Source organism: Myxine glutinosa, chromosome 8 (assembly GCF_964187855.1).
Source record: "Myxine glutinosa chromosome 8, kmMyxGlut1.1, whole genome shotgun sequence".
In the NCBI taxonomy this organism is placed as follows: domain Eukaryota; kingdom Metazoa; phylum Chordata; class Myxini; order Myxiniformes; family Myxinidae; genus Myxine; species Myxine glutinosa.
The window spans coordinates 105,006,413-105,078,501 of record NC_136268.1 but is presented as its reverse complement, the minus strand read 5'-3'; the positions used below and the strand labels follow the sequence as shown (position 1 = coordinate 105,078,501).

The window sequence follows — 72,089 nt, the reverse complement described above, 5'->3', positions numbered from 1 at the left end:
TTACCTTTTACCTGCACCTGGTATAAATGAACCGGTCCGCTCACTTTTTTTCAAGGTGCAAATGATGGGGTACTTCCATGGTGCGATTTCCCTTCCACTGCACTCGTCCACAGGTGCATCAAGTACCAAAGCCCCTTGGGAGTGAGGGTACCATCACGTAAGTTCAATATCTTGCTGTAGTAAAGAACCCTCTTGAAGCAAAACATTACAGGTGATCAGTCATCCAATTCGATACACATTTGGATTGGGCACATCTATTTATTACGTACTCAAATTCAATGGAATTCCCTCTTTCTCCCTCGCCCCACCCACATGGCTAATCCCCGTCTCTCCCCTTGTCCATAAAACGTTTCCCTTCCCAAGTTAGCCCCTGCCCCCAGTGCGTACTCAATAAATAGACGACACGATGGAGAAATGGTAAAAGTGAAAGGAATTTTGGTGAACATACATCAAATCTTGTAGTTTAACGCTTTACATATCCTTTACTTTAAGCAATCCTTCAGTGTAGATACTTGTACTTTACTTTTATTTATTTTTTACTTTACTTTAGTAAAAAAAAAAATTACTTTTATTTTTTTCTGTAAAAGTTTTTTAAAGTACCCCATTATTTACAAAATACATTTCATTCTGAGACAGGAGTAAAATAGATTTTCAGATTTGTAGTTTTTCCCATTAAACGGATACTTTTAATTGTTCGTTGTCTCCAAGAAAAAACAAAAACATTTACTCCCCCTCGACCACTGGGTCCCAGTTTGTTTTTCTGTGGGCCTCTCCCCTCAAAGCTGTAAAGCAGAGTAACAGATCCAGGCCACGTGGCCCATTTGAAGCACATGGGAACCGAGCGTGTTGGACAATCCGTGAAATCCGTACCAAATTGCAAGGATACGAGTGTTATCCTAAAGGAGATCCCATCCCTGATCTTACCCTGCCCCACCACCTTACCTATTAGTTCACAGGAAGACCACTCCCTGAAAAAGCACATTCACAGGGAATGTCAATCTACTCGAGCTCCGTTTCAAAAGGGAATAATGTGGGTCCAAAATACAAACACAAGCTTAACCTGTCCCCTAAGAGGTTAAGGCCAACAAGTGATCAGGATATTGGTATCCTATGGGTGTGGGGATGTTCCCTCACCTCAAATAACATCACCGCAAATGCTGCCTGAGGTAAGACAGAATGCGTAAACTTTGCTTCAAATTTTCTTGTGAACCCTACGGTTTTACTTCCTGTATGAGGGGGTAAGATGTCGACAGTGAAATAGGTTGGGTACACTTCAATTTCAATGTCTGACGATCAGCCATGACCATGTACAGGTGGCCTCCAAAGCCAGGTGCAGACTCGGCATCAACCGTAATTCCAACTAATTTATTAATCATAAATACTCAGCCTTCAAGGCCTTCACCCATAGCTCAATGGAGTACCGCTCTACTGTATGGGCTGACACCCCAGCATCACATCTGTCTCCGCTGTATTCTGTGGAATGTGGAGTTCTCAACATTGAAACCTCTCAAAATTAGGCCATAATTAGTCTTGCCCTAAAAGGGTTGTGAGACTATTGTAACACCCATGTATGTCAGTGTATCTGTGTCCACATCTATAAATTTTTGCTTTAAATTTTTTTTTCTGCAACCGCCTGTCAGAATGATGCAAAACTTCAAACGTAGGAAGGACTCCCTATGGAGAGTATTTTACTGAGAACTCTGTCACAGGTCACATGGTATGGCAGCCATATTGGATTAAAGGGGGAAACAAGTACAAAAAGTTTTAATTAAAACAAAAGCCACGTCGATGTTACACAATGCCTAGATGCAGCTGTGCCTATAACGTCGATGTTATAGGCACAGGACATTCCTATTGATTCGATTACTTGACGTTATTTTTGTGCAAAGTGAAAATATATCTCGGCAATTTCCCGTGTGTGGCGACGAATTTTTCATATATCTCGGCATTTTCCCGTCTGTTATTTCAGGCTGTGTATGACTGACCATGCCGCGATTTAAACAAAATATATCTCGGCAATTTCCCGTGTGTGGCGACACGTGAACGAAGCTATGCTCCTCTCTCCACATTATTGTGACGACGTATAAATTAAATATTTCATCGTGACGATTGTCATCAAATGGACGAATTTTTAATATATCTCGGCATTTTCCCGTCTGTTATTTCAGGCGGTGTATGACTGACCATGCCGCGATTTAAAAAATATATATCTCGGCAATTTCCCGTGTGTGGCGACACGTGAACGAAGCTATGCTCCTCTCTCCACATTATTGTGACGATGTATAAATTAAATATTTCATCGTGACGATTGTCATCAAATGGACGAATTTTTAATATATCTCGGCATTTTCCCGTCTGTTATTTCGGGCGGTGTATGACTGACCATGCCGCGATTTAAAATAAAAATATCTCAATGGACTTGAAGTTACAGGCCTTTGAGAATTCATTTCGTTCTATAAAGGGCAACTTTCATCGGATTTTCTTCCCGTTTTTTTTCAACCGAGTCTAAAACTATGTTAGCGACTGTGAAAAATGAAATGATATATCGAATTTGATTTGAAAGAAAACTGTGAGAGAGGAAGACACCACGGGCCTACAAAACAGGCCCCAAAGCTATGCGAGTTAATAAAATGGTGGATATTTGTTTATATGAAGCCTCTCCCACAATGGGTGGAGCTATGGTTCCCAGAATGGGTGGAGCTTTGAGGTTTTGTCTTCTCTGCAAGAACAACAAGAACAAGAAGAAGAACAAGAACAAGAACAAGAACAAGAACAACAGCAGAGGGCACTCTATGACCAGCGTCTTGCGATGCGGCTAAAAATGACTTCTTCAAAACCACTCAATTAAAAATAAAAAAAATTGAAACTTAACTCCCATGGGGTTTATGGGGTGATAACGATGATGTCATTGGTGAAGTGGTATTCCATCCAAAATTGGTTGAATCAAAATGATTATCTGAAAAATCTGAAACTTCATATATATCGGATCTATGACGTGATGTGAGTGGATAATTAAATTTGTGACATCGGTCACCTGGTCTGACAGCCATATTGGATTAAAATATAAAAAGTCTCCAGCACCGCTTAACATTTCAATGTGAAACTTCATACATATGATTAACTAGCCATGGGGAATATAGTTTGAAGATTTTTTTTCATATTAATCTTCATTGATGCAAATTAGCCTTAATGTGTACAAAAATGGTTGTTAAATATCAAAGGGAGTTGCAAAGCGCCCCTCCCTTTATACAAGAGATCGTTTCTCTGTATACAGCTTTTCATGGGGACTGAAAATTCGTTTCTCAGCTTCTACTGGACGAAATCGGCTGCAAATTTCAGAAGTAAATGCTTTGTACGTTGAGGTAATAGGTTCCAAATTTCAGCAACGTCCATTTATGCATTCTTGAGTTATATTTAGAAAACCCTTGAAAGCACGTTTGTGTCTGTCCATCCGTCCATCTGTACAAAATGTGTTGGCGCTCATATCTCAAGGACTATACATTGAAACTAGCTGAAACTTGGAATATACATCAGCCAATAGGTCTAGTTAATGGCTTTCGAAACAAATTCCACCTAAGTGCTATAGTTTTTGCTTTAAAATTAAATGTATACAAATATATATACATAAATAAATATATAAAAGTCATAAAATACATACTTTATAACTCTCCAAAATATTATTACACAAATTTTATGTGATGGCCCATGGCCGAATGGATAAAGCATCAGACTCCCAAGCTGGGGATTGTGGGTTCAAATCCTGCCTGGGTTGAATATTTTTTTCCCCTTACTTTTTCTAGTCTTTTATATACAGTAGTCTTGAATAATGAGCAAGTAAACATCTTGTGCAATGAGCAAATGCATTTTGTTCATATTTAAAACGTAATTATTCTTAAATCTGAATTCCAACATCATTATGAGTATTGCAGCACATCAAATTGCTTATTGTATGGAAATCAAGGGAGGAGGCGCAAAGCGCCCCTTGCCTTTTTTTGGGACGCTTTCTCCGTATGCAACTTAAACATTTCATGAGGACTGAAAATTAGTTTCCGGGCTTCTACTGGAATCTTGGGTAAAATGCCAGGGGCATAGAAAAGTAATGCTCCAGAAAAGTTCATATAAAGGGGTGCCCTACATCTGGCAAATAAAATATATTTACTTCTTCAGGCAGGTGTATGAATCAAATTGGCTTTTTATGAACTTTTCTATGAACTTATGAACTTTTCTAGAGCATCACTGGTTCCTCCTCAGAACACAAGGGTAGTCCAGCATGCACACGATATTTTTTGAATGCCCCTTATTTTGTATTGTTTGGCATTTTCTACAAGCTCTGGAATATCCATTCTTTTCTATCCTTTGCCACATGGCACATACCCTTATATAAAGGGGCCTTTTATATGCCCTTGGCATTTTACCCAAGAATCCTAATAATCAATCAACTAGATGTCATTCATAGAATACTTACCCTGCACAGTCAACTTGTTGCGAGCTAACTCTTCTGTTTTTTTACATTGTTTTTCTTTGATCCAATATGGCTGCCAGACCACATGACCAATGACATCATAAATTGATATTCTCTAATATAATTGTTGCATAGATCACGCTCAATATATTTCAAACTGATGAACAACTAAGCTAACTAAGCGTTGTCCCTGTCGAATTATGACGTCATAATTATGGCACCAATGACGTCATCGTTAACGCCACCTATTCCCCAAATGGAGTTCTTTACAATGAGCCATGTTTCAATTTTTTCCAAGCAGCCGTTTTGGAGATATACACTACTGGTCAAAAGTTTTAGAACACCTCAATTTTTCCAGTTTTTATTGAAATTTACGCAGTTTAACGTCTCAATGTACTCTGAAATTAAGCATAGAACAAATAAACAATTAGAGATAAATTTAAGAAATCATAGAATCATTTTGTTTAACAAAATTTTATTTACATTTTTTGACTCAGCAAAGTAGCCACCTTTTGCAGATATAACCGCCGAACACACTCGTGGCATTCTTTCTACAATGGAAATCAAATATTGTTCAGGAAGTTCTTCCCAACACTGTTGCAGAAGTTCCCACAAATGTGTTGCACTTGTAGGTTGCTTTGCTTTCACCCTTCTGTCCAGTTAATCCCAAACCAGCTCGATGGGGTTTAAGTCTGGAGACTGCTGGCCATTCCATGATTTGAAGCCTACCGTCTTGTTCTTTTCCTCGAAGGTAGTTGTGACAGAGCCTGGAGGTGTGTTTAGGGTCATTATCTTGCTGTAGGATGAACCTCTGACCAACTAGGCATATACCAGAGGGTATTGCATGGCGCTGCAAAATGCTGTGGTAGCTCTTTTGGTTCAGGGTGCCAGTCACTCTGTGCAAGTCGCCGACTCTGGATCCAGCAAAAGAGCCCCAGACCATCACGATCCTCCTCCATGTTTGACAGTTGGTGTCACACACTGAGGAACCATCCTTTCGCCTACTCGACGGCGTACAACAACCCTGCGTGATGAACCAGATTTCAAATTTTGATTCATCGGTCCATAAGACCTTCTTCCAGTCTTCAGTAGTCCACTGGTGGTGCTTTATGGCCCAGGCAAGCCTCTTTTTCTTATTTTGCCATCTTAGCAATGGCTTTCTTACTGCGACTTGACCTGTCAAACCTGCAGCTCGAAGTCTTCTCTGCAAAGTTGAAACTGAGACTTACTTACTTCGACCAGTGTTAAGCTGTGCTTGAAGCTGTTGTCCTGTGAGCCGCCTATCACGCAAGCTGTTGACTCTCAGAAACTTGTCTTCTGATTCTGTTGTGGCTTTGGGTCTGCCAGATCTCTTCCTGTCAGTTTCCTCCAGTTTCCAATATACTACTTCCTGCAGTGCAATATTGTCCAAATAATGCTTCAGAGGGTGTAATAACAGTCTGTTCCAATACTGCTTTTATACAGACAGGGGGTTTGTAATCAAGTAATCAGCAGAGGTTGGTACACCTGTAGGAATTGTTTGCATCAACTTTCAAGGCTTAATTTACTTACATTGCTGCAGAACAGCTGTAAGTTGTTAACCCATTCCTTTTTCCTTGAAGGCCTTTTTTTACAATATAACTGTGCAATTTACATTATTTCCCGTTTTTGCTAACTTAAAGTTTTTGTTTTTTTAACCTCGAGCAATTTTACTGCTTACCTTTGTACCATTTCAGGTTATTCACTGGACATTAAACTGCGTAAATTTCAATAAAAACTGGAAAAATTGAGGTGTTCTGAAACTTTTGACCAATAGTGTATAGGTGCAACATTTTTGGGTTTTTCCAAGATAGCGCCTGTACCACATGACCTATGACGTCATGATTATCATTAAAATATTCTAAAGGTGGAGGCGCTCCTACGGTGAAAAGTGTCCATCAGACCAACAGTTGCTGAAAAAAAATTCATAATGATTGGATAAGTGTTGCACTTGTCGAATTATGATGTCAAAACGAAGGCACAGATGACAACATACCTTATTCCCCAAGGGTAGTGCTTGACGAGTCGTTTCAATTTTTTCGATGGAGCGGTTTCGGAGATAGAGGTGCAACTTTTTTCGATTTTTTTTCCAAGATGGCTCCTGTACCACATGACCTATGACGTTATAATTATCATTTAATATTTTCCAATATAATTATCTGCTATTATTATAATTATAATACCGTTATAATAATATAATTATCATTTTCCAAGATGGCTCCCGTACTTCCGCTTCCGGTCCGGTATGAAGAGGACGCAGGCGTCACATGCTCGCCGCTTCTTCGACCGGGCCACTGTCAGTTGCTTGCTTTTTTGGTGGTCGAGCGGATTTTTTTTGGCCATTGAGTTTGCCCTCTGCATCGCCCCGGCTCTGCTCCCTGCTTCGCCTGCCTGGCTCCTGCGCCTGCCCGGCTCCTTCACCTGCTCGCTGTTTCCTCGGGCACGCTCTCGTGGGTTGTGACCATCGCAGCGGTTTGGTGGCGGTTTCCCACCGTGATCTAGATTTGTAGCGGCGGCGGTCGATTGCCGCTGCATTTGCCGCTTTGCTGTGATCAACCTTGGCCTCGTGATCGTCTCTTTGCTCCTGCCTGCCCTCTGCTTGGTCCCGGCTCTGCTCCTGGCTTCACCTACCTGGCTCCTTCGTTTCCTCAGGCCCACTCCCGTGGGTTGGGACCATTGTTTCACCTCCTCACCCTTGGCCTCGTCTCGTCTCTCCGCTCCTGCCTGGCATGGCTCTGCGGTACTCCGCCGCAAGGCTCCTTCTGCTCAATACCCGCTCCACCCCATCATGCATCTCTGCCATCAAATCAAATGGACTCCTCCGACGACCCAGGTACATTCACCGTGGCTCCGGTCGTAAGTTTGTATATTTGCAATCAGGTCACTCCATCCTCGTCCTCTGGTCGGCTCAGCGCACTCCCACTCATCGTCCCAGCGCACCTGGTCACAGCAACGCACACGATCGCACCTCCTGGCTACGAACCCTGGCTAAATCACCTGAATTCATCCCTGCTGTTCAAAACAACATCAAGCTCACCCTGTTCAACACCCGGTCCCTCAACAACAAATGCCTCATCCTGAACAAATACATCCTGGATAACAAACTGGACTTTCTCTGTCTCACCGAAACCTGGCAACAACCTCTGGACAACTACACACTCGACCTCACCACACCCAATGGATATTCCTACGTCAATAAACCACGCTCGGGGGGCCGAGGTGGTGGAATTGCCGTTATCCACCGTCAAGACATCAGGACCAGCCTCATCCCCATCGCCTCATCCTCATCATTTGAACACCTGGCTTTTAAACTCTGGTCGCACGCAGTCAGTCATGGCTGTCGTCTACCGCCCTCCCAAACCACACCCATCATTCCTGTCTGACTTCTCCTACTTTCTGACCCAGCTATGTTCCCTCTCCCCCTCAATCCTCCTCCTTGGTGATTTCAATATCCACATGGACTCCACTGACTCCACAATAACCACTGACTTCACTGATTTACTCACGTGCTTTAATCTCACTCAACATGTCGACTTTCCTACCCATATCCATGGTCACATTTTGGACCTTGTCTGCTCCACTGGATTAAATTTGCACTATCTCTCTGGCTCCGACCTCACCCTCTGACCACTTAGCTATCACTATGCCCATCAACATCCCCACCCCAACACCAAGACATATCACACTATCACCTTCCGTCAGCTAAACGCTCTTTCACCTACCTCATTCTCATCCACCCTCTCTGAAAAAATGTCCACTTCTCCCTTCGTTGACCTCCACACCCCTTCCGACCTCCCTGACTACTACAACCACACTCTCTCCTCCTGCCTTGACCACCTTGCGCCTGTAAAAACCAAAACAGTTTCTTTCACCCATTCTGCTCCCTGGTTTACCCCCGAACTCCGCCTGATGAAAACTCGTGCTCGCCAACTTGAAAGACTCCGCAATAAAACAGGCCTCACAGTTCACTCCCAAGCCTACAAGGACCACCTACAACACTACAAACATGCCCTCTCCCACGCCCGCTCCACCTACTACTCTCAAATTATCCACTCTGGCTCCGGAAACCCAAAAAGCACTCTTCTCGACAATAAACAAACTCCTCCGCCCCCTGAACACCACCACCCAGTCATTCACAGCAGACAACTGCATCTCCTTCCTCTCTTTCTTCCAACACAAAATTGACATCTACAACAGCTTGACCACTGCCGCACCCGCTCTCCCTCCAACCACCTGCCATCCCCTGTCTTGGTTCTCCCCAATCTCCCCTACTGACCTCTCTGAACTCATCATAGGAATGAAAACTGCCACCTGCACTCTTGACCCCATCCCCTCCAGCTTTGTCAAGGCCTCCCTCCCTGCTCTCTCTCTCCACTTATCATTGCAACAATAAACTCCTCTCTGTCTACAGGCATCGTCCCACCTTCCCTCAAAATTGCTGCTGTTACCCCCATTCTAAAAAAACCTGGTCTAAACCCTGACACCCTAAACAACTTCAGACCCATCTCCAACCTACCCTTTCTGTCAAAAGTTTTGGAACGCACTGTGGCCACTCAACTCAAACATCACCTCTCTGCCAATAACCTGTATGAAACATTCCAATCCGGATTCCGCTCCAACCACAGTACTGAAACTGCTCTCCTCAAAATCACCAACGACCTTCTCCTCTCCTCTCCTCTGACACTGGCAACCTCAACATTCTCGTCCTCCTCGACCTCAGCGCTGCCTTTGACACCATCGATCACACCATCCTCCTCACCCGACTTGAATCCACCTTTAACGTTACCGGCACTGCCCTCTCTTGGATTAAATCATACCTCTCTGACAGACGCCAGTTCATCTCCATCAATAACTGCAAATCCTCCACTGCTCCTGTCCCCCAAGGTTCAGTTCTTGGCCCCCTCCTCTTCATCCTTTACCTGTCCCCCCTCGGTCACTTGATCCGCTGTCATGGTCTCCAATTCCACTGCTTCGCCGATGACGTCCAGCTTTTCATCTCCACCAAGTCCGTCTCCACCGACACCCACTCTATCCTGACAAACTGCATCACTGAAATAAAATCCTGGCTTCAAATCAACTTCCTCAAGCTTAACTGTGATAAATCTGAAATAATCATCATTGGCCCAAAAACGCTCACAAAATCCACCCATAACTTCGCCCTCAACATCGACGGTATCCCAGTATCCACCTCCCCTCACATCCGGAATCTTGGCGTCATCTTTGACCAAACCCTCTCCTTCGACAAATACACTAAACAGATCACAAAGTCAGCCTTCTTTCACCTGAAAAACATTGCCCGTCTCCACTCATCCCTCTCCTCCACGGCTGCAGAAACCCTCATCCACGCCTTCATCACCTCCCGTCTGGACTACTGCAATAGCCTCCTCTATGGTTCACCCTCAAAAATCACCAATAAACTCCAATACATTCAGAACTCCGTTGCCCGTCTACTCACCCATTCCCGGACCCGTGACCACATCACCCCCGTCCTTTACAAGCTTCACTGGCTCCCCATCCCCCAGAGAATCCAGTACAAAATCCTCCTCTTGACATACAAAGCCCTCCATAACCTGGCCCCATCCTACCTGGCTGACCTCCTCTCCAGACACTCCCACCCGCAACCTCCGCTCTGCTGGTACCAACCTCCTGACCCCCTCCATCCGGACCAAATTCAGATCCTGGGGGGACAGGGCCTTCTCCATCGCTGCTCCCACCCTCTGGAACTCACTACCTCACACCATCAGAGACTCCTCCTCACTCACCACATTCAAAACATCACTAAAGACCCACCTGTTCAACACTGCATTCAACATTCAACCCACAGCATTTAACCCCTGACTATCTCTTCTCCTTCTCCCTCCTTTTGCTTTAAATATTTCCCTATTGATTGTCTTTTTGCAATTGTGGTTTCCATGTATTGTTATGCATTATGTTTTCCACTCTGTCAAAGCACCTTTGGGCTACTTGAAAAGCGCTATACAAAATAAATGAATTATTATTATTATTATTATTATTATTATTATTTAAAAATTCTACAGGAGCTGCACATATTCTGAAAATTTCGTGTCCATCGGTCTAACAGTTGCAGAGGAATTTTTCTTTTATTCAAACTAATCAGATCAAGCGTTGTACTTGTCGAATTATGAAGTCATCGGTGCCTTAATTATGACATCACCATATCTTATTCCCCATGGTGAGTACTTGACAATGAGCCACGTTTCAATTTTTTTCCATCGAGTGGTTTGGGAGATATAAAGGTGTAACGTCTTTCCAAGATGGCGTCCTTATCACGTGACCTATGATGTCATAATTAATAAAAAATTATACAGGCGGTGGTGCTTCTATGGTAAAATTTCGTGTCAATCGGACCAACGGTTGCCGAGAAAATGTACTTTTAAAATGCAGAGATGCACGGCACACATACGCAACTGAATGCTTAACACTGCTTTTTGCTTCACGCGCGCAGGGTAATAAATAAAGCTACAGGTAAGGGCAATGTATGTGACATAATAGGTGCATGGATAATACAGGTATATGGGCCATAATAGTAGAGTGTTCAGTTTACGATGGTATTTTTGTTCAGAATGAGCGTGCAAGGTGAGACTATGTGCTCTACGAGTGCCGTCCTAGTTACCCTGCGCTCGCGAAGCGACAAGCGGGGTTAAGCATTCATGTTGTGCCGTACGTGTCTGCATTTTAAAAATTCATTTTCTCGGCAACCATTGGTCCGATTGACATGAAATTTTCACAATAGGAGGGCCTCCTCCTTTAGAATATTTTAATCATAATCATGACGTTATAGGTCATGTGGTACAGGCGCCATCTTGGAAAAAACGTAAAATGTTGCACCTCTATATCTCCAAAACCGTTGCATGGGAAAAATTGAAACGTGGCTCATTGTGAAGAACTCCATATGGGGAATAGGTGTTAACGATGAGGTCATTTGTGCCATAATTATGACGTCATAATTCGACAGTGACAACGCTTAGTCTGACCAGTTTGAAATGTATTGAGCGTGATCTATGCAACAATTATATTAGAGAATATACATTTATGATGTCATCGCTCACGTGGTCTGGCAGCCATATTGGATCAAAGAAAAAAAATGTTCAAAAACAGAGGAGTTGGCTCACAACAAGTTGACTGCGCAGGGTAAGTATTCTATGAATACCATCTAGTTTGTTAATGCATCAACCTCATCAGCCCAAACAAGATTGTACGGAGCCAAGGCGTTTCCTCAATCTACAGATCCCCACATAATACAGATTGGACTTTACTCCAACCAACAGATCTTCATCGCCAAAAGGTCTACCAAAAAACACCTTCAATCCTCACAAAAGCAATCCACATCCTCAGAATTCATGCTATAAAGCTTCGAGGAAGTCTTAAAAAACTGTTCGTCCTTTCAAACCTCAAGATGCCAAATCATCAACTCAAATGGTATTCAATGGCGAGAGAGTACCCTCTCCTCTTCGAGCTCAGGGGCTCCACACATTGAGGAGCAATTAGAATCATTACCTCAGCTTCACAGCTTCCTCTCCTACCCACAAGCAAACAAAACACCCTCTTGTTAACAGTGAACAGCAACATCACCAACGTTTCACAGGAAGCATACTCAAGCGAATTATGGGATTAGTTTTTAGATTTTTCAATGGAGAAAATAAATTCTTAGAATTATAACATCTAGCCAGCGTTTTACGAGCTAATCCACAGACACTTCCCTAATCCCTGATAAAGTACAGACAGAGCTTGCATTTCATGCAAGTGCTGTGCAGATGAGAGCTCGATGGTTGAAAGAATCGGGCAACAGCATGAAGCCAAAAAATTGGACTTTCAACTCTATCAACTAAAGGCCCTTTACAAAATCATGCCAAATACACCTGGAAATTGTTGAGACAAATCATAAGCTACGATAACACCACTAGTAATTTTCCACACTTGTGGTGTTATGTTCAACTCTTAAATCTAAAAGAAGGGAAAAAGAAAACCACAGAAGAAGAAGAAGTTGAAGCACAAATTTCCTCTTGCATACAAAACGGCATTTGTTTATTGCACTACAAACTGTTCAAACAAAACGATGAAAAGAACTGAATGAGCACTTTGGCTCGTAACAACATCCAATGAAGCATCAAGTGTTCCTTTTCCATTCATCTGTTTTTATCCATCGATATAGAGAAAAAGTGGATCCTTCGCAACCAAAGAGATTGGAGATCAAAAATGATGATGTTACGGCAAAATGGAAATATGCCAAACCAGCTGAAACTGTCCACCAAAATTAAAGGTGGGAGCAGACCAGACACAGACCAGGAGGCAAATTAGTCTCTGGTCTTTCTGGAGTAATTGATGGAAGCACGTGATCAAGCCAGGTCAAAATCATCCCTCTGAAAAGCAAAACAAAGAGGTTCGTCAGTCACAGGTTTATCTCCAATTTTAGAGGACTCACTCAGGTCCTATGCGGTTACTCCGTCAGACAAAGTCCCCGGTACGCAATATCCCACCTCTTCGTTGTACTCCATCACATGCTTCTTAATCTTGGAGGAGTCCACCCATGTCACAAAGTCCTCCATATTCCTGCAATGATGAAATGGAAGAGTAAAGGAGACGAGAGTTGGAAGAGTAATGAGGTTGAGATTTTTTTTTAGAGAATAGTTACCTCCGCCACCAAAGGTGGAAGGAGGTTATGTTTTCACCCCTCTGTCTGTCTGTGAACAAAATATCTCAAAAAGTTGTGGACCGATTCGGTCGAAATTTAGCAGAGATGTAGTGTATGTGACGAGGACGAAATGATTAGACTTTGGTGAAGATCCTGATTCGGCTACTAGAAATTAAGTGATTCACCATTGGGAGAAAAGACCAAACACGACACATAGCAGGATATCTCAAAAAGTTATGGATGGGTTTGGACGAAACTTGGACAGGTTTGTGTGTGTGACGAGGAAGAATTGATTCAATTTTGGTGAAGATCCGGATCCGGATCCAGCTAGTAGAATTTTTTAAGTGATTCTTCACCATTGAGTGAAATGGCCAACCAGGTGGAGGTATGTTCTCTGCTGAGTGCCGTTCTAGTTAAAGTATGGATTGGTCTCCCTGGAAAAGCAGTGGCAGCAGAAACAGTAAGTAGTTTTAACTTTGAATTAGATAGGTACCGACGCGCATCTGGGATGGAGGGGTAACATCCTCCTCCCCTTATCCCAGTGGAGTTGAGGCGATAAACCGATCGATTAAATTGTTATCTTGATAAAGCACAGGCATCATGGGCCAAATGGCCTCCTCCTGTGTCACGTGTCTTTTGTCAGCTTGGAGGCTGCGCTCAGGGAGCCGTGCCCATTTTGTGCTCCAAATCCACTCGCCACAACTCTTCCGACAGACCAAATGGCTACCGGCCTCAACAAGGCAAGATGTCTGGCAAAAGCAGTTTCAGGAAGCCCGATGGCCATGCATAAAGGAGACCCTCCCTGGTTGCGAGAACACAGCAGCTGTCAGTCCATCCCCAGCCCAGGAAGCACCCAACAGGTTTTTGACATTGACTTGCAGTCGCAATGCGACATTCCGGCTGAGGCACAAACGAGCATAGATGATGATGGAGAGTTATTTCTGAGTTTAAAAATTCTAAACATAACTCCAAGATGCATGGTGCTTGCCAAGAAAGAAAATGTGTAGTGGTGTTTGATGGATGTGGGAATCAAAAGGCATGGAACGGTGCAACATGCTTGTGGATGAAATGTTTCCGAAACGGCTCGAGTTTTCACGACGACAGGCCGATCCAAAAAAGCTGTAAGGGACCCTTCAATTCCACAGCTGGTCGGGCTATGGAGACCGGGCGAGCATGTTATCCAATGCCCTGACCTTTCTTGGCTGTCAGCAACTCGGCCGATGGACCAAAAGACGAGACCCCCAACACCTGCTACGGCCTATCGCTGCCGTGCTAACTGTGGTGAGGTTGTCACCACCATCAAACACCATCTAGTTTTAGCCTGGGAAAGTCGGAGTACATCCGATGGCCTTTTGCACCAACAAACATTGGTGGGTTAATGAAAAAAAACTGGAAAAAAAAAATACTCCTTTAGTCAGAATACAAATCGTGCATCAATAATGTGTACACACGTTCAAAAATGACCTGAAGAGATCAATGTTGATGGGGGGGAAAAAAAACCCCCCAAAAAAACCTTTAGCCAACACTGTCGTGGGGGGCAATTCGCAGATTTCCTCTGTCTGGCATGCATTACATCCGTTGTAAACGGATTCAGAATTTTTTTTAAGAGCAGAAAGCGACAATAAAAGAGAAGAAAGTCCCTCTTACAAGTTTACTAACCCTAAACTAACAACTGTTTAACATGATCGTATCATAATGGTTTACCAGGCCTGATTCCCATCACACAACCCACTAGCCCTCCCCCTCACGCTAGGGTTCTCCTTGGGCAGCCAGGACATAGTAAGAGGGAGTAACAAGAAAACCACCTGTTTAGAGATTTGTTCCCACGGTCGACAAAAGTCGGTCTTCGAGATCAGCTTCAACAACGACACGAGCACAGAATGCACTTTAAAGATGAGAACCGAGGGCAGGGCCAGAGAGTTACCGAGTTATGGCGGACATTGGAGCAGCCGCCATCGAAACAAAACTTTTAAAACAAATTCCAAATCTCTCTATTAGAATTGGTACCACTAGGGCATGCCCGTACTATATCTATATCTAAAATTATATCCCCCCCTCTATTTACATGAAATGGTTTGGTCCATGAAATGTTTTGGTCCATTCGCAACGCCAAAGCGAACGGCGAACGCTTTACATGAAATGGTTTGGTGCATGAAATGTTTTGGTCCATTCGCAACGCCAAAGCGAACGGCGAACGGCTTGCGAGTACAGTGACAATCCCCCCGGGGTTTTTATTAGTTTTAAAACATAGTTTAACGCCAACATAGCGCCAACATAGTTTGCAAACGTGAAATAAATGAATACGCTCTCAAATGTGCCATCCGAGGCAGAGTGTGTCCGCCACGTTCGGCACACGCGATAGCTCGCTGCTCTGATTGGTTGAATCGTTTTTTGGACATAGCTCGGTAAGTAATTGTCCGATTAATATGAAACCTTGAAAAGCCACATCCTCGGGTCCCCAGCAATATACCTGGCAAGTTTAAAGTATATCGGACCCGTGGTTGTCGAGAAACAGCGGTCACAGACAAACGTACAAACGTACAAACAAACAAACACACAGAGATTACTGGAATTATAGATAGATAACTAATGCAGTCGAACTGTAGTCTAGACGAGACTCATATAACGCAACCAATGGAATCGTCTCGTGTACTCATTGAATCGTCATTCCGCCACTATTCACAATCAATTGAGTTCAACTACAACTTACGCACAAGGTTGAGAGTGTGTGATGAATTTGAGTAAAAAAGTAAAAATAAAACTTCGGCTCAAAAACATAATCCGAAAATCAACTTCGAATACATATCGGAACAAAACGGTAAAAGGACGAGGACTGGCAGCATTGAACCACTTGGTGACTTGGCTACGCAAACTGAAGCGAATTGCTCATATTTCAACCGCAAGATGTAAAACAATCCCAGATTGGATCAATATCGGTGTCTTTCACATTTAAAAATAATAAAAATAAAGGTAGCACCCCTCCACCTTATACCCCCCACCCCACCCATCTCTTCCCAACCAAAAACCTACACCACATGAAAGAATATTTAACATGCTCAGCTTCGCACAGCTCAACATAGCGTTCAATGCACGCAAAGACCTTTTTGGCTAATGATCCTGGATATTTCTGTCGTGAAACTCTGGAGCGGTGTGCAGTGACCTCACCACGAGCTGGAACCTATCCCAGGGCGATCGGGATCCAAACTGGCCCGTGATGACGGAAACCAGAGCAACTTGTATGATGAAAAAGTTTTTTTCTTTCTTTTTTCCCCTTTTTCAATTCATCATGTATAAGGCATCACCAGAGCAGCAACGTCTACTGTTAAGCACGCCAAGGTGTGGGCGAGGCAAGTCCACGATCATCGTCGGTCTCTCCCAGCAACAGACCGAAGCACAGGGCCAGTGTAGCTACATCCTCATCCTCACCACAAATGTTTGTAACCCATTTGTCTACAGTCCGTTTTCTTCAGGTGTTGCATTTATTTATTTATTCCCATCAGATCTTCTTTGCCAAAAGGTCTACCGAGGTAATCATCACTCCCAATGTCAGTGGAACCCACCTCCTCATTTCTATCAACGCAATCATTCATTTTAGTCCTTAAAGTTGCGAGCCCAACTGGCACGTGTGATGTTTTGCGCACCGTGTATACCCTACAATTAAAAACTAGTCTTTCTGGTGAAGGCCAGTGTCGATCTTGAGACCGAGGACACCCGGGGGAGCGCTCGCTATGCAGTGAAAACGCTCAAAGAGATTTCTATCACCACCAAGAACGGCCTCCCTCGTGTGTTCCCGAAGACCGGGCGGGGCCTTTCTCACATTCATCACCAGCAGGCCTGTACATTACACAAATGCACGAGAAACTCGCAGCATGCTTTAGGGGTTACTATCGACACAGGATTAGATGGTCAAAAGAAGAATAAAAAAGGTGGTCGTGGATAAATAATGCAGGTTTGGTGGTTGAGGAAGGGGCGGGGGAGTTGAAACCAAGTACTTGAGTATACTTTGTGATATGAAACAAAGTAAATAAACAGAATAAAGCAAATCCGGATTAGGACAAACATTAAAGAGAGAACAGGGGATTATAAATGGCACAGACTGTGGGAAGCAATGCCATAAACATTTCAATGTTAGAAATTACAATAATCTCAAAGGACAAATATAGAGAATCGAAGAGGAGGAGGGAGGGGGTGGGGTTGAGGAGGTCGTAATACAAGCTATAAAACAGCACCAAGAGGTCTCCAAGCCAAACCAAAGGAATCGAGCAGCTGTAAAAGCAGGAAGGGGGGGGGGGGGGGGTTACAAATGTACGTTGTGATTAGAATTACAACTCGTTTGTTTGCGAGGCCTCTCGGTGGCCAAAACGTACAAACGTCTCCAAACGCAGCCTCTTCCTGAAGCTCACTGTGGGCCAGAAAGAGAGCTCGTCTCGGCATTTGGCAAGCTGCCTGGTAACGCTCACTTTGTTCGGTGAAAACGGCGAAACTTCAGCTCTGCTGAGGGAAACATCACTTAACGATGACCTTTCTCATTGTGATCCAGCTATCGAAACGGATGATTTACCAAAGAGTGGGAGTGTGTAAGTGCGATACAATTCCCAAGCACAAACAGAACATCTTGGAAAACACTTTCTCACCCATGTAAGGATCACACTGTGTGCATGGACGGACACCGCTGCTTTTGGCTACTGGTACGGGCAGGCATGAATGATAAGGGACGGCTGACTTCATCGCCGGAGTATTAAAAGTTAAAATCGGAGGGCCAGATGGTCAATCGGTTGTGACCCGAACGAAGATCACAATTTACTGAGAAATGCAAGGGACAAACCCTCAGGCGGTTCTCACGGGGAGGGGACACGGCACCGATCATAATGTTCCCTGCACACTTTGTGTATCTGAAAGACAGGTAAGGTCAAACAGGTTTGGGAAGGCCATGTGGTCTACAGCCACAAGGGCGTATACCCTGCCCAAGGCACAACACACCATCGGGTTAGTGTCAGCCCAGGTATGAGAACAAGCAGAAATTTATTTTCTTACTTTAAATCAAAATTTTCTTCCCACACAAAAGTACAGCCATTCTCTGGATTCGCACACCAACACCACCACCAACAACCCCTCCCCTCCCAACGTTTTTGTACAAGAGATTGTGAGAAAGTGAAATTTTAATGTTCACTTATCAGCACAGGTGGATGCTACCTCTCAAGCTTCTGTGTTTTCATGGCATAAATCAGCGTTTTTGACTGAGCATCAGCTATCAATGTGGTACAAAGTGTGATGTATTTTAATAAGGATAGAGGTTTGTCTATCTACATTTTATGTCCTGCACACAAATTGGCCAAAGTCTGATCTCTGATCTTGAAAATTTGCCAAAGACATGCCAGAATAAAATAAACAACCCCCGACTGCAAACTAACTTTATTTGAACATTCTGTGATACAAACACAATCAAATGAATGATGTATAACTAGCAGAGTACCCATCCTCCGGGAGAGGTTTGTGCATTACTTACTGAAAAAAAAAAAGAAGTCTTTTGCAAGAAGACTATAGATGCTAGTGTGGTGGGTGTTCAAAGGGGGTATAAAATGATGGGAAGGAAGGAGGGAGTAAGAGGAGGGGAAGGAAGGAGCGAGTAAGCGGAGGGGAAGGAAGGAGCGAGTAAGCGGAGGGGAAGGAAGGAGGGAGTATGCAGATGGGAAGGAAGGAGTGACTAAGCAGAGGGGAAGGAAGGAGGGAGTAAGTGGAGGGGAAGGAAGGAGGGAGTAAGCAGAGGGGGAAGGAAGGAGGGAGTAAGCAGAGGGGGAAGGAAGGAGGGAGTAAGCGGAGGGGAAGGAAGGAGGGAGTAAGCGGAGGGGAAGGAAGGAAAGAGTAAGCGAAGGGGAATGAAGGAAGGAGTAAGCAGAGGGGAAGAGTAAGCAGAGTGGAAGGAAAGAGTAAGCGGAGCGGAAGGAAAGAGTAAGTGGAGCAGAAGGAAAGAGTAAGTGGAGGGGAAGGAAAGAGCAGGCTGAGTAGGAAGGAAGGAGAAGGCGGAGTGGGAAGGAAGGAGTAAGAGGGGGGGATATGAATATTTTTCCCAAGAGTTCCCAAGACTGCTATTTTGTGTATGTAATAAGTCGATACATTGAAGAAATGGGAAAAAGAGCGATTTTCAAGATTAAATAAAAATTTAAACATAAGTACGGAAGGGGATTTAAAGTAGTGGTGCAGGGCCAGCAGAAAGGTTTAAATGGAATTGGTCAGGTGCCCAGAAGTAATGGGGATAGAGGGGTGCAGGGGATGTAGGCAGAAATGACAGATCCAATGCGACTGCATGGGTGTGATCTGTTTGAGGGCGTGTGCACGTTGTGCTGTAATGATGGATGTGAAGATGTTCCGATTGCTTTGGGTGTCTGTATCAATGAAATCTGCATAAACTGCCCTCCACCCTCAAGGAACTAAAAATAAAATAAATAAACAATTCAAAAACATCTTACTAAACCAATCTTCCCCCTCTCACAACCATCACCACCACCAAAGGTTAGAGATCATTGCATAAGATTAAGAGCCCTGGGAGAGGATCGGGTACAGGCCACAAGGGCTAAATGTCCTTGCCTTAAACGTTTAACTATGCGACATTTCCAGGGGGATAAATACGTTATATTTTCTGCCTTCTGGTTTTTATCAATAAAAGGATGTGAAGTGAACAAATCAATCATGATCAAATAGAGCAACTTAGTGTCTGAAACTCGTCTCGTTCCACGTTAAATGCTCTTGTAACATTTCAGCTTATCGACGTGTGGCGGTTCAGGTGCAGTTCTTTGACATGTTTAATGATTTGATAATTGCATGTGTTACGGATTCGTCACTTCCGTTGTTGTGGTTTTCATCCACTGTAAACATTTTTGATTCCATGTACTATTATTGTTGTCGTTTAAGGGAAATAGATATTACTATTTTCAAAAGGTAAAAAAGTCAATGTTTTAAATGAAACCGGAACTGGACGACGACAAAGACGACGAGGAGGAAAAAGAAGGCGGAGCGAGTGAGTTCGACAAGAAAGCCGAGCTGCTTTGAGGTCTGAGCGAACGTTGACGAACGAGAGTCACGAGTGAACTTTGGGTTTCCCGGGAAAGGGATTCCTGCGACAGAGTTGTTATCGCTGTGACAGATCAACCTGTGTGTCAGGTTTTGCGGTGGATTCTGAAGAGAATCATCGTCATGCCGTTACGCCTCGAGAATGGGCCGTCGGCCATTTTGACTCGCGCAGGACTTGCGCTTCGCTCAAGGTTTCATCTCGCTTCAACCATTTTCACCACATTCAGACGTTAATCTGGTGTGTGTGTGTGTGCAACGTGGCTTTTGAAGGTTAATTTGCGGTTCGCCGACAGCCGTGAAAGGTCCATACCCGATGGTGTGATTTCCCAGTCGCCTGGAGGGCGCCTTTGGATTTCCCCGTCACCTTGAGGGCACATTTACGCAGCTTTGGCCGCGTGACTGTGACAACCAACCCAACGGGATTCTGGTCTCGATACGACATCGTACGGACGATCACTGGAGTGGATCGACTTTGGCTTGAAGCCGGAATCGACTTTGGCTTGAAGCCGGGATTAGAGACATTGGGAATCTTCTTCTTTTCGCTCACTTGGAGCACAGTGAGTTAGATTGTACGAATCTGATGGTACCATCATAGGAAATATATATTGGTTGTACAATTGATTACTATTATTATTGTTGTTGTTGTTATTCTTGTATGACCTTAATACAATATTTGTTTGTTGGTAACAATTGGTGTGGTTTCACCATTGATTTTTGACACAGAATAACATCTTTCTGCCGTGACTCCTCTCGGGGCTCGGAGGTACACCGTGACCGGGGGTTGGGGAGGAGCACGTAACACATGTTATCATGGATGTAACAATGTGGTATGGTTACAGCATTATAGCCTACAACATCCCAAACAAGATGTAAAACATGTAAGCGTTCTGTGATAAAGTGGTGTCTCTGTCTCTGTCTGTCTCTCTGTTCCACGAGCCCAGAGTCAGACTCTGTCGACCAAAAAGTAAATCATGAAAATAACAAAATTTGGTTCAAACAAACGATGTTTCTCACGGATCAAAAGTTCTTCATAAATTAGGAAATTGAATCGCTGCCATTTCAGGCGGTCACATGTTGAAAAGAGGTACCAGTCGCTGGGCAGGTATTCAAACATTCTGTTAATTTCTTTACACGCAACGATTATTTGAAGCAGAACTCCATTCACAATAAATTCAGCAATTTTATCTGTAGCCCTTTGGCGATTGTAGTATTGGATCTCGTATAGCAATGACCATCGCAGACATCCATCCCATCAATTGCACAGAGTTACTAACCCTCTCCCCAGTCTGACACGACCCCCTCCTCTCGCTCGACAAAATCCCCCTCAAAGCTTCCCCGTGCTACGGAATGTGCCAAACACGCGTTTGCCATGTCCAGAGAAATGGAAGCCAAACTGGCATGCTGCCTGCTGGAACGTCCTGGCAGGGCACCCTCAAGATTCGGGGATAATGGTTACAAGGGCACTACATGTATGACCGACACACCTCGCCACCCTTTGACATACCCATTCACAAAACAATCTCTCCTTTCCAGGTTCTCACCTCGTAATGATCAACGCCGCGTCAGTCATCAGCTCTGGTCCAACACGTACATCTAGTGCAGGTCAAGGTCAAGGTGGCCAGGATTATACAACAAGGTTCAGACCACGTGAAATTAAAGGGATGCTCTCGATTAAGCGTTAGAGTACGACGTCTACAAACATCAAGTGAGGAAATGCAGTTACACCAAATGAGACGAGGCACAATGTTAACTGAAATTTCTGTTTCACAGGTTAGAGTACCCGCTGCTCGAGTGCACATTTCGTTTTGCCATAGAAATAGAAAACGGACACCCTGGGTGCAATTCCACCAGTTTCCTCTCGTAAAAAGCGCTACTGGAGTCGAAAATCGACTTTCAGAATTGCCAAACACAGACTCGGGAGAGGGGGTGGGTGGGAAGGGGAGGGGAGGGAAATCCCAAACATATCAGTGATCTCCTGGCACAATGGGATCAGAATGACGAGGAGCGTCGAGAAACCCAAACCACCTTCCACTGATGCATGGCCATCGGATTGCATGACTGAAAAATCTAATAGCCTTGCAGGCAGCAAGTACCGCACTTCCGGCACGTGAGGATACGTCCATGCTCCACGAAGGAAATCGCCATCTTGAGGTTCTGCGCCATGCGGAGCTTGAGCAATATTGTGGGCAGACGGCGCCTGTTACAGCACGCATGCAAAATCAGCACCCTCAAACCACTTTTAGGCTCACGGACTACATTAACTACACTACAACTACAGGAAAAAAAAAACTACATTAACATTGTAATTAAATAAATCAAAATTTACACACATGGCATTTCAAAACAATCACACACAATTGAACTTCACATCAAAACCGAGCAAGAACTTTTGCACATCCAAACCGAGCAAGGACATCTGAGAGGTTAATCCACGCATTACGTGAATGATATCCAAGGCATGGAAAGTTCATTTATCTTTGCTCACTTGTTCAAAAAAAAAATTGGTATGCAAAGTCGAGGCTTGTAGAAGAGTCAGGACACAACAGAACAAATGGAACAGTAGAAAGAGAAGGGGGAAAGAAACACGAACAGCAGGGTTGAGGGATAAAATAGAGGGAGACTTGGACAAATAACGGGTGTGGGAGGAAAGAGGGGTAGCGAAGGACGAGATTGATACAGAGGCAAACTCTCAGGAAGGAAAAACTGGAAATTTGGAAAGAGATGGGCTTTGGGGTGACAGGGTTAACGAGAAGAATATACACCATGGTTTGGGATTGGGGACGGGGTGAGATGGTGGTGAGGAGCTGACTGGAAAACCTGCAGGGAAGAATGAGATTGAAGAGAATGTGGATGTTGATTACACAGGTGGAAATAAAGTGGAACAAATGTGTGGAGGTGAGCAGTGATCCTGGATTTGGGGAGTTTCACCAGGAGGGGGATGATGGTGCACCATGTGTATAGTGCGTGTATAGTGCGTGTATAGTGCGTGTATAGTGCGTGTATAGTGCGTGTATAGTGCGTGTATAGTGCGTGTATAGTGCGTGTATAGTGCGTGTATAGTGCGTGTATAGTGCGTGTATAGTGCGTGTATAGTGCGTGTATAGTGCAGTACCTGGTATTCTTTTATCCTTTTCTGTGTTTACTTGCATTCGAACATGCTCTTTGTGACTCTGCCCTTATCGAACAGGTTCAGGCCGAGATTACATTTAAGAATAAGAGATTCCATTTGTGTACCGACACAGCCTGGTGTTGGCTTAGCGGTTAGGGTGCCGGCTTGGGATCCTAGGATCCTGGGTTAGAATCCCGGTCGATCGCCGAATTAACGCCAGGGGGGTTGACTCAGCCTGTCATCCTTCCGAGGTCGGCAAATCGAGTACCAGCTTGCTGGGATGAATGATCACGGTGTGTACCCCGATTTAGAATAGGTACACCGTATCCCTGCGCATCGTAAGAGCGTGACCAAGGGTTGGCGTCAGGAAGGGCATCCGGCCATAAAAACATTGCCTCAAACAGGGAACCATGACTGTCATGGGGCCCGCAAGGCTAACCCCCGCTCTAGCGGGGAAAATAGTCTTAAAACGATCATTCGTTCATTCATATTCATTCATTTGTGTACCGACAACAAACTGGCTCTTTTGTTGGTTTGTCAATTTCTGAGAGGGCTTTTAATTTGTGCCACGAAGGCCTAAGGGGTCGCAAGGAGCACATTCACATGACTTTTTCATATGGCCACTCACCGACAGAACGAGGAAGCAGAGACGTTTTCACAGAGTTGTAGGTTCTGCTTTGTTGGGATCAGGCCCATCGCATATCTGTGGTTTACAAAGGGGATGAGTTAAGCATCATGGAGTCATGGACCGTGTGCAAGAGTCAACGATTGTTTGTGGAACTATGCAAACATTGCAATGTGATTGTGGTAGAGCCAAAGGAGAAAGAAAACCTTTATTTAATAGACAATGTTATTGTGCACTTGCATATCAGAGTTGAGACGTGGATGAGAAAACCGGAAATGGTGGTGTGGGGAGGGGAGAAGAGCAGTCAGATGAGAGTGCCGGCACGGTCGCCTAACCGCCATTTTCTAAATACCACGCTCGATACAAGACGCACAAAGCTGACAAACGGATCGCCACATTGAGAAGTTCAATCAAGAATCTGACCCACCATTTTATAGCCCAACTGAAAAATAAAAAGGAAGAGAAAAGCGCTCACCAAGCAGGATGCATGTTGTTACCGACTAAAGGGTACATTATGTTCAAGACATGGCCTATAGGGTTACCATTGGCTCCAGAGATGCCGAATGAAGCGCCGTTTGTGCGTTAATGTTGGCGCTGTGCGACCCCGCATGTTTGAGAATAACTTATAGTCGTGGTTCAGTCACAAATCCCAGTTCAAAAATGCCGTCCAGGGATGGCTGGCAGAGTGCACGGCTAACAAAGCAGTCCAGAAACCCATATGGAACAATTCAGGAAAGAATGTTTATTGGGCTCGAGTAGAGGGGCGGAGGGGGGAGGGTTATGGGGTTTGCTTTCCCATGACTGGCTCAATTGGCAAAGAGAGAAAAGAGAAGGGGAAGAAGATGGAAAAAAGGAGGAATTTTTTTCACTCTAAATGTTATGGAAGAAGGATGGAGATGTGGGTGGAGGTGAAGGGGGCGGAGGAAAAAGTTAGAGCTGAAGAAGATGCGAGTAAAAGACGAGAATGAGTAGTGAAGAGGAGAATGGGATTCAAATATAGTGAAATCAGAGAGATGGGACCGAGGGAATAGAAGGCTTTTTTTTTAGCAGAGTAAAATGTGTTGTGCGATATTGAGACTCAAACACCATTGGAGAAAGTTTAAGTTTCAAAACAAATTTAAACAAACTGAAGAACCCGTTTCCAACAGCTCTTGAGATGTAACGAATAACTTGAACTTTGAAATCATGAAACATTCCAGGAATGCTCTTTTGGTTACAACCCAACATTGATTGTACCAATACAATGGCTGCACTTTATCGTGTGTTGCCCTAGGTTGGGGAGAAGAGGAGGTACAGGGGGTGTTTCAGTACTTCCCCAAGGTTCAATGGACCCCGCCTCAATTGCGAACAAGGCGCAACAACGAGGCGAGCAGTTACACTCCTTCAATAACATTGATCCCCCATACTAAGCAGGCGGTGCTTCAACTCTGATAGGGGTGATCGGCCTGTACTTGCAAGACGTGTGCAAAGGAAAGGAACGAGGTTCGAGCCAATTTCGCAAAAGTTGAGCATTCCGGGCTCCAATAAATCTATGGACTTGGTCAAATGGATATTTATACAAAAAGCTCATCTGGCATCTCAGCAAGTTGGGAAGAATGGAGTGCACAGCAAATGGTCATTCAAATTCTAAAACAAACAAGCGTTACGCCTCGGTCCCCTGTCGGGGAAGTGATGCGAGTTGACAAAGTGGAAGATGCAGAAAACATGCTATGATATGATATTTCGCTCACAATGTTCAGACATACATGGAGGCGGCCATCTTGGATTTTGACGTGGCGACCCAATTTTCAATAACGTTCTTCCTTATGCGTAGATACACCCACACACCAAATTAGAAGTTAGTAGTTCGTTTATTTTTCAAGATATTCTGCTCACAAGGTTCAGACATACATGGCATCAGACATACATGGCGGCGGCCATCTTGGATTTTGAAGAGGGTTGCACCCACACACCAAATTCGAATGCGGTCCTTCGCTTACGCACGCACGCATGCACACACACACGTACGCATGCCCACACGCACGCATGGACGGACTGACGGACGGAGGGGAAAACCATCGTCCCCCTTTCGCTCCGCGGTGCGACGGGGGACAACAATCAGCAGGAATCTGGATCCAGCGAAAACTGCACAAGCCAATTAATACACATACAAATCATGGCTTAGTTCGGTGAACGGGAATTGAATAGACAAACATTTGCAATCCCGGAGCTCATGGTATAAACATATACCTGTAGCTGCACAATTGGTCCTAAATTATTTGCCCAAACACAACACGTCCACAAATGTACAACGACACAAAATAACGACGAGGAAAACAAAGTGCAACCAGTTTTATACTGAAGTTTCTTTCTTATTACCACAAGGGACTGATTGTTTCAAATCGATCATGCAAAACATTTCTGGGTGTAAAGGAAGGAGAGAGAGGATTTATGTTCTCTGTCTGTGCAGAGTTCACGTGAGTACCTGTTAAGAATCGATAACGACAATGGGCAGTCGAGTACCTCAGGAACTCACAATGTGCATCAGTCAGTCTCAAGGTGTAAGGTGCACCTTTGGGAAGGTGGAACCACCACAGGTGCCACAGTCAGGAATACATGGGAGCACATCAGCAACATCGAGTGAGGCAGTGACCTTGAACCGAGGACAAGAACAGAGCAGGATACAATGCAAACAAAACTTGGGAATCAGGAATCACGAAGCAGTGGCCGCAAACACCGCGACCAGATGTTCGTCCACCCCGATCGCTCTCCCAATAATGCACCGCTCCGGTGTTAGACATTCCTAACATCTCTCACGCACTTCCTCTCCTCTGCTCGAATCCATGATCTGGTCAATGGCAGACCAAATGCTTCGACAATCAGATCCTCTTTCACACCTCGAGCTACCTCAATGTGGTTCTCTCACCACTGCCAAGAAGATTTATTGCAAGTTTCCAATTCCCAGGCTTTGCTCAGGCTCCGTCAAGTCTGGATTTAAATAATTCCTGAGTCCTCACGGATTGGCTCACACATTACGTTCAACATTCGTGGCACAATCCCACTCTAAAGGGCTTGAACAGACAAGACAAAGACAGAGGTTCTATAATTCAATACCAGAACTAGTATTCATGAAAAAATTAACAAAAACATCGTTTTTCTTAAATATTTTTCAGCATTTGTCCAATATCGATCCTTCTGCAGTTTTTTAAGTTGCAGCTCATTACCTCCATGTTGAACAGTCTCCAATACCAGTCCTTTTTCTACTCCGTCAGCTTTAGTGAACCCTCTCGTCCACTCCCCCATCTGATTGTGCCCCTTGAGTGACCAGTGTTATTCTGCCCTTTCATGGGCCCAGAAATAAAAACATTTACACTTGGTAACCAATGCACAGACCATGATACTGCACCCACCTGGCCCTCAAAATAGGTTTTCACACAACCATTGACAAAGACTGGGTCCACATGTAGCCAAAACCAAACAAGCAGCTGGTATGGTTTTTCAGCAACGTGGAGAAAGCCTTGGTTACCAACCTCGATAATCACAAGTACAGTACATCACAGCTGGTAACACTTACCACTCAAACTCTCGTAATATGTACCAGGCTTTTCCACCCACGTGAAAGTAAAGGCCTGCAGAATGAAAAATAGGTGCATTCGCCTAGTGCTGCAATGCCAGGGTCATCCAATTGGTCTGATTTGCTGAGTCCTCCGATTGGTAGAGCATTCGTTAGGAAAGCATGCTCGCAACATATGTGCAGCAAAAAAAGTGGGAAAGTCCCATTTTCACGAGATTTGAGGATCAGATCGATAGACTGCAAAAAGTTTTGAAATTCCTTGCTAAAATAGCTGATGGTCTCCTGCTCAGGAAATGGATAGAAAACGCAGGCAGCTGGCTTTCACGGAGACCTGTTTACAAAGTTAAGAACCCACAACCAATTAAAGTATTGTTGCATCTGGGGGCCGTTAACGCAGACCGACTCAGCTGGGGGTACAAGACCCCAGCGGATGCCAAAACAGTGTTAAATAAAGTAGTGCTGCGACTCGGTAGATGAAAAAAAAGTTCGCCTTTTGTTTTGTTTTATTAGGATTATTTTTTTTACAGCACCGAAGCCAGTGTAAGAGCAAGAATCAAGCGGATGTAATCAATGGCATAGGGAATGCATGGCCTCATTCAAAGCTGCATTGACAGGTACAAATGGCCACAGCACAGCTCACATTACAACATAACAAAGTCCTCCATATGCAGGAAATAAAAGCAATGAATTGGTTACTTGACAGAGCAAAGTTTATTTCCATTCCTTTCATCCCATAATCTATCATACTAAATAACCAATTTTGTGCGTCTGTATGACAGCGATACATTCAGTCGTTACCTATCCAATTCAACCAAACCTGCCCTACCTCCTCCCCCCTCCCCCCTCCCCCCCCCCCCCACTCCCATGGACCTCAAACATCAGGGGCCTTCGCTCAAACTTGACTGATCTCTCCATCCATACAGGTTGCTTCTGACAAACCAGACTTGATCTGCTTAACAGAAACTTTCCTCCTTCATGATGTCTGATTCCTTAATATCTCTCCCGGGTTACTCCCTCCTCCGGTATGATAGACCTGAGCCTCGTCCTGGAGGTAGGGTTGCTATCTTTATCAAAAACTCTCTTCCTCACTCTCCATGCACTGCCCTCTCTCCACCCCACCCCAGGAGTACCTCTGGCTACGGCTTCACCTTCGCTCCCACCTTTTGTTCATATGTGTGTTGTACAGTCCACCAAACAGTGATGACTCCATCTACATCTTGCTGTCTATGTCTGACCAACTTCTATCGACTCATCCCAACTCTTTTCCTCATATGTGGTGATTTCAATTGTCACCATGACAGCTGGCTGGGTGTGGGTACCTCTCTCACCAGCCATGCCTCCTCAGCAAAGGACTTCTGCGACTCATTGGGACTGACACAATCTGTCAATTTCCCGAACCGGATATCAGTCAACGGAGCATCTTCTCTTTTAGACTTGGATATGACGAACTTCCCTGCAAAGGTCTGCTGCTCTTTTTCTGCTCCAATCGCCTCATCTGATCATGCATGTGCTTGTTAAAGTGGACATCTCTGGCCGTTCTCAGAGAGCCTCCTCAGCGTCGACGAGTCTGGCATTTCACTCAGGCAAACTGGCACGGTCTTCAAGCAGCCATCAATCATCTGGACTGGTCTCCCGTCTCTACTGCCTTTGACATGAACTCATCCTGGGAATTCTTCCAAAGTAAATTGCTCTCTCATGCACAGATTTATCCCATCTCGTCTTCAGTTGTCATACCCTTCCTCTCGTCCATGGTACACAGAATCTTGTGGTGAGGCAGTTGCCCTGTAACAACTGGCCTTCGCCTCCTGGAAGGCAAATCCAACGGAAGGAAATCTCATTTCCTTTCGCAAAGCCTGAAAAAAGTGTGAGTCCACCCTCAGGAGAGCCAGGAAACAATATATCTCCACTCTCAAGACTGAACTCTCAAACCTGTCTCCCTCTTCCAAATCCTGGTAGCGTCTGGTAAAATCTGTTTCTGGTGTTTGTTCCCCTTCCATCCCCTCCCTTACCTCAAACGGCTACACAGCTGACTCCCCACATGAAAAAGCTGAATGCCTCAACTCTATGTTTGCCTCAAAATCTTGTGTCCCAAACCCATCCCTCTCTGTACCCAGCTGTACTCTGTACTCTGTACTCTGTACTCTGTACTCTGTACTCTGTACTCTGTACTCTGTACTCTGTACTCTGTACTCTGTACTCTGTACTCTGTACTCTGTACTCTGTACTCTGTACTCTGTACTCTGTACCCAGCTTCTCTGTACCCAGCTGCTCTTCGACTGTGTCCTTCTCTCCTGACAAGCTGGAGAAGTTTCTGTCAGTCCTCGACGATGATTCTGCAACTGGACCAGACGGCATCAGCCCACGGGTCCTAAAATCCTGCTCTGCCGCTCTTTCACTCCCTCTCCGTTCTCTTCACCCTATCTTTTGCTCAAGGTCATCTGCCATCAGCTTGGAAATCAGCCAACATCACCGCTTTACATAAAAAGGTGCAAAAACAGATCCTTGCAACTACAGACCAATCAGCATTCTCCCAATTATCAGCAAAGTCATGGAATCCATCATTGCGTCGGATATCAAATCTTTCCTCTTCTCCAATGGTTTGATCTCTGATCATCAATTTCGTTTCAGACCAGGTCACTCCACTCTGGACATGCTGCATCTGCTGTCTCAACAATGGATGGAGGTCCTCAATGCCAAACAGGAAATCAGACGTCTCCCTTGACATATCACGTGCCTTCGATATGGTCTGGCACCCCGCTCTGCTCACCAAACTCTCCTCCTATGGTATTCATGGAAATCTCCACGCATGGCTTGCGGATGTCCTCTCTAGTCATAGTCAACGTGTGGCCCTGAATGGGTTGCTCTCATCTCCCCTTCCTGTTCAGGCTGGAGTTTCCCAAGGCAGTGTTCTGGGCCCTGTGCCATTTCCGGTCTTCATCAATGATCTCTCTGACTCTATTGAAAATCCTCTCCATCTCTTTGCTGATGACTCCACTCTCTGACTCTCCATTCCTCATCCCTCAGATCAGCAGTCTGCAGCCTCCTCACTCTCTGCAACAACACAACACAACATGCATTTTAAAGGCCATTTTCCCTGCTAGAGCGGGGGTTAGCCTTGCAGTCCCCATGACAATCTTCTCCATTTTGCCCTATTTTCTGCATCTCTCCTTGTTAACCCCCTTGCCCGCATTTCTTCTTCCACCATCTTTAGCCAAGTCTTTCTGGGTCTTCCCCGTCTTCTACTTCCTTCTACATTCATTTCCATCACTCTTCTCAACCAGTCACTTTCATCCTTCCTCAACACATGACCAAACCATCCAACCTGTTCCTCTTCACAGCATCAATCACAGGCTCTATTCCCATCATCTTTCACAATTCATCATTTGCCTTCCCCTCTCTCAACGATACTCCGCACATACGCCGAACCATTCGCATTTCCACCCTTTCCAACCTTCGTTGCTGCTCTACGTTCATTACCCATGTCTCGCTCCCATAAATCATAACACTTCTCACACATGCAGCATACACCTTTCCCTTCAGCTTCAACGACACTCCCCTCATCATCAGCACGCCACTCAATTCCCGAAACTTCTTCCATGCACATCTCACTCGAGCAACCGTTGCCGAGTCTGATCCACCTTCTCCATTCAGCATGTCTCCGAGGTAGCAAAATGTTTTCACACCTTCCAGCTTCACGCCATCTCCAAGATCCAACTCAACATTTCCTCCATCTGCAGCTCCCTCTGTGCACACCTTACATTTGAATGTAGCTGCCACACTGGTTAATGACCCTCTCAGACCACTACATTTTTGATGAACCCACTCAGCGCACATTGTACACTGAATGGAGTTCACTCCGACACCCTTCCTACACACAGCACAGGGCCACTTCCCAGTTCTTTCCACCTCACCACATGCTTTACCACTTGCCATCACCTTCGTCTTTCCGATATTCACCTTCAGACCTTTTGTCTCCATACATTCCTTCCACGTGTTCATCTTTTCCTTCAGTCCATCCATACTTTCCGCAATCAACACCAGATCATCTGCATACAACTCCCACGGTAAACCCTCCTTTACGTTCTGAGCCAGCACCTCCATCACAGCTACAAATAGTAGTGGACTTAGTACCGACCCCTGATGCACTCCCACCTTCACCTCAAACTCACCACTGTTCCCGTCCTTCCAGCTGTGCGCGCTCTTTTGTACATTGCCATCACTACTCTGATCAACCATTCCTCCACTCCTAACTTCCTCAATGCCCATGTCAATACTTTGCGTGGAACCCGATCGAATGCTTTCTCCAGATCAACAAACCCAAGAAACAACTTCTTCCTCTTCTCCATGTACTTCTCCTGCAACTGCCTCACAATGAAAAGCGCGTCTGTCGTTCCTCTTCCTGGCATAAATCCAAACTGCATTTCGTCGATCTTCACTTTCTTCCTTATCCTCCTCTCCAACACCCTTTCCAATACCTTCATTCCATGCTCCAATAACTTTATCGCTCGGTACGAGCCACACTCAAGAGGGTCACCTTTCCCCTTGTATAGAGGGACGAGGGTACTCAGTTCCCAATCCACTGGAATGCGGCCTTCTTTCACCACCAGATTACAGATCTCTGTCATTCTCTTCACACCCCAACTTCCTGCTGCCTTCAACATATCTCCCACAACTCCCGTCGGCCCTCCCGCTTTTCTACCCTTCATTGCTTTTATCGCTTCCTCAACTTCCTTCTCAGTTATCTTCTCTGGCGGTCCTAAAACTGGGTTACTCTCTATGTTGCCATCCCATTCATTCTCTGTATTCAACAGCATTTCCATATATCTTTTCCATCTTCCTTTAATTCCATCTGGGTCCACAACGATTTGTCCCACTTCATCCTTCAAGCAGCTCACCCCCATCACATCACACCTCTCTTTCGCTATCTGCTTTGCAATCCTGAATACCGCTCTGACCCGCTTCCGAATCCAAGCGTTCTCCGAACATTTTCCTACATGCCTCCTGCGCCTTTGCTACCTCTTTCTTTGCAGCCTTCCTGGCTGCCTTATAACTTTCATGCTCTGCTGTTTCTGCTCCCGTACCCTTCGCCTTCTGCCACTCCTTGAACTTCTTCCTCTTCTCGTCAATCCTCTTTCCAACTTCATCATCCCACCACCATGTTTCCGAGTGCCTCGGTGGTCCTTTTGTCCATCCACATACCTCACCAACGGCTCCCAACAGACTAGCTTTCATTGACATCCAACCACTTTCAAGCTCAACCACATCATCCTCGACCCTACTCAGCCTCTCTTTTAATGTCTCCCTTACTGTCACCTCTTTCAACCTCCACACCTTCATTCTCGGTTGGTACTTCACCCACCGAGCTCTCCTCGCACCTTTCACCCTTACGTCGCAGACAACCAAGTGGTGCTGTAAAACAGCCTCCTCCCCCGGGATCACCTTTGTCTCTCGGAGGTGCCCCCTATCTCGCCTACGCACCATCAGGTAGTCAACGGTTGTCGTCGACCCACCTGACGTGTATGTAACAAGCTTATTATCCTCTTTCTGGAACTGAGTATTACAAATCAACAAATCAGCTCCATCAGCAAACTCCAAAATCCTTTCACCTTCTCCATTTCTCACACCATATCCGTAACCCCCATGAACTCCGTCAAAACCATCCATACTCCTTCCCACATGTCCATTTAGGTCTCCTCCTACCACAACGACTTCATCTTTCACGTTTTCCATCAGCTTCTCTATCGCACACCAGAACTTGTCCTTCTCTTCATCGCTCCGACCAACCTGCGGAGCATATCCCGAGATGACGTTCACCAAGAGCTTTCCAATCATCATTTTCACCATCATCAACCTATCACTCACTCTAGTCACACTCACCACACTGTCTACAAACTCCTCAGAAAACAGGACACCAACACCATTCACGCCCTCCAGGCACCCTTGCCACACAAACTTGTATTTCTGTCCCTGCCTACCCTTCACCATTCTCACACCACTTCCCTTCCATCTCGTCTCTTGCACACAACATATGTCCACTCTTCTTCTGATCAATACTTCCACCACTTCTCTTGATCTCCGTCATTGTCCCTACATTCCATGTCCCAAACCTCAGAAACCGATCTCCACTTCGGGCTGTACCCTGCCCACATGTAGTTGTAATTGTCATGGTTCTCTTTTTGAGGCAATGTTTTTTATGGCCGGATGCCCTTCCTGATGCCAACCCTCTTAGTCGCCTCCTACGACACGCAGGGATACGGCGTACCTATTCTTATCCAGGGTACACACTGGGAAACGTTTAAAACATGGAAATCCTGGGGGGGGGGGGGGGGGGGGAAATCACCGCTGCGGTTTAAACATATTTAAATAAATATTTAAACAAAACCATGAAAACAATCTGGGAAAAGTCTCTAAGTGAGAACGTGGATTTGAGAAAGCAGGAGCAGAGGTGAAAGAACAAACGAGAATATAGGGGGCGGGGCACAAGTCGAGACGAGGGGGCCGCACGAGACACCAGGCCACACGAGGCGCGGACAAAGAAACGACTAATTACACACAAATTTGCAACAACTACAAAACCAAAACCAAATAGAAACACACAATAACACATACACAACAAAATACGCAGCGGAAATTTGACAAAGAAACGAACGGGAAAACACTCAAACTTTGATGCCGTGGAGAGATCAAAGCATGCCCCGTCGCTCGAGGGACCGGAAGCGGACCTCTCAGTGTGTACTACATGTTGTCTACAAAGAGTATGTATAAATAAGTACAAGTGTTACGGCCTCAAAAATCAATGTTAAAATTATTCTAATTTCAAGGTACCATTTTACACGTAGTGATTCCGTTCCTGTCACCAGTTCATCTTCCTGACCTTTGAAGGAGCTGCGCTCCAACGCGAGTCGAAAGAATTGACGTGACCAAAGACGGAATTCGTCCGAGTTGCTTTATTGAAACAAAACAGCTCAGGTATTCTGACAAGCCCGTTTATCGGGCAGCAATATATATACACATTTATGCCGGGGCATTTGCCCGGGAAAACCGAGACCGGGCATGCCCGGGTGTCAAGGGCGAGTCCTGGAAAGGCGAGTCTGGACATGCCCGGGCGTCCTGGACGCGGCCTGGCAAGTCGAGGCTGGGCATGCCCGAGCGCTCTGGGCGAGCCCTGGAAAGGCGAGAGCGGGCATTAGGGTGCATCAAACGCCCCATGATTTTCAAAAAGTTGTTGTATTTTAATGTCTATTCCCTCAAATGTTACACTTGTTGGTAGAAGTATGTATGCAAAAAATAGATGAAATCAGAGGTGGTCCTGGGTGGCCACCGGCCACTTTTATATATTTAGGGCCATTTAGGGCCACAGCTAAACTACTTTACAAGATAATGTAAAATTAACTACAAGATAATGTAAAATTAACCATTATACCTATATACAAAAGTAAAGTCCTACTTTTACTAAATGCCTAATATCAAACAGTTAAAACAACCTTACATGTCAATGTAAAATTAACCAAAATCGTTCTTCATATTACAAAGTTGTAGTACAGTGTTGTAGTATTGTACTTTCATTGATTAAAAGTTTGAAAATGTATTAAGCACAACGCCAATGTCACTACTCCAACTTTGCTCGTTTCCGCAAATTTGGCCTCGCTTTGCGGTCACATTCAACCACTTGAAGAAGATTTTGGAAGTGGTCTTCTCTTCTTGCAGTTGAGACAAAATCAGTTGCGAGCTTTACTGCTCTCTCCGCAGGGTCATTCACAACATTAAGCCCATCCACAATGGACTTGGCTGCCTTGAAGTGCTCATTGTTCTGCCAAGTGTCAACATCCTCTGTTAGGAAGGTCATATCTAGGTGAAGAAGGTTTACTGTAAACCACGAGTCCTCGTTCACAAGATCAGCCAGGGTTGTCGCTTCTGTAATTTTTGGAAATGACGGTTTGCCATATCCAGAACCGTAGCGGTGTTTTGGAGTGCTTGGCATTTCATCTGGTTGTATGGCCAGTAACACATCTGCAAGGGCACGACGATCCTTTTGAGGAATTGCATTGCTGAACAGTGCCAAAACAACCAGTTCTGGGGTTAAATACCACAAATGTCTATCAAAGGCTTTCACAGCGCTGACTGAAATGGTTGAGTTGACAGCTTTATAGTTGAGCAGAGTCTTGTAAAAGCACAAATCAAACCATGGGGCATTTGAAGCAGACTGACATATGAGCCACCAATCACAATAAATATAAACAACAAAAACAACAAACTCCTTCAGTTTTTTCTGTTGATGTTGTGTTGTTACAGTTCCTCGAGGTAGTAGAGAAATTTGCTCTTCAAGTAGGCATATTTTGATGGAATAAAGAATCTTTGACATCCACCTTGCTTTATGCATGGCCCCTGGTCTGTGGAGTGTTCCTTGTTTTGTGACATCATCATCGAGGACTACCTGGCAGAGTTGTGCCATTTCCTTGTAGTCTTCCCTACAGTATGAAGCGCTTGTGCGGATTGTGCTTAAAACCTTGTTTTTGCAGGATAAAAGCAGCTGTTGTGCATAGTCATTGTACATGGAAATGTCAATTTTGGTTAAACTTTCATTCTTTGCATGCGATATGCGTTCCCAATTCTTCTGGAATTTTTGGAACAAAGATACTTCTGGAGACTTTGATGCCTCAATTTTGAGAACGTCAAACACATGATCCAGGATTACCTCTCCAACATGATGGCGACATGCACACCACAGAAGAGCACGGTCCAGTTTTGATTGAATGGTAACACAGGCAGCTGTAACGTGTCCAGTGTTTGATGCTGTTGTGTCAAAACATAAGTTGACAACTGATTGTTTGCACTTCCATGAATGTAGATACGTGTAAGTGTGCTCGGCAATGATGTCACCTGATGACCTATCACTTCCAGGAGGATATCTAGCCACCCCCAGTAGCTTTACATCAGTGGCATTCCCAACCAACACTGGCAATCTTTCTTCCTTGACATTCTTGTTTGTGAGCGTTGGTATCTGCTTGCCATCCCAGTGAAGTGTTGCAGCTGTTGGGGCGATCCAATTTTCTTGAATATCTTTGGCGATAGCACTTGTTATTGATCGTCGAGCCTTATCAGCAGTTGAGTACGACTTGGCCACACGACGTGGATCACCTCCTGCCTCTTGAATTACAGCTTTGGTGAGCGCAACCTGTTGAACAGGAGTTATGTTTAGTCGAGTAGCAACAGACACAACTGAATGTCTTTTCAGAATATCATGAGGAATAAAGGCAGATGTACCTGCATATGTTGATCTGTGGTGACTACGCTTCCTTTGAAACTCTGGAATCGCCTCTTCTTCAGTTTCTTCCAAGCTATCTGCAGAGTCACTATCATCAGAGCATACAGAACTAATTGTCATCTCTTGTACACTGGATGATTCATGACGTTCTCGTCTTGAAGCTTCCGCTAAGAGGCGTTTTTCTTTTCTATGATCTTTATCAACTTTCTTCTTGTCAACACCACCAAATGAGGCTACTCTGTCAGATTTCATTGACTCTAAAAATACTCTATCTTCCTCATTCTTAATGTTTGTCATTGCATCTTTTGTCCATACACCAAAGGTCTTATCAAGACGTTCATTCATGGTTTGCAACTTAGCCAAAGTGCTTGGAGATTCTCGGCGAGAAACAGGTATTTGACGCAATTTGTTATTGTCATTAAGAAGGTCAAGTATTAGTTTGCAGCATTGATGGTCTGAAAGCATAGGAATATTTGCTTTAGTGTAGAATTTTTTCAGCTGGATAAGGACGATGCTGGCAGATTTCCATTTCAGTGGCTGAGTTTGTTTGCCTTCACATATTTCTTTCTGGATGTACCACATCACGCATCGAAGAACCTGCCGGCAAGTTGGGAGGCGGACTCCTGTCAATGTACCATCTGCTTCTGTAAAAGCATTGCCAAGACCAAAAATGGCACTTGCTAATCTGGTCTTCTTATCTGCCATCTGAAAGAAAATAAAGGATATTATTAGACTACTAGTATGGGACCCACGATTAGACCTCCGATTTCATTCATGTAAAAATACAAACTAATTATAATCAAACCATCGTTTTTTGCATAAAATTGTTATATTTGTATTCCTCTCATCAAGACCTTCAATTTGATACCACACATGACTAGGTTTGGGTGTAAAATAACAAAATCAAACATTTTTACATAGTGCGGCCCCGAAAATGGCCCTAAATATATAAAAGTGGCCGGTGGCCACCCAGGACCACCTCTGATTTCATTTATTTTTTGCATACATACTTCTACCAACAAGTGTAACATTTGAGAGAATAGACATTAAAATCCAAGAACCTAAGGGCGTTTGATGCACCCTAGCGGGCATGCCCGGATGCTCTGGGCGAGCCCTGGAAAGGCGAGTCTGGACATGCCCGGGCGTCCTGGACGCGGCCTGGCAAGTCGAGGCTGGGCGTGCCCGGGCGCTCTGGGCGAGCCCTGGAAAGGCGAGAGCGGGCATGCCCGGTGTGGAAGTGTAATTCAGTGTAACTTATTAATTGGCACTGGTAACTTATTGGTTGACCTAGTAACAAAGCAGATGCATTTTACATGCAAACTCTGTGGGGGACGGGTTTGTAAATGAGTTAGGAATGTGTATGAACAATGTAATCTCTTGAAACACCTGGTCAAGGCCCCAGGCTAGAGCACCCCCCCCCCTGCTGTGATTTCCATTTACACAGCAGGAGGGGAGCGAGCTGATGCCAGGACTCGGTGCGATGCATGACCTCGGGACATTAGCGGAGAGGAGATTAAGTCCAGCTTGGCGATATAAACGAGAGCAAACGTGGAGTGAGCAGGACTTGCTATCAGGAGCTCTGACCGACGGAACGGACGAGCATGGCGGAGGAACATCGGCCGAACGAGAAGGACCATGCGAAAAGAGTAAACCTGATCCATTATATTATGCGGTATTATTTGGTAAATGTAATGTAAAGTGAATAACCAGTTAATAAACCAGACCTTTTGTAAAACCTGTGTCCGACCACTGGCGTCTTGAGTCCCTTCAACACTTCCCTAACAAATGGAGGCACCGCTTGGATTTTCGAGTGGACCTCGCCAAGGTAAGCATCTTGGGGATGGTCCATTATGAAATATGAAAGAAAAAAAAAAAAAAGAACCAATTACTAGGGGATGTGTGTGGGACTTGTGATTGTCTATAGGTAATCCAAGGATGGAACGTTTTAAATAATTCTATTATTCGTGAGCTTGCGAGGATATGTACATTATACGCTGAGTATTAAAAGCCTTACTCTGGTCTGCAGGCAAATCGGCTCATGAAGTGCACCATGAGTAGATTTGTTTGCCGGTACGGTAAGGTTCGGTAAGGTCCGTATACGTGTACAATTGTGTACACCCGTTTTAAATAAAGAAATAAATAATTTTTTTTCAGTTTTCCCGCCATTTCTAAAAACTCGTTCGATCAACTAATAAATTCATGACAGACAATCCCACCTCATGCCGGTCCAGAATTATTGTGAAAGATGGCGATCGAATGAAAATTAAGGATTTTTCAAATTGTTGTGGACTTTGGCCTATGTTGAATAAAATGTAGTGATTGAATAAAATAGTTGACGGATATATAAATCCCAGTCGAATGTAAAGTGAATCGAATGAAAATGAAGGATTTTTCAAATTGTTGTGGACTTTGGCCTATGTTGAATAAAATGTAGTGATTGAATAAAATAGTTGACGGATATATAAATCCCAGTCGAATGTAAAGTGAATCGAATGAAAATTAAGGATTTTTCAAATTGTTGTGGACTTTGGCCTATGTTGAATAAAATGTAGTGATTGAATAAAATAGTTGACGGATATATAAATCCCAGTCGAATGTAAAGTGAATCGAATGAAAATGAAGGATTTTTCAAATTGTTGTGGACTTTGGCCTATGTTGAATAAAATGTAGTGATTGAATAAAATAGTTGACGGATATATAAATCCCAGTCGAATGTAAAGTGAATCGAATGAAAATTAAGGATTTTTCAAATTGTTGTGGACTTTGGCCTATGTTGAATAAAATGTAGTGATTGAATAAAATAGTTGACGGATATATAAATCCCAGTCGAATGTAAAGTGAATCGAATGAAAATTAAGGATTTTTCAAATTGTTGTGGACTTTGGCCTATGTTGAATAAAATGTAGTGATTGAATAAAATAGTTGACGGATATATAAATCCCAGTCGAATGTAAAGTGAATCGAATGAAAATTAAGGATTTTTCAAATTGTTGTGGACTTTGGCCTATGTTGAATAAAATGTAGTGATTGAATAAAATAGTTGACGGATATATAAATCCCAGTCGAATGTAAAGTGAATCGAATGAAAATTAAGGATTTTTCAAATTGTTGTGGACTTTGGCCTATGTTGAATAAAATGTAGTGATTGAATAAAATAGTTGACGGATATATAAATCCCAGTCGAATGTAAAGTGAATCGAATGAAAATTAAGGATTTTTCAAATTGTTGTGGACTTTGGCCTATGTTGAATAAAATGTAGTGATTGAATAAAATAGTTGACGGATATATAAATCCCAGTCGAATGTAAAGTGAATCGAATGAAAATTAAGGATTTTTCAAATTGTTGTGGACTTTGGCCTATGTTGAATAAAATGTAGTGATTGAATAAAATAGTTGACGGATATATAAATCCCAGTCGAATGTAAAGTGAATCGAATGAAAATTAAGGATTTTTCAAATTGTTGTGGACTTTGGCCTATGTTGAATAAAATGTAGTGATTGAATAAAATAGTTGACGGATATATAAATCCCAGTCGAATGTAAAGTGAATCGAATGAAAATTAAGGATTTTTCAAATTGTTGTGGACTTTGGCCTATGTTGAATAAAATGTAGTGATTGAATAAAATAGTTGACGGATATATAAATCCCAGTCGAATGTAAAGTGAATCGAATGAAAATTAAGGATTTTTCAAATTGTTGTGGACTTTGGCCTATGTTGAATAAAATGTAGTGATTGAATAAAATAGTTGACGGATATATAAATCCCAGTCGAATGTAAAGTGAATCGAATGAAAATTAAGGATTTTTCAAATTGTTGTGGACTTTGGCCTATGTTGAATAAAATGTAGTGATTGAATAAAATAGTTGACGGATATATAAATCCCAGTCGAATGTAAAGTGAATCGAATGAAAATGAAGGATTTTTCAAATTGTTGTGGACTTTGGCCTATGTTGAATAAAATGTAGTGATTGAATAAAATAGTTGACGGATATATAAATCCCAGTCGAATGTAAAGTGAATCGAATGAAAATTAAGGATTTTTCAAATTGTTGTGGACTTTGGCCTATGTTGAATAAAATGTAGTGATTGAATAAAATAGTTGACGGATATATAAATCCCAGTCGAATGTAAAGTGAATCGAATGAAAATTAAGGATTTTTCAAATTGTTGTGGACTTTGGCCTATGTTGAATAAAATGTAGTGATTGAATAAAATAGTTGACGGATATATAAATCCCAGTCGAATGTAAAGTGAATCGAATGAAAATGAAGGATTTTTCAAATTGTTGTGGACTTTGGCCTATGTTGAATAAAATGTAGTGATTGAATAAAATAGTTGACGGATATATAAATCCCAGTCGAATGTAAAGTGAATCGAATGAAAATTAAGGATTTTTCAAATTGTTGTGGACTTTGGCCTATGTTGAATAAAATGTAGTGATTGAATAAAATAGTTGACGGATATATAAATCCCAGTCGAATGTAAAGTGAATCGAATGAAAATGAAGGATTTTTCAAATTGTTGTGGACTTTGGCCTATGTTGAATAAAATGTAGTGATTGAATAAAATAGTTGACGGATATATAAATCCCAGTCGAATGTAAAGTGAATCGAATGAAAATTAAGGATTTTTCAAATTGTTGTGGACTTTGGCCTATGTTGAATAAAATGTAGTGATTGAATAAAATAGTTGACGGATATATAAATCCCAGTCGAATGTAAAGTGAATCGAATGAAAATTAAGGATTTTTCAAATTGTTGTGGACTTTGGCCTATGTTGAATAAAATGTAGTGATTGAATAAAATAGTTGACGGATATATAAATCCCAGTCGAATGTAAAGTGAATCGAATGAAAATTAAGGATTTTTCAAATTGTTGTGGACTTTGGCCTATGTTGAATAAAATGTAGTGATTGAATAAAATAGTTGACGGATATATAAATCCCAGTCGAATGTAAAGTGAATCGAATGAAAATTAAGGATTTTTCAAATTGTTGTGGACTTTGGCCTATGTTGAATAAAATGTAGTGATTGAATAAAATAGTTGACGGATATATAAATCCCAGTCGAATGTAAAGTGAATCGAATGAAAATTAAGGATTTTTCAAATTGTTGTGGACTTTGGCCTATGTTGAATAAAATGTAGTGATTTAATAAAATAGTTGACGGATATATAAATCCCAGTCGAATGTAAAGTGAATCGAATGAAAATTAAGGATTTTTCAAATTGTTGTGGACTTTGGCCTATGTTGAATAAAATGTAGTGATTGAATAAAATAGTTGACGGATATATAAATCCCAGTCGAATGTAAAGTGAATCGAATGAAAATTAAGGATTTTTCAAATTGTTGTGGACTTTGGCCTATGTTGAATAAAATGTAGTGATTGAATAAAATAGTTGACGGATATATAAATCCCAGTCGAATGTAAAGTGAATCGAATGAAAATTAAGGATTTTTCAAATTGTTGTGGACTTTGGCCTATGTTGAATAAAATGTAGTGATTGAATAAAATAGTTGACGGATATATAAATCCCAGTCGAATGTAAAGTGAATCGAATGAAAATTAAGGATTTTTCAAATTGTTGTGGACTTTGGCCTATGTTGAATAAAATGTAGTGATTGAATAAAATAGTTGACGGATATATAAATCCCAGTCGAATGTAAAGTGAATCGAATGAAAATTAAGGATTTTTCAAATTGTTGTGGACTTTGGCCTATGTTGAATAAAATGTAGTGATTGAATAAAATAGTTGACGGATATATAAATCCCAGTCGAATGTAAAGTGAATCGAATGAAAATTAAGGATTTTTCAAATTGTTGTGGACTTTGGCCTATGTTGAATAAAATGTAGTGATTGAATAAAATAGTTGACGGATATATAAATCCCAGTCGAATGTAAAGTGAATCGAATGAAAATTAAGGATTTTTCAAATTGTTGTGGACTTTGGCCTATGTTGAATAAAATGTAGTGATTGAATAAAATAGTTGACGGATATATAAATCCCAGTCGAATGTAAAGTGAATCGAATGAAAATTAAGGATTTTTCAAATTGTTGTGGACTTTGGCCTATGTTGAATAAAATGTAGTGATTGAATAAAATAGTTGACGGATATATAAATCCCAGTCGAATGTAAAGTGAATCGAATGAAAATTAAGGATTTTTCAAATTGTTGTGGACTTTGGCCTATGTTGAATAAAATGTAGTGATTGAATAAAATAGTTGACGGATATATAAATCCCAGTCGAATGTAAAGTGAATCGAATGAAAATTAAGGATTTTTCAAATTGTTGTGGACTTTGGCCTATGTTGAATAAAATGTAGTGATTGAATAAAATAGTTGACGGATATATAAATCCCAGTCGAATGTAAAGTGAATCGAATGAAAATTAAGGATTTTTCAAATTGTTGTGGACTTTGGCCTATGTTGAATAAAATGTAGTGATTGAATAAAATAGTTGACGGATATATAAATCCCAGTCGAATGTAAAGTGAATCGAATGAAAATTAAGGATTTTTCAAATTGTTGTGGACTTTGGCCTATGTTGAATAAAATGTAGTGATTGAATAAAATAGTTGACGGATATATAAATCCCAGTCGAATGTAAAGTGAATCGAATGAAAATTAAGGATTTTTCAAATTGTTGTGGACTTTGGCCTATGTTGAATAAAATGTAGTGATTGAATAAAATAGTTGACGGATATATAAATCCCAGTCGAATGTAAAGTGAATCGAATGAAAATTAAGGATTTTTCAAATTGTTGTGGACTTTGGCCTATGTTGAATAAAATGTAGTGATTGAATAAAATAGTTGACGGATATATAAATCCCAGTCGAATGTAAAGTGAATCGAATGAAAATTAAGGATTTTTCAAATTGTTGTGGACTTTGGCCTATGTTGAATAAAATGTAGTGATTGAATAAAATAGTTGACGGATATATAAATCCCAGTCGAATGTAAAGTGAATCGAATGAAAATTAAGGATTTTTCAAATTGTTGTGGACTTTGGCCTATGTTGAATAAAATGTAGTGATTGAATAAAATAGTTGACGGATATATAAATCCCAGTCGAATGTAAAGTGAATCGAATGAAAATTAAGGATTTTTCAAATTGTTGTGGACTTTGGCCTATGTTGAATAAAATGTAGTGATTGAATAAAATAGTTGACGGATATATAAATCCCAGTCGAATGTAAAGTGAATCGAATGAAAATTAAGGATTTTTCAAATTGTTGTGGACTTTGGCCTATGTTGAATAAAATGTAGTGATTGAATAAAATAGTTGACGGATATATAAATCCCAGTCGAATGTAAAGTGAATCGAATGAAAATTAAGGATTTTTCAAATTGTTGTGGACTTTGGCCTATGTTGAATAAAATGTAGTGATTGAATAAAATAGTTGACGGATATATAAATCCCAGTCGAATGTAAAGTGAATCGAATGAAAATTAAGGATTTTTCAAATTGTTGTGGACTTTGGCCTATGTTGAATAAAATGTAGTGATTGAATAAAATAGTTGACGGATATATAAATCCCAGTCGAATGTAAAGTGAATCGAATGAAAATGAAGGATTTTTCAAATTGTTGTGGACTTTGGCCTATGTTGAATAAAATGTAGTGATTGAATAAAATAGTTGACGGATATATAAATCCCAGTCGAATGTAAAGTGAATCGAATGAAAATTAAGGATTTTTCAAATTGTTGTGGACTTTGGCCTATGTTGAATAAAATGTAGTGATTGAATAAAATAGTTGACGGATATATAAATCCCAGTCGAATGTAAAGTGAATCGAATGAAAATGAAGGATTTTTCAAATTGTTGTGGACTTTGGCCTATGTTGAATAAAATGTAGTGATTGAATAAAATAGTTGACGGATATATAAATCCCAGTCGAATGTAAAGTGAATCGAATGAAAATTAAGGATTTTTCAAATTGTTGTGGACTTTGGCCTATGTTGAATAAAATGTAGTGATTGAATAAAATAGTTGACGGATATATAAATCCCAGTCGAATGTAAAGTGAATCGAATGAAAATTAAGGATTTTTCAAATTGTTGTGGACTTTGGCCTATGTTGAATAAAATGTAGTGATTGAATAAAATAGTTGACGGATATATAAATCCCAGTCGAATGTAAAGTGAATCGAATGAAAATTAAGGATTTTTCAAATTGTTGTGGACTTTGGCCTATGTTGAATAAAATGTAGTGATTGAATAAAATAGTTGACGGATATATAAATCCCAGTCGAATGTAAAGTGAATCGAATGAAAATTAAGGATTTTTCAAATTGTTGTGGACTTTGGCCTATGTTGAATAAAATGTAGTGATTGAATAAAATAGTTGACGGATATATAAATCCCAGTCGAATGTAAAGTGAATCGAATGAAAATTAAGGATTTTTCAAATTGTTGTGGACTTTGGCCTATGTTGAATAAAATGTAGTGATTGAATAAAATAGTTGACGGATATATAAATCCCAGTCGAATGTAAAGTGAATCGAATGAAAATTAAGGATTTTTCAAATTGTTGTGGACTTTGGCCTATGTTGAATAAAATGTAGTGATTGAATAAAATAGTTGACGGATATATAAATCCCAGTCGAATGTAAAGTGAATCGAATGAAAATTAAGGATTTTTCAAATTGTTGTGGACTTTGGCCTATGTTGAATAAAATGTAGTGATTGAATAAAATAGTTGACGGATATATAAATCCCAGTCGAATGTAAAGTGAATCGAATGAAAATGAAGGATTTTTCAAATTGTTGTGGACTTTGGCCTATGTTGAATAAAATGTAGTGATTGAATAAAATAGTTGACGGATATATAAATCCCAGTCGAATGTAAAGTGAATCGAATGAAAATTAAGGAATTATTTCATTATGAGCGATTAATGAAGTACTCATTTAGTTAATTACATTTCTTATTAAATTACAGTAATTACATTACAGTAATTACCTGGGGTAATTACAGTAATTACAGTTCCGGTAATTACAGTAATTACAGTAATCATTACAGTAATTGCAGTAATCTTATTACAGTAATTACATTACATTAACTCAGGCACCTTTTGAGTAAGGAAGCTGATATTTGGACATGACACTGACCAAGTGATGTGGCTGTCAAGGAAAATATTGATTTATTGATTAATCATTTAATAAATTAACTCGTTGATTTATAAATGACTTATTTAATTAAAAGTCCTCAGAGATACATCTTCGGATGAAATACTTGCAGATTGGTTATGCTATGAGCCAATTGATTAAGGAAAATATTTTGTGATGGCCATATTGGCAATTTCGTGGCCATATTCGTGGCAACTCAGTTAGTGCCACTGCACCTTTAAAATGCATCCCTGCGTTCATTTTTCGATCGATTGAGTTGAAATTTTGAACAATCGGAGCTGGACTGTCGTTGTTAACGACTCTAGCACGCACTCGTCCAATCAGGATGGAGCGGTATGGTCCCCGGATTATCACTGCTCGCAGTTATAATTAATTTTACTTTTCTCTTGGTCATATAATTTTGAAGACATGCATGTCATGATAGAGGAAATGTTTGTTCTGTGAAACGGAATAAATGTTGTTTATTTGTGTGGGTGTGTATTTTTGTGTATTTGGATATATTTTCACGACTAATTCCAGTTATCGTCCGGCAAAATGTCTGCTCGTTCTTTTTCCTTTGAGTCGTAAATTCCTGTTGAACTCTCATTAAAATGCGGAATTAAGTACGCGGTGTGATGATAGAGATCCTTGATGACGAATCAGGAATAGTGAATGAGCAAACAAATATCACGGATGGTACGCCGGATAGGGAAAATGTAGATGAAACCCCTTTTTGCTCAGGTGCTGTGCAGCGCTGCACAAAGATCCATATGAGCGGGGCCTGGGTGCTGTGTAATTAGTACACAAAGAACCAATTACTAGGGTGCTGAATAAACACAAAGATCCATTTTTGGAGCTGGTCCTCCCGGTGCTGTGATTTATTCAAAGAACCAAATCTTGCAAGAATTAAGATATGATTTGTCGACATTATAAATACTTTAATATATGTAACGATTTTGTAACGATCATCCTGCAAAAGGTCTGCTCGTTCTTTTTCCTTTGAGTCGTAAATTCCTGTTGAATTCTCATTAAAATGCGGAATTAAGTACGCTGTGTGATGATGGAGATCCTTGATGACGAATCAGGAATAGGGAATGAGCAAACAAATATCACGGATGCTGCGGCTAGAGCAGTGGAAGCGATTTTTGAATTGTTCAATGATTATTCGATATTGTTATGACTTATTGTCAATAGGTATACTAAGTGGCCATGAGGTAGCCTGTTGCTATGTACAGTTTTATTCTATTGTTGATTATACCACATAGCTGTGGTGATAAAGGAAATGTTCGTTTAAATAGATGATTATGATAGGACCATGACTATAAAATCATGATGATTATTATGAATGATATCATAGGGTTCAAATGCAGAATGCTGCATGAACTTGAGAAAGAACTTTCAAGCCCTATGGGATAAATTGGGTATTACAAGCGATGGAGTTTCAAAATTTAGCATGATTGAAGGAATTTGACAGTCCCATTTCAGGAGTTTTACGAAATTTATATTGCCAAGAGATTTTGGGTACTATTAAAAGGAAAATGATGAGATATTTTTCCCAAAGAACTTTAATATCTGCCATCCATTTTGGCTGTCTCACGAATGAAGGATGAGTTGCCTTTAGTGGTTGCAAAGAAAATTTGTGGAGACCAGGCAAAATGGGAAAATATGTCAGATATGACCCTAGGACAGGACGGCGATTCATCAATTGACATGAGGTACGAATCCGAGGTGACGACCGATGAAATTCGATCTCAGTCAATGGATGGACCTGTCCTGACATCATTGGGGAAAGGGCTTATGCAAGGAGACATCCAAAATGATTAATTTGATTTATTGATGAATATTGATGAATTAATTGAAATTGAATAATTGATTGAATTGTTGATTGATTGAATCTGATTGATTGAATCTAATTGATTGAATTTAATTGAATAAATTTTACTGAATAAATTGAACTGAATAAATTGAATTGAATATATTGATTGTTTGATTGATGAAAATGCGGTCTCAAGAAAGAAGCTTTGATATCTTTGCGTGATATTAACAATGTGGAGACAACCTGGGAATATTGAGCAAGGTGGTGAGTTTATATATAGATATATATGTGCGGTTACCATTGTGTGATTTCCCCTTCAACAGAGCGGACACCTGAGGATTCACCCATTTCATACTGACCCTCTGGCTCATATGCAAATACTGATCTGTGAGATTGGATTGTGCAAAAGCCACAGGTGAGAGAGATTCTCTGGAAATCACCGTTTGAACAGGTGGAGAGATCCTTCCTGGAGGTACGAGTGAAGCTTTAGAGGAACAAACTACAACACATCCAACGCTACTTTGATAAAAGGCAGAATGGGAAATGGAGCCTGCAAGAATACACAAGGACAACCAGAGATTCCACAAAAAGGTACTTGTACACATCATATGTACGACCGTTATGGTGCAGAAGCTATAAGGCAGGTCGAGAATTGGTATTTGTGGACAAAGGGACATGATGAGGAGTTTCCAAGAGATGGTACATTTGAGCGAAGTCGATTGGAAAGATTGGAACAAAGATTGAAAGCCAGGAAGAGACAGAATCTAACGGTAGACTGGCTTGCATTCCATCTTTGGGATGGTGAATCCAGACAACGGGAACAGCAAGAACGGATAACGGAACTAGAACTTAAAATAAAAAGGATACAGGATACAGTGGAGGAGACAAATGCACAACTGCCCTCGAAATTAGGAATGAAAGTGACAGTTGTCCCATCTGATTTCCAGTTGTCTCCCCAAAAAGGACGGTACAGAGAATTTTTTCGTGTTTCAGGAGATAACGAGAGATTGCAGTGGCAACTCAGGGATGTAGAGATGCAGCCCAGCAATACAAGTGCACAGGTGCACAGATCAGACAACGACAGAAACCGGTGTTTCGAGTGTGGAAAGATGGGACATTGGAGAAGAAGATGTCCGTATGTCAACAGGAAGACAAGGTCATGGGGCAAACCAAGATCAAGGGTACCAGTGCTTACCGGTACCTCAGACAATGATTAGGCCTTCATTGCTGCAAATCCCAAATGATGATTGGCCTCAACAGATTCGATTACTGGACAAACATGAACAACTGTCAATGATTCTTGTGTCTGAAAAGTTTTCAGAGCAAGAATGATTCATTTTTCTTTTTGCTTGTTAACAAATTAATAATTAATTGATCAAATGCCAAAATTGGATCTTCTATTTTGGGCACAGCAATTTTTAATTTACAAAGTTTGGAACAATTGCGTTGCAATTGTTGGCAAACCAAGTAACAAGAGTCACATGATGATCAGGTGGGAATTTCGGACTATTGTTCCGCACGATTGATAGGTCAATGGTCGACTGACATGCAAATGGGTGTGTAGTCAAAATTTGGATAGATTATTGTGAAGGCAGAAAGGGTAATTTCAATTTGACATCATAAGGGTTTTCTAAGAATGGACTTTTGGTTTATTTGTCTATAAGCATTTTGAATTTGATTGACAAATTTTATGAAATTGAAATAAAATTGACACCCATCTGATCTGTAAATAATGGTTCCAACGCAAACAAATATGCATAATGCATGTGTGTGTGTGTTTTTGTGTATCAATCTTACAAGATTGTTGACACCGACAGTGTGCCTGTCTGGAAATGGATAGTGATATGTGGATGGGATTGGGATATGTGGATGGGATTGAATATCCAGAGAATCCGTAAAATAAAATAGAAATATAATTTGATTATGAACATTATCTCTTTTGTCAAGGGAAATGGAATATAAAAAATTTGATGTGCTGGGTTATGAGCAGCCATTAATTAATAGTAAAATTGTGAGTAATTTTGGGATTCCATTTTTGATAGAATGTATATGAGAATAACATCTATTTATGGATATGAGCTTCATAAAAGGAAATGAGGAAGTACAAAATCATCCAAATTTGGGAGAGGTCTTACACTGACTTCCCAGAATACTCTGCTCATGGATTTTATATATATAAACTTGAATTTTATCAGCATATAAATTGTGCTGTATGTATGGATGTGTTTTAGGCATAGATGATATGGGAAAAGAGTAAAGAAAATTTTGCTGGTTTGAACTATTGTGGGTTTTTCAGTTCTGGAGTTTAAACAAAGACACTGGTTAACAGATGAGAAAGGATAGTAAATAAATTATTCTCTGCTGGGCAAATTAAGTACGATATTACTAAGACTTATGAGAGCTATTGTTCCGCCTTACAGCAGTGGAAAATTATGGGAAAAATTAGATCCAACATAATGAATCTATAAAAGAATGTGATAGGGATAATATCCTCAATTTGTACTAATTATTTGATTGTGGGTAAAGGAATTAAGTCATCGTAGTGGATTGTTAACAGCAGCCTGAAAATGTCCTGAGAGTGCATCCATGTAATCAGAAATCCCAGATTTGTTTTTACAAACAACATTTTGGTAGAGGTCTTGTGTGGAACACTTCCTTGGTAGATAAAAAACGGTACTGCATGCTGGCAGCCACTTTTGCGGCCAGTTAGGCCAAACAAATTGAGAGGAAATTGTAGTTAAATACGTAAGTTACACATGGCTATTTGTAAAAAAGGAAATTTGTTGAGATGGGAAACATTTTTTCGAAGGTTTATTAAGGTGTTATAATATGACATGTGGCAAGGCAAACTATTGGATGGGAAAATTAGATCTGGCTATAGGATAAATTTATTGACCCCTTGAAGTTAATCCTTCGAATCATTGTTTCACTGGCATTTTTTGTTCAAATTGGAAATAGTTTGGTAGAGCTTTGGTTAAAACCTTTGGTTGCGGTATCTTGGAACGAATTGATAAACCATAGGAGATTGATAAGAATAGAAACAAATATGGACCCAAAATAGAAAGTTGGATTCATGCCTCTCATTGCAAGCAAGCACATGGGGCTAAGGTGGACGATCCCACAGAAAATGAGGCTGCACCTAGCAGCCCAGCAGAACATTCAGTGGTAGAAAAATGATAGTCGTGATTTACAGTCATTTGAATTACATTTTAACACCCCTTGCATTGATAAACATTACATTTTCAACATGTGATATTCCTACTTGGAATAGTGACATTTATTTGCCTACATGACATACAATTACCTGCTGATATTAATACAACATGAGTGAAAAAATGTATCACAACTACACTCATGATCAGGGGATTGAGTTCAACCCCGCGAGATAGGGGGATCAGGGTAAGACAAATAATCTGATTATGTTACATATTAAGGGATTTTCTTTATTTACCTTTTAGGAAGCTTGTTAGTTTGGTATATAATGTTAAATGTCATCGACATATAACTATGTCATAGATATGAATATATACAAGGAGTAGCAGACTTGTTTGTTGGTTTAGTAGTTATATTGGCAATTGTTTTAGTGGTGGCTTGCTTGAAAGCCTTAGTGACGGTGTGTTTGAATAAGGTAACCAACAACACGATGATAACACATGAAGTGACAAATGAGGAAAGAAATGTGGAACCAGAAAAGGAAGACTTTTATGGCGACATAAACAGTAGAATTAAGATAATGGCATAACGACAATGTTATGAGTTGTGTCAATTACAATATCAATGAACTCATATCACCACGAGTGACACACTGTTAGGAAAAGAGGGAAAAGAAAAAGTGGAGAGGAATTATGGTAATAATACATTATGCTTAATTTGTTGGTTTGGGAAAATTGTTGTTGGGAATTAGGTATTCCCGTTTGTGATTGTAATCATATACAATGCTATTCTTAGTTTAGTAATAAAATACATACCTGATTGAATATTATTTGTGTGACGCATATAAATGAATATAACTTTTTGTGTTAAGGAAAAACAACAAATTGTTGAATGTGAAACTGTCGGAAGATATACATGATTATGCTGATTTCATGGTAAGATGTACCCTATCTGATTCAGTGTGTGCGGAAAGCAGATTCAGATATGACTGAGCATAAGGATAAGACGAGATCACATTTTGGAGGGATTGCTAACGGAATTGGGAAGAAGAAAGAAAGAAAATTTGTGGCTAAAAAATGAAGTTAATCGTGGCATACACCCTCTTTCTCAAAGAATGATGAAGACATTCTCCCGTGTAACTTGGAGATGAATGCTTACCTTCACCAAGGAAATTTATGTGACCATTTGCCTGGATCACACTGCAACATATGAAAGAAAGGCGATCACTTACTCTTGTTCGAAGACTTCGAACATTCACCACATCAGAAGTTGCAGGACAACGACATTTTACCTGCAACCTCTGTGAAATGCGGGGACATATGTTATTACTTCACCAACGTCCGGGGAACCAGCATGGAGCTGCAAAAAACGGCTGTGCCCTTGTCACAACAGCTGTGCACGATTCTGCTGGATTGCTCCTGGTAAGGACCATGAATGACCTGAACACCATGGTCCCAACATCATTGTGGATGCATCCGGCATCCCTGTTCCACATCTTGCTGGCCAATCAATGTCACACCAATACTTGCTGCCCACTCACAATAAGGGAGGAGGCAAGTCGACTACAACTGGGTGAAGGCCTTGTTCAGGAATTACTATGGTTTACAGCAAAAAGTGGCAAGAATGCTACAAGGAGAGCAGGGTCAGTCTATGACTCCGCAATGTTACCACAACAGCGAAATCCTACACGAAGTAGTGCAGGAGCTATGAAGACATTAGGAGAAAATGTTTCATACCTGGATTCAAACACAAGTGATCAGCCCTTCCTTTCAAACAAAGTCAACATTTGTGTGGAGGCAAACGTTTTTGCCAGATGGTGCAGATGCTTTACAAAACTTGAAAATGAAGTGAAATTGTTGTATCTTGGTGATGGTGAAGTGTTGTTTTGAAAATATATTTGTGATGCAAATGCAATAGATTGAACGATATGGAAGGAGTCAATGACCAACGAAATGTTTTGTGATTCTTGCAGGATGACGGTGTATGCCCAAGGGAATTTGATTACCAAAGTGATTGATTATTTACTTATACTTGTAATGATGTTTACTTGTAGTGATTGATTGTTTACTTATATTGATGTTTAGATTAATGGTTAATATAAACAAAAACAAAAAGATGAGGGAATTGTGGAAGTGTAATTCAGTGTAACTTATTAATTGGCACTGGTAACTTATTGGTTGACCTAGTAACAAAGCAGATGCATTTTACATGCAAACTCTGTGGGGGACGGGTTTGTAAATGAGTTAGGAATGTGTATGAACAATGTAATCTCTTGAAACACCTGGTCAAGGCCCCAGGCTAGAGCACCCCCCCCCTGCTGTGATTTCCATTTACACAGCAGGAGGGGAGCGAGCTGATGCCAGGACTCGGTGCGATGCATGACCTCGGGACATTAGCGGAGAGGAGATTAAGTCCAGCTTGGCGATATAAACGAGAGCAAACGTGGAGTGAGCAGGACTTGCTATCAGGAGCTCTGACCGACGGAACGGACGAGCATGGCGGAGGAACATCGGCCGAACGAGAAGGACCATGCGAAAAGAGTAAACCTGATCCATTATATTATGCGGTATTATTTGGTAAATGGAATGTAAAGTGAATAACCAGTTAATAAACCAGACCTTTTGTAAAACCTGTGTCCGACCACTGGCGTCTTGAGTCCCTTCAACACTTCCCTAACACCGGGAAAGACGAGACCGGGCGTGCCCGGGAGGTTCGGGCGTGCCTGGGAACAGCGAGTCCGGGCATGCCCAGGAGAGGTGCGTATGGGCCCGTCCGGACGAGCCCGGCATGGCGATCGCACCCTGGCCGCGTCCTGGCAGGTGCAAGGTGATTGTGTACATTCAGCGGGAACCGCTACACCTTGATCAATTTTGACTGCAAACTGCCGTTCGTCCAGTCAAAGTACTGAATTATTAATGGCAATATTGTGCTTGTCCGAGTCCACATGAGATTGTAAATCAATAGCACCTTTATTTGGCAAAGACGCACGTACCAACTCTTCATACCAAGCACTCGGTTCCCATTCTTTTCGACAACTTCGAAAACACGGGAATTTTGTCTTTATTTCTGCAGCGAATTTACACTTTTGTTTTGGCATTGCAAAGAAGAAAATCAAAAATGTATACGGTATAACGGTAGACTCAGAAAAGCCAATGAATCGCGGACTGAGTGCCACTGGACTCTCACTGCGAGGTTCAAACAGAAAGTGGACGCGTGATGTTTGAACACATCCACTATGCCATGACGAAGTAGTACACTAGTACAGACACACCAAGCTGCCCTGGTCCAAACACTACATAACCGCATTTTATCGCCGTAAGAAAATGTACAAAAATTGTTTAACCATTTAAATAAAGTTAAATAAAAGTATCCCAAATCTTAAATGGCAAAATCCCAGACATTAAAAAAACCCAGCCAGATGGATATTTAAGGACTGAAAACGAGGACATGTCCAGGAAAAACCGGACATATGGTAACCTATTTAACAGGTGTAGAAAAGATAATCGCTTTCGATGGGAGATGACCCTGAAATGATGGTGAACAGCTGTGTTGAAGACCAGTTCCCGGTTTCTAGAAACCCGGGTAAGCACTATGCTGTGGATAATCACCGATCCGGGGGATAAATTTTACCCACAGGATAAATTCTGTTGCTCAAAGCCTGGATAACTTTATCCGCTGGATAAATTTGTGATTTTTCCCGATAACTTTATCGAGCCTCCTCTGACCCGGATAACTCCTTATCTGTGGTTAGCGTCACGTACATAGGTTTGTCAAATATAAAATTGCAAACGATCCAGATTTGTTCGATATCTGAAAGACGAACGTTGAAAGGAAATTCCGCAAACGGGTTGATCTAATGCGTCATGTGTGGACATGCAAACGTTCCCAATGTTCAAAAGGGTCTCTTTCCATTTCCAGGAGTTACGTCGGTGCAGATGGCGTGGACGTGAAACAGGTCTGTATCCTGAGAGTTGATAAATGTACGACAATCGATTGCTGTCTGTCGAGTTACATTACACATTACGTGCACCATTACTGATTAACTTGCACCGCCGAGCGATAGTTGTCTCAAACTCGGTCGACCACACCTTTCTCTTCACATCATTCGTTAAGGTGTTGGAAAATTTACTCCTAATGAGATTTTATGATATTCTGCCACTTGACACAGGATATCCCATTTGGTTGGAGTAAAATTTACCTTCATCTTTTTGGTTTGACAGACTTCACCCGCCATGACTGTTTTGCAAGCGGACAAGACAATGCAATGTATTGCGGGACAGCATACGTCAATCAAAACTAACCACACCTGATGTAGCCCTTGCCCGGCGGATAGCTATCCCTCCTTTACCAGCCTTTGAACAACCATGAATTATCTGTTGGTTAGTTACCCATCAGGTAAGAAATTTAAGATTATACAAGAAAACTTATGTCGGGGTTAGATTATCCGAATTTCGACCAACCGGGCAAAAGAGGAAATAATTGGATCGAAGAGGGTGTGGAAGGCGATTCCATAGGCGAGAAAAGGGAGGAATAAAAGAGTGGAGGTGAGCAGTGGTTCTGGATTTAGGCAGTTTCACTAGGAGAAGGTTGCTGGTGGATTGCACGCATCCTGCAGATACCTGAGGGGGGGTCGGTGGGGTCAGATCACGAAGAGGGCAGAGGGTGCTTAAGCTCAATAACTAGGAATGAGAGCCGAAGGCACTCTTGGCAGTACAATCCGTCTATAATAGTCAGGATGCCAAAATGTTGACCCTGCAATGTTAACTACTGCGAACTTTTTTCACGGAAATGTGTTCTATATAGTTAGAAGAGTCAAATTAGCTTGGTTGCTACTTTTGTTATCCAAAACAAACCCCTAGAACCCAAATCCAAAATTCCTCCCCGTACTCAAACCCCTAGAAAGAGGTATTACACGACCCTCTAGGTCATCGAAATCAAAAGTTGAAAATTGGCCAACATCCAAGATAGCGGTGGCCGCCATCTTTAATTCTGAGAAATGCTCAACGTTGCACAAGTAGCAACCAAGCTAATTTGACTCTCCTATCTATATAGAACACATTTCCGTGAAAAAAGTTCGCAGTAGTTAACATTTCAGTGTCTCATAAAGGAAATATAAGGGTGGCAACTAGACTATAATAATCGTACATTTCCTGGCAAATCCACAAACTGCTCACTCACAGCTTCTCTAACAGGAGTGCAGTACATTCGCTTCTGAAAGTGTCCTTTGCGTCCATGTCTCGAATCTTCTCCACCAGGGTTCGAATGTCTCGGCTCAACTTGTTGTATCTGAACAGAACAACGAGAGTGGAGGTGAGCAGAACCAAACACGATTACAAGGAAGCACACACAGACTTGTGGCTCAGTGAACAAATTTCTTTAATAAACATACAAAGTGAAGCATTTATAATCAAATATATCACAGCAATGCTGGGGTGGGAGTCTCCTTCGGCATCACACAGGGGAGAGGATGAGGGGGGTCTCCTTCGGCATCACACAGGGGAGAGGATGAGGGGGGTCTCCTTCGGCATCACACAGGGGAAAGGATGAGGGGGGTCTCCTTCGGCATCACAAAGGGGAGAGGACCAGGGAGGGGGGGGGAAGAGGACCAGGGAGGGAGGGGGGGGGAAGAGGACCAGGGAGGGAGGGGGGGGGAAGAGGACCAGGGAGGGAGGGGGGGGGGAAGAGGACCAGGGAGGGAGGGGGGGGAAGAGGACCAGGGAGGGAGGGGGGGGGAAGAGGACCAGGGAGGGAGGGGGGGGGAAGAGGACCAGGGAGGGAGGGGGGGGGGGAAGAGGACCAGGGAGGGAGGGGGGGGGAAGAGGACCAGGGAGGGAGGGGGGGGGGAAGAGGACCAGGGAGGGAGGGGGGGAGAGGACCAGGGAGGGAGGGGGGGAGAGGACCAGGGAGGGAGGGGGGGAGAGGACCAGGGAGGGAGGGGGGGAGAGGACCAGGGAGGGAGGGGGGGAGAGGACCAGGGAGGGGGGGGAGAGGACCAGGGAGGGGGGGGGGAAGAGGACCAGGGAGGGGGGGGGGGAAGAGAGGTCTCCTTCGGCATCACACAGGGGAGAGGATGACGGGAGGATCTCCTTTGACATTAAAAAGGGAGGCGAGAACAAGGAGTGAGTGGAGATCTCCTTCGACATCACACGGGGGTAGAGGACGAGGGAGGTCTCCTATGATATAGCAATAGCATTGAAGGTGTAGGTGGGGAGGGGTGGAGGAGAGAGTGAGGGGGGAGGGGAGAGGGGAGAGGTAGGGGGGAAAGGGGGTAGGGGGTGAGGGGGGGAGGGAGAGGGAGAGGGGGAGGGGGAGGGGGAGGGGGAGCGGGAGGTGTAGGGGGGAGGAAGCGGGGGAGAGGGGTAGGGGAGAGAGGAGGGAGAGGATCTCCAAAGGTCTAGCACATGGAGCGTGGAGTCTCCTACGGGTATAGCACGGAGACGGAGGAAAAAGGGAGAGGGGGGGAGGGGGTAGGGGAAAGAATCCCCTAAGCAGTATGGCACGGGAGAGGTGGGGGTAGTCCCCAACTGCGTGGTACCATCAAGTGCTGCTGCTGCTGCTGGTACTCACACGGTGTAGTCCTCCCGTGAGACGTGGTACTTCCGCAGAACTCGCACCTCGTGCAGATTCCGATCGATACTCCAGTTCAAGAAATCTACTTTCTTCAGCAGCTTTTGCTCCGAAAACCGGAGCTTGCGTACCATCGTTACCTCTTGAGAACGTCACCGCCACTCCGCGGTGTACACACACGTGCACGCGCACGCACTTCCCTTCCGAGTTCCGGCTTTGTACACACTATCAAAACAGGTTAAATTAAAATTTGTTTCAGCACAATTCGCTCTTAAAACATACACAATATAATAATATACAATGTAATCTTGTAAACGCCATGAAGCCGCCGCTCGAGTTACCACGCATCAACACGAACACCACGTGATGTGTATTCACCACATTTCGTTCTCATGATAATTAATTTAATTAGTCTAGTAGGAAGACTAGGTCCCCCTGCACCCCCCGGAGATATACTTCTAATCAGTGTTTCTAGATTGGAAAAAATGTGTAGAAAATGACTAGCTATGGCCCCAAGCTGAAAAAATGTCCCACATACCATTTTTATGCAAATTACTGCTGCCATTATCAAAAAAACGATTTTTGACATATCTCAGCCAATATTGCAGATAATTGAAAAATGAAGGTGTCTAGACCCATGTTTTGAAGGGCATAGATCATGATAGAACTATTCATAACATGATTACATGTGTCTATGGTATACTAGTATGCTAATTAGTGCTGTAATTACAAAATAATCAGTTTTACAAATGATAAGGATACGTTAATACTGCAGATAACTTAACATGGTACATAAGGGGTCTAAACCCAGGTATTTTCAAGGTTAAATGTCAACAAGATGCTCCTGAGTCTTGCATAGGGGCGGGACATTGGCAGTAACATTGGTACCACTCAACTTTTCTTCCCACCATTGACTTTGTATTGCGAGAGATTTTCACTTGCTTATTTAAAGGTTTCTCACCCAGCCCACGTAAAATCTACCAACTCCTGCTGTTAACTCCCAAACATATTTTTTTATGTTATCCAATCACAGTGCAGAAATGACAGACTAGAGATCCAAATTAGTGCTGCTATAGCTGCCATTTTACATTTCCATCCATGTAACATGCGCGCTCGCGCGCTCGTATCAATTGGTAATGTCGCGCGCTCGTATCAATTGGTAACGTTGATGTTATTGAATACCTCAGTTGAAAGTTCAGTCTTCCATTCCATCTGTGTGTTGTTCTTGGTATTCATCCTCCAATCTAGCCAGGTAAGATGCTAACTATAATGTTACTCACACTCTTGACTTCAGTTTCTGCATGAAATCATAAACAGGCAGAATAACAGCTGAGCCAGCTAGCACCATGTTAGCTAACGTTAAAGCTAGCCTCATCTATGTACAGTATGTTCCTAATGTCGGTGTAACTTAAACTTTTGTTAATGCCAAACATGAGACATATCTGTTGACTTCTGTATATGAATTGAACCAGAAAGAGGCACGACAGCTGAGCTAGCTACAGTAACTTAGCACAATGTTTCATTGGCCTAGATAGCTAACGTTAGTGTGGAAGAATTTAGATGTTTTAGCTATTAGCACTTTTGATGCCACTAAACATGGTTTAGTCAGCTAAAAAGTACCCTAGTGTAGAACATGACTCAGAACCTCTGTTACCTCACTGAAAACTCAGAGCCTCCTTTCACAGGCACTTTTAACATCATTCGTGATTTCTTATTTGTCATTTAACAGTGATGGTAGACATCGACAGCAAGCATGCCCAAAAGAAAACGGAGTGTAGAACCTGCAGCCCAAAGCTCTCCTCCTACATGCATCCTTCATGTACCATCCATGTCTGATCATGGGGATTTCACGCCCCTCCGTAAAATTAAAGGATCTGCTTCAGAAAAACTGCAACTGCTTCAAAAGATCCGGGATAGACGTCTCAACCAACCGCATGACTCCCCATGTCGTATGCAATCAGTATGTGATCAGATCCCGGCAACTCTTCCTGATGACCTAGAAAGAGTAGGATATCACAGCAAGTGTTATAAGCACTTTGTCCGCCACTTTCATCGTCTGGGAGATGATACAGAACCAGGGCCATCAACCTCATCATGGCATCACTCTCCTCGTAAACCAGGAGGTTCTGCTGAACCCATCTTCCCGCCAGAGTGTATATTTTGTGAGAAAGTTGAGACCAAAGATGCTCATCGCAATACTGAGAGGCCTACAACCTTCCCATCCTTTAAAAACAAAGAAAATGCATGGGAGCAAATCGAAACACGGGCTGAGAAAATGGGTCTCTATCGACTCCATCGAAAGGTGAAAAACAAAGACCTCTTTGCATGTGAGGCCAAACACCATCCGTCATGTTTTAAAGCTTTCCGCACAGCATTCTACAACTATGAGCGTGCGATTCACAGAGCCGAAGCACCAAAGGAGCAGGCTTGCATGTCAGCCGCCCATGAAAAGGCATTCAACTCAGTACTGGAACACATTCAAACCCAGGTCATCCAGCAGAATAAAGTTCTACAGCTTTCTTCCTTGCGCTTGCTCTATGTCGAGGAACTGAAACTGAATGGATATGAGAACTCAAATTATCGGTCAGAGAAACTACTGAAACGCCTACAGAATGACCCAATCAAGGAGCATATCCACTTCACGAAGGTTGATCATGACAAATGTGATGTCATTTCTTTCTGGCTTGTGCACAGCTCAAACATAACAGTTTCCAATGCTCTCGCACGAGCATTCACACTCGGAAGCACAAACAAGAACCAAAATGTTGCCCTCCAACTTCGCCAGGGTATTCTACAGGCTTTCAGAGAGTGTAAAGACCAACCATGGCCACCAACAGCTGAAGACATGGAGCTCAATCCTGAAGACATCCTACCTCCAGACCTTGTCCGCTTTCTCAGCGTGCTAATGACTGGCAAGGAGGGCATCGAGACAGAAAAGGTGAAGCGTCTGGTCTTCTCCATTGGACAAGATCTGTGCCGTGCAGTGTCAGATGGAAAATGGAAGTTACCAAAGCACATTCTCCTCTGTGTGACTGTAAGGCACCTGTTCCGAAGCAAACAGCTCACCACAATACTACACAGGCTTGGACACTCTGAGAGCTACGATTTCGCCTTGGAGTTGGAAACTGCTCTCGCCAAGGTCCTGGATGAAGTCTCAACTTATCGTACACCACAAATTGTGACAGGAGAGGGCAACCTTGTATTCCACTGTGAGTGGGACAACTTGAATAAAACCACTACCAGTGTGCACGGCAGCAACATTGTAAACAGTGCTGGAGGAATCATGGTGCAGGAGGTCAAGCCCGGGTTCGAGAGCAGCAAGGTTGTTTCGAGTTCAGCGGAGAAGACTGCACCAGTGCCTTCAAAGGGAAGGGAAAAGTCGGGCCCTTGAAAAAGCTGGAGAAGAATCCCAGGTTTCACAGGGCATTCGGTGAACTGGGTGACAACTGGGATGCCAACCCTGAGGTGGAGAGGCAGTTAGAAAAATTCACCTGTGTGATGTACGGCCAGAGTCGCGAGTCATCAGTGGACATTGTCCGTGCCAAGCTGCTACGAAAAATGGTGGGAGAGGACAAGACCCTCACATCCAAGTCCAAGGTTGATCTGGCTCGCCTTCCTCCATGCCAGTCTGCCCTGAAGCCGCACATCCAGCGTGTGAACCACCGCGTAGCATTGTACAAAAGAGCCGATCAACCTATCATCGAAAAGCCAAAACCTTATGAGGAGCAAGGATGGATAAGGACTGATGAAGGACTGTTGAAACCAATGTGGTCCAGTGGTCCCATCCTACCAACCTCACTGGTGGATCTTCTGAACACAGGAGAGCACGAAGAGGAGGAGGAAGAGGAAGGAGAAGAAGAGTTTGACTCTGACGATTTCGATGAAAATGATGATGACTGACTCAGTGTAGAATCACTAATGCTAATGATGTTTATCTAAAACAAGCAAGAGAAGAGTGGTCACATTGAGTGCTAGGACTATTTTGACAGTTGTAATATTTAGAAAAATAAAACTTTGTGTTAACGTCTGTGTAGACGGACCTTAATATGAGTCTATTATTTCGTAAAACTGTGATTATTTTGTAAATAAAGCACTAATTAGCATACTAGTATACCATAGACACATGTAATCATGTTATGAATAGTTCTATCATGATCTATGCCCTTCAAAACATGGGTCTAGACACCTTCATTTTTCAATTATCTGCAATATTGGCTGAGATATGTCAAAAATCGTTTTTTTGATAATGGCAGCAGTAATTTGCATAAAAATGGTATGTGGGACATTTTTTCAGCTTGGGGCCATAGCTAGTCATTTTCTACACATTTTTTCCAATCTAGAAACACTGATTAGAAGTATATCTCCGGGGGGTGCAGGGGGACCTAGTCTTCCTACTAGACTAAATTCTGAATGAAACTTTGTTGCTAAACTTATGTAGCAGCCGCACATATCTGTCTTTCTTTTCGTAATAATTTTATCTTGCTTTTAAAGACTTGGGTTCCACTTCTTCAAGAAAATAAAACAATAATAGATCAAAATTACTGAATTATTGTACGCTTATACTTATAGTTCCCTACAAATAGCAAGAAAAGGGTGTCCCGCTGCGCGCCGTTTTACAGCACCGAGCTCGCAAGCCGCCAGGTAACGAAACACCTGTTGTAACCCTCCGCCTCAAAGACCACGCCCACCAAGTCGACTTGTTTCGCAATTCCCATTTGGTGACTTATGGGTCACGTCAGCCAATCGCATGCGTCCTCGCCTCCTTTAATTAGCATAGTGGGGTGGTGCTTGTATTAAATGGTACCCATTTGGATAAATTGATTATAACTCAATTAAAATGTCCGTTACCTCGAGGGAACAGTTTATAAAAAGGTACATACGGTATTGAGTTCGTAAAATGGTTCATATGCACTGCCTGCCTGCAGGTGTAGACATCTATCTGTGACGTTTCGCTCCAAAGAGAAATGTGTATCTCTTGTAAAGATATGAAAGGTCGACTCGTTTTACGTGTCCAGGTGATGCCGCTAACTCAGGTAGATACCACGTGATGTGTATGTGTACCACGTTCATAACCTGGTCCTTCATAACTTCATATCTGTCTTAAACACACTTTGGCGATTAGAACTACTATATGTTCATTGGCAGGTATTTCCCAACCCCGAAACGTAACGACAAACACGAAACTGTGATCCAAGTAGTGATTTGAAACGCACTGGGTCATTGAGGTTCATGTACAAACCAATTACCTTCGTGTACAAACCATTACCTTCGTGTACAAACAATTATACATTCGTGTACAAATAATTACCTTCATGTACAAACAATTACCTTCGTGTACAAACAATTATACCTTCGTGTACAAGCAATTACCTTCATGTACAAACAATTATCTTTGGGTACAAATCATTATACCTTCGTGTACAAACAATTACATTCGTGTACAAACAATTATACCTTCGTGTACAAACAATTACCTTCATGTACAAATCATTACCTTGGTGTACAAACAATTATACCTTCGTGTACAAAAATTATACCTTCGTGTACAAACAATTATACCTTCGTGTACAAACAATTACCTTCATGTACAAACAATTAATTACCTTCATGTACAAACAATTCCCCTCATATACAAGCCATTCCATTCATATACAAGCCATTCCCTTCATATACAAACAATTCCCCTCGTAAACGAACCATTCCCTTCATATACAAACCATTCCCATCATATACAAACCATTCCCTTCATATACAAACAATGCCATTAATATACAAACAATCCCCTTCAAATACAAAAACATCCCTTCATATACAAACCATTCCCTTCATATACAAACAATTCCATTCATACACAAACAATTCCATCCATACACAAACAATTCCCTTCATATACAAACAAATCCCTTCATATGCAAACCATTTCATTCATATACAAACAATTTCCATCATACACAAACAAATCCCTTCATATACAAACCACTTCATTCATATACAAACAATTCCCTTCATATACAAACAATTCCCTTCATATACAAACCACTTCATTCATACACAAACAATTCCATCCATACACAAACAATTCCCTTCATATACAAACAAATCCCTTCATATGCAAACCATTTCATTCATATACAAACAATTTCCATCATACACAAACAAATCCCTTCATATACAAACCATTTCATTCATATACAAACAATTTCCATCATACACAAACAAATCCCTTCATATACAAACCACTTCATTCATATACAAACAATTCCCTTCATATACAAACAAATCCCTTCATATACAAACCATTTCATTCATATACAAACAATTCCCTTCATATACAAACAAATCCCTTCATATACAAACCATTTCATTCCTATACAAACAATTCCATCCATATACAAACAAATCCCTTCATATACAAACCACTTCATTCATATACAAACAATTCCCTTCATATACAAACCACTTCATTCATATACAAACCATTTCATTCATATACAAACAATTCCCTTCATATACAAACAAATCCCTTCATATACAAACAATTCCATTCCTATACAAACAAATCCCTTCATATACAAACAAATCCCTTCATATACAAACAATTCCATTCCTATACAAACAATTCCATCCATATACAAACAAATCCCTTCATATACAAACCATTCCCTTCATATACAAACCATTTCATTCATACACAAACAATTCCCTTCATATGCAAACAAATCCCTTCATATACAAACAATTCCCATCATTTTTTAATTTTTTTTATTTTTTGTATACAGAATCGAGGCTCGTGAAAGAGCTAACATTTATCACAAAAAAAAATCAAACAGACAACCAAATAAATAAAAAGAGGGAGCGGTAGACAAAATGGGGAGAGAAGGGGAAGCACACAAACACAACATTTGAGAGCAGGGACAGCGGGAGATGTGTGGGAGGGAGAGGGCTTGGGGGGAGGAGGCGTGGGAAGGGGGAGGAGGGTAGGAGAAGTATAAAACACAAGGACACCAAGGACTTCCAGGAAAGAAGTTGGTATTTCAAAAAGTGGAATTGGGGTGAAATTAGCGGGGGTAGAAAAGATCAAGGTTTTGGATTGGGGAAGATAAGAGATGGTGGTGAACAGCCGTTTTAAAGACCTGGAGGGAGGAGTGGGATTGAAGAGAGTGAGGGAGTTTGTTCCAGAGGCGGGAGAAAACAGCAATGAAGGAGTGAAGGTGAGCAGAAAGTCTTGATTTTGGCAGTTTAACCATAAGAGGGTTGCAGGCAGATCTTGTGCGACCTGTAGGAATATTTGGGGGACAGAGCCCAGAGAGAGAGCTGGGGGAGCAAGGCCGGAGAGGAGTCGGTAGAAGACGGAAAGACCACCAACCTGCCTGCGGTGAGTAAGTGAAAGGCCCTCGGAGATAGCGTCATCGCGGGAGATTCCAATGATTCTGAACGCTTTGGTTTCAACAGCAGCATGAAGACGAGCTAGGTGTGAGGCAGGAGCACCAGCCCAGAGGGGAGAGCAGTACTCCATTGAGCTGCGGATGAAAGCCTTGTATGTGGTGGGGATCTCAGGTGTGCCAAGGAAGGACTTCGCACGACGGAGGATGCCCAGTTGGCGACTGGCTTTGGAGGCCAGCTTGGAAATGTGGTTTTCCCAGGAAAGATCATGGCAGATAGTGAGACCCAAAAGCTTGAGTGACAGAACTTCTTGGAGAGGATTATTCAGAAAGTGGATGGGAGGGTTGTCCAGTCGGTCTTTTCGGAGAGACATCGTAAGAGTGTGAGATTTGTCAGGATTGAAAGACATGTTCCGCTTGTTTGCCCAGTCTGTGATTTTGTCCAGGTCTGCAGAGAGTGAGGAGGCTGCAGACTGCCGATCTGAGGGATGAGGAATGGAGCGGCAGAGAGTGGAGTCATCAGCAAAGAGACAGAGAGGATTTCAAGAGACTCAGAGAGATCATTGATGAAGACCAGAAAAAGCACAGGACACAGAACACTGCCTTGGGGAACTCCAGCCTGAACAGGAAGAGGAGATCAGAGAAACCCATTCAGGGCCACACGTTGACTACGACTAGAGAGGAAGTCCACCAGCCATGCATTGAGATTTCCATGGATACCAAAGGAGGAGAGTTTGGTGCGCAGAGCGGGGTGCCAGACCATATCGAAGGCACGTGATATGTCAAGGGAGACAGCTCTAATTTCCTGCTTGGCATTGAGGACCTCCATCCATTGTTGAGACAGCAGAAGCAGCATGTCCAGAGTCGAGTGACCTGGTCTGAAACCAAATTGATGATCAGAGATCAAGCCATTGGAGAAGAGGAAAGATTTCATATCCGAAGCAATGATGGATTCCATGACTTTGCTGATAATTGGGAGAAGGCTGATTGGTCTGTAGTTGCAAGGATATGTTTTTGCACATTTTTTGTGTAAAGCGGTGATGTTGGCTGATTTCCAAGCAGATAGCAGATGACCTTGAGCAAAAGAGAGGGTGAAGAGGACAGAGAGAGGGAGTGAAAGAGCGGAGGAACAGGATTTTAGGGCCCGTGGGCTGACGCCGTCAGGTCTAGTTGCAGAATCAGAGTCGAGGGTTGACAGAAACTTTTCCACCTTGTCAGGAGGAAAGGACACAGAGTCCAGGAGCAGCTGGGTACGACTGGGTACGGTGGGTACAGAGAGGGATGGGTTTGGGACACAAGATTTAGAGGCAAACACAGAGTTGAGGCATTCAGCTTTTTCATGTGTGGAGTCAGCTGTGTAGCCGTTTGAGGTAAGGGAGGGGATGGAGGGGGAACAAACACCAGAAACAGATTTGACCAAACGCCACCAGGATTTGGAAGAGGGAGACAGATAAGAGAGTTCGGTCTTGAGAACGGAGAGATATTGTTTCCTGGCTCTCCTGAGGGTGGACACACACTTGTTTTGGGCTTTGTGAAAGGAAATGAGATTTCCTTCTGTTGGATTTGCTTTCCAGGAGACGAAGGCAAGTTGTTTCTGGGCAACAGCCTCACCACAAGATTCCGTGTACCATGGACGTGAGGAAGGGTATGACAACTGAAGACGAGATGGGATAAATCTGTGCATGAGAGAGAGCAATTTGCTTTGGAAGAATTCCCAGGATGAGTTTATGTCAGAGGCAGTCGAGATGGGAGACCAGTCCAGATGATTGATGGCTGCTTGAAGACCGTGCCAGTTGGCCTGAGTGAAATGCCAGACTCGTCGACGCTGAGGAGGCTCTCTGAGAATGGTCAGAGAGATATCCACTTTAACCAGCACATGATCAGAAGAGCCGATTGGAGCAGAAGAAGAGCAGCAGACATTTTCAGGGAAGTTAGTCATAACCAAGTCCAGAAGGGAAGATGCTCCGTTGACTGAGATCCGGGTTGTGAAATTGACAGATTGTGTCAGTCCCAGTGAGTCGCAGAAGTCCTTTGCTGAGGAGCCATGGCTGGTGAGAGAGGTACCCACACCCAGCCAACTGGCATGGTGACAATTGAAATCACCATTTATGAGGAAGAGAGAGTTGGGATGAGTAGATAGAAGTTGGTCCATATTATGTTCAGCGAGATGTAGATGGCGTCATGACTGTTTGGTAGACGGTACAACACCCATATTAACAAAAGGTGGGAGCGAAGGGGAAGCCATAGCCAGAGGTATTCCTGGGGGTGAGGTGGAGAGAGGGCAGTGCAGGGCGAGTGAGGAAGAGATTTTTGATGAAGATAGCAACCCCACCTCCAGGACAAGGCTCAGGTCTATCATACCGGAGGAGGGAGTAACCCGGGAGAGATACTAAGGAATCAGAGACATCATGAAGGAGGAAAGTTTCTGTTAAGCAGATCACGTCTGGTTTGTCAGAAGCAACCTGTATGGAGAGATCAGTCAAGTTTGAGCGAAGGGCCCAGATGTTTGAAGTCCATACCATTAATGAAGAGGAAGGGGGAGCATCGGATACAGAACAGGGGGTGGGGATGGGTAGGGTAAGATGTGGAAGAGGAGGAAGAGGTAGGGAGAGCTGTTGAAGGTGTGTCAGAGATTTCAGAACAGCTCGGAGAAAGGGAAGGATGGGGCGGACAAAAGGTTTGATGGTGATTGGGTGAGGCACAGTGAGGTGTTATTTGAGGAGGGGGCAGAGCGAGGCAGAAGGTTGGGGGAGATGGAGGTGAGAGTTGGAAGGGGGAAGAAGCGGGGAGGACACTTTGAGGAGGAGGGGTGAGAGGGGGGAAATGGAGAAGAAATGAGGGTGGGGAGATTTGAAGGGGAGGGGCGAGGGGGGCATTTAGGAGGGAAGGGACAAGGGGGGGGGATTTGAAAGGGATGGGAGATGGGGGAGATTTGGAGGGGAGGGTGAGGGGGGAGTCTAGGAGGGGAGGAGCGAGGGGGAGTCTAGGAGGGGAGGGGTGTGGGGGGAGTTTAGGAGGGAAGGGGCAAGGGAGGAGATCTGAAAGGGATGGGTGATGGGGAGGATTTGGAGGGGAGTGGCAAGGGGGAAGATTTGAAAGGGATGGGTGATGGGGAAGATTTGGAGGGGAGGGGCAAGGGGGGAGATTTAGAGGGGAGGGGTGATGGGGAAGTTTTGGAGGGGAGGGGTGATGGGGAAGATTAGGAGGGGAGGGGTGAGATTGGATTTTCGAAAGTGTACGATTAATGGGAAACGAACATTTATTGCAAAATGGGTTTCTTGTAACCTTAGAGTCAAAAATACGTTTGAGGATGCTGGAGTGGGGATGGAGTACAGGTGAGTTTAGGGAATGTAGGAAAGAGGAACTGTAAGAGATGTGTCAATCATATGCAAACAATTCACTTCATATACAAACAATCCCCTTCATATATAAACAAATCCCTTCATATACAAACCATTTCCATCATACACAAACAATTCCCTCCATATACAAGCTATTCCATCCCTTCATATACAAACAATTCCCCTCATTTACGAACAATAGGTTTCGCGATTATTTCTCATCATTGTACATAAGTTTGTGTCCCCATTCCCCCTCTTTGTTTCTTTTGAATCCCTTGGACTTGGTTCGTAACGTTTATGATAGCATCGCATCTACACTCTTACCTGTAATTTTGTTTACAAATAAACCCTTTAAAAGTTAAGAAAACATGTTCGAGCCATCTGCTTTTCGTGTGTTCTATCATAGAACACATTACCCCATGCCATGTTGAGAAACACGGACATGGGCAGGATATATGAGCAAAAACTTTGATTCGTTGTGATTACGTAAAATGCCGTACTATTTTGTCCAAGTACTAGAAAACGGAAAAGTTTTGAAAGTGCTGAAAAGGCGATTTGTGTTATGCAGTACTCAAGTACATAATTCAATTGGAATAAAATAAAGATCTAAAACGTTGTGTCAATAAAAAATTCCGGAACTTTACCGCCGTTGATGCAGGGTCTTATACACCACCTTATTTAACATGTTACTTTTGTTCTTCATCGCTGTTGTGTGTGTCTTTTATGAGGTCCTTAAAGAAGGCTTCCTGTTTGGAATGATTTTTACTTTTGTTTGACTGTCAGGCAGGCTTACAAAGTAATAATAATAAAAAAATCTCACTCCTCTCTGCGCTTGTAAAAAAAAAAAAAAACAAACAAAAAAAAACACCTTTAGAGGCCATTTTTCCCCGCAAAGCGGGGGTTGGCCTTTTTCGGGGACCGTGGTTGTTGTTGTTTTTCGGTCCCCTTTTTGAAGCAATGTTTTACGGCCGGATGCCCTTCCTGACGCCAACCCTTTTTGCCGCCTTTAACGACAAACAACCCTCTGCGCTTGTAGATCGAGATAAATTGATTTTAGTAGTTTGACCTTAAATTGACCTTTGACCTTTTCACCTCAAAAATAGTTGGTTTCCCAATTCAGTAAATAAATATGCAAATGCTGTTCAACTTTCAAGTCAATCGGATGAAAAATGACGATATTAGAAATTTGACCTAAAGATGTCTTTTGATCTCAAAATCAATAGGCTTCTCAGTTGTGATTACCTCTACAACTTGGTAAAGTTTCATGATGATAGGTTTAGAATTGTGACCTGTTGGCGAGTGACAAACAGACAAACAAACAAGCAAGAAATATGTCACGCATAGCATAAGTTATTTACTTTTGGCCTATATTGACATTTTGGCCTATGTTGACCTCAAAAATTATTGGTGGTTGAATTCAATGACCAAGTATGCAAATCCTCTTCAAAGTTCAAGTCAATCAGATGAAAATTGACAATTTTAGAAATTTGGCCGATGTTGACCTTCTCGCCTTTAGACCTCAAAAATAATTTGTGCTTAAATTACGTGACCAGATGTGCAAATTCGGTTCAGATTTCAAGTCAATTGTATGACAATTGAGGTTTTTTAGAAACTTCACGTAAGTTGTTTACCTTTGGCCTATGTTGACCTTTTGGCCAAATTTGACCTCAAAAATAATTGGTGGGTGAATTCAGTGACCTGATGTGCAAATCCCCTTCAAATTTTAGTCAATTGGATGAAAATTTAGGATTTTAGAAATTTCACCTTAAGTTGTTGACCTTTGGCCTCTGTTGACCTTTTGACCTTTTGACCCCAACATCAATAGGCTTCTTCCTTATGATCAACTGCACCATTTGGTGAAGTATCGTAAAGATCGGTTTTAAATTGTGACCTGAAGGAAATTGATATACAAACAGACAAACTTCCAGACAGACAGCCAGATCGACAGAATAACACTCAAGACCAATCAATATACTTCAAAAAACTTTGATTTTACAAGTAACAAACAGACAGAGGTTAAAACATAACCTCCATTCACCCTTGGTGGTGGATATAATTACATACTATTGAAATGAGAACATGCCTTTTAATTAAGCACTATTACGTTTGTGGAGGTAGAGGATGAAATACCATAGTACAGATAGGATTGTATAGGTGTGGCATGGACTGTGGATGCGTAGGAAACATATCGGTGAAGGAGCAGCGCTCCTGCTTGAGACGGACGAAGTGACGGACAAGACACAAACTCGTCCGAGAAGATGTTTATTGTATAATCAACTCGGGAACTCTGAAAGCCCGTTTATCGCGTTCGCATACATATAATCCAAGCCAAAAAGCATACGTCAGCACCAAAGCCACGCCTCTCAGGCGAGGCACGCTTTGGTGGTCATGTGACCGACAGGTGCAAGCAATTATAACCTCGGCGCCGCGGTTTGTCCGCCGGTTACGTCACCGGCTTGGGCAAGGAGATTATGTTGCTGGTCTCAAGCTTTGGGGGACCCATGGGTCGCTACACACGCCCCCCCCAGAATCGACTTGGTCCAGGAAGGTCAACCTGAGGGGGGTCCGGATGACCCGACCGAAACGACCCCTGGCTGGTCGCGGGGGGGGGGGGGGGGGGTCCGGTGTGGTGGTGGGTGGCCGGGCGGTGCAGTGGACGGGGGGCGGCCGCGCCGCGGTGGGAGAGCCAGCCGTGGCGGCTGGCCGACGTCCATGTGGGCCGGCTTGAGGCGGTCCACCGAAATCCGGTCCGCCCGGCCGCCGATGCTGACGACGAAGGACTTGTTGTCCCGTCGTAGGACCCGGAAGGGTCCGTCGTATGGTGGCCAGAGCGGCCCCCGGTGTGCGTCGTGGCGCACAAAGACGTACTCCGCCGTGCGGAGTGCTGGGGGGACATAGGATTGGGGGTCGCCGTGGCGGGACGTGGGCACCGGGGCGAAACGTTGGGCGGCCTCCTGGAAGTCCGTGCGCTGGCGCGCGGCGGACCAGGGGCTGGTGGCGTCGGGCACGAACTCGCCCGGGACGCGGAGGGCCTGGCCGTACACCAGCTCGGCGGTGGACGCCTGGAGGTCCTCCTTTGGAGCCGTGCGGAGGCCCAAAAGGACCCACGGGAGCCGGTCGGCCCAGCCGTCGTCCTGGAGGCCGGCCATGAGTGCGGCCTTCATGGAGCGGTGGAACCGCTCGCACAACCCGTTGGCCTGGGGGTGGTAGGCCGTGGTGCGGTGCAGAGTAACGCCCAACGTGCGGGCGACCGCGCCCCACATTTCGGACGTGAACTGTGGGCCGCGGTCCGACGAGATGTCCGCCGGTGCGCCGAAACGCGGGACCCAGGTGGCGATGAACGCCTGGGCCACGTCGGCGGTGGTGGTGGAGGCGAGGGGCACGGCCTCCGGCCACCTGGTAGTCCTGTCCACCATGGTAAGCAGGTGGGTGAACCCCTGCGATGGGGGCAGGGGACCCACCAGGTCCACGTGGACGTGGTCGAAACGTCGCTCGGGCACGGTGAAAGGAGCCAGCGGAGCCTGGGTGTGACGGTGGACCTTGGCCTGCTGGCAGGGTGTGCAGGTGTTGGCCCAGTCGCGGACGTCCCGTCGCAACCCGTGCCAGACGAAACGTGCCGACACCAGCCTCTGGGACGCCTTCCGGCCCGGGTGAGAGAGGCCGTGGAGCGAAGCAAAAATGCGACGCCACCAGGTGACCGGCACAACGGGGCGAGGTCGGCCTTGGGAGACGTCACAAAACAGGACCGTGTCCGCGAAGGGGACGTCAGCCAAGCGGAGGCCCGTGTCCGCCACCCGGAGTGCCTGCACCGTGCCGTCGGTGGCCTGGTCCGTCGCCATCAGGGTGAAATCGACGCCGAGGTGGATGGCGTTGGCGCCGGCTCGAGAAAGGCTGTCGGCCACGGCGTTGTCCTTTCCGGCGACGTGCCGGATGTCCGTGGTGTATTCCGACACGGCGGAGAGGTGG

The 72,089-nt window shown here is 43.1% G+C and overlaps 1 protein-coding gene across 1 annotated transcript; it reads right to left on the bottom strand.

Moving 5' to 3' along the window:
- Positions 1-12,504: 12,504 nt before the first annotated feature.
- IMP3 (IMP U3 small nucleolar ribonucleoprotein 3) lies at positions 12,505-62,033 on the bottom strand. The gene is made up of 8 exons (XM_078783640.1): positions 61,978-62,033; positions 57,401-57,625; positions 56,012-56,119; positions 23,939-24,013; positions 22,319-22,398; positions 21,743-21,794; positions 12,979-13,051; positions 12,505-12,861 (listed from the first exon to the last, which is right to left on the bottom strand). Exons 2-8 carry the CDS (start codon positions 57,532-57,534, stop codon positions 12,838-12,840), a joined length of 546 nt encoding a protein of 181 aa, XP_078639766.1. The 5' UTR covers positions 57,535-57,625; positions 61,978-62,033; the 3' UTR covers positions 12,505-12,837.
- Between the last annotated feature and the right edge of the window lie 10,056 nt (positions 62,034-72,089).

Bases quoted from the DNA above. Each gene is read 5' to 3' on its own strand.
- IMP3 (XM_078783640.1), bottom strand. From the start codon at position 57,534: ATGGTACGCAAGCTCCGGTTTTCGGAGCAAAAGCTGCTGAAGAAAGTA. The intron at 24,014-56,011 runs GTGAGTGAGCAG...TGTAAACCACAG, and splicing joins GCACTCCTGTTAGAGAAGCT to ATATGCGATGGGCCTGATCC. The intron at 22,399-23,938 runs GTGAGTGGCCAT...GTGCTGTAACAG, and splicing joins TCTGCTTCCTCGTTCTGTCG to GCGCCGTCTGCCCACAATAT.